We start from the raw sequence: 72,089 nt of genomic DNA on the forward strand, positions 1-72,089 counted from the left end.
GTCATAAGTCCTTCTCCAGTCACTGATAGGTCTTGAATTCATGTGAGGTGTTGGGTTATCTGCTCCATATCTGCATTCAACTGATCTATGCCCATACATGTTGCATGTATAATAATAACCTTCAAATCTTCTAGGCATATACCTAGTATTAGGTCTATAACCAGTATTACCATTAGATCTGCTTCTACAAACATTAGCAGTATTTCTTGGTTTATGACAGTTAAAGCAAATAGGTTTGTAAGATTTCTTATCAGTAGGTTTCTTAGCCTTAGGAACAATTTTACCTTTATGCATGTCGCTCTTGGTATCAAAAGATTCACCTTTCTCAGATGTATTGTATCCTAACCCAGATGTATCACCTTTCATCCTTTGAGATTGGATCTGTTCATCCAGCATAGAGGAGCTCTTGTTGAATTTGTCAAGGTTCTCATTGGCCTCAGTAAGTTCTTCAGTAAGATCTTCATTATGCTTCGTAAGAGTCTCTCTAAGAGACATTGCCATCTCAAGATATGACTATAATGTATCTTTCTCTTCTTTCTCCTCATGCCAATGTTCATGCAAAGCTTCATTCTCCTACTTGATCTTAGAGATCTCATGATCTTTCTCTTTGATCAGGTCTTTAGCTACCCTCCTTGCTTCAATTTCTTGACTCATACAGATTTTAAGAGCTTCAAGTTCTCTCCTTAGGTTAAGTTTTTCACCATTCCGTTTCTCCACTTCTTCAACTAGTGCATCAATGTTGACCTCATCTGAAGAGTTGTTGTTAGAGATCTCCAATAATTGCTCAGTTAGTTCTTTCCTCTTTGCTTGTGAAGATTTGAATCTGCCTCTCAAGGTTTCTAGTTCATCCCTAGTTTTATCAAGTTCTCTAGAAATCTCTCTATAACTCCTATCCCCCATAATGGCTTTAGGGTTTTCTTCCAAGTGATTAAGCCTTAAGGAATTTAGGCTCGAATACCAATTGATAAACTTGTAAAGCACTAAGAGGGGGGGGGGGTGAATCAGTGAAGAAAAAACAATAACACTTTAATCCCAGACTTGTAAAAACATTTAACCAGTTTACTTATGACTTTACATGCAATCCAAAGTGTTCTGATTAATATGAAAAATAGGGTTTAAGGACTCGAAACCTTTAACATAGGAGCATAAAATAGTTCATCAAAAAGCATCTAAACTTGCTTGAAACAACTTACAAAATGACTGGAAAAAAGGCCAGTAAACTGAATGGACAACAAAAGAAAGGAACAACAAAGTGGAAAAACCAGAGAAAAGACAAAAAGATAAACAACAACTATAAAGACTTAAGAAGAATCACCACCTTATTGACCAGCTAGTCATAGTTTTCTGCAACAACTTTGAGTTCTTCCATATCCTTGTTTGGCTTCTTCTCTTTCTTTTTGCCTCTGGTCCTTGCACTTCTCCCGTACCTTCAATGTTTGGTTCTAGCTCTAGGGAATCCTTCTCGTTCTCCAGTTTGTTGATGAGGATTTTGGTATTCTCGGTCGAGGCCTTCAGAATGCTAAAGCTTTGTTCAACAATATTTTTGAGGCATTTTTCAATTTTTTTAAATTTGTTATCAGTATCCGCCATTCTCTAGTCCATAATATTATCATTAGTTTTTTATCTTTGTCAAGTCCTTCTCAATTTTCTCGAACCTAGGGTTGAAGGAATCTCTGATCTCTTTGGCTCTGGTAATAGTTTTAGTCAAGTCCTCAACATATTCTGCCATAGATTTGCCTCCACCAATACTGATTGTCTCAAGAATTTGGACCTTGTGGCTCAACTTCTTATTATCCTCCACAACTTTCTTGTAACTGTTAATTAACCAATTGATGGTGTCCACAAAACCTTTCAATCCCTTAGAGGGAGGATTTGAAGGGGGAGTTTTCTCACCAAGATTGTCCTGCTCATTTTTGGGGGCATCACCACTAGTGATCTTATCAACTTTTCCATCAATCCTCTAATCAAAACCTTCCCCTGTGGTCTCCTCCTCCAATTTCTGGTCGACATCAGGATCCTTTCTCTGCACTTGTTCCTCCAGCTCCATAATATTATCTTACTACCTCTTCAGTTTGCTCCTTGTCTGAATAGAAATTTTAGTTTTCTTTTTCCAAGGAGACTGGGGTTCATCCTTCTTAGAATCCTTAGAGACCTCCTCCAAGGAGGAGGAACAGATCTGGAAAACCTTTTCTTTAGAATTTTTCTTACCCTTCGAGGAGGAGGGCCTGGTACTCACTTGTTTTCTTTTCTTACCAGTTTTAGCTTTAGAGTCATCCAGACTCTCCTCTGACTCACTCATCGAATCACTTTTAGACTCCTCACCCATTGAAAGAATAGAATCTGACCTTCCTCCTCAGACTCAAAGATAAAAGGCTAAGGACGAGCAATTTGGTTGGCTTTTAGGTGGTCATAAATTAACAACATAAGACCTTAATGCATGGTTGTATCACCCTTAGGGTTCTCTTTATGGGCCTTAATGGTAGAATTCATAGAACACAATAGGAAATATGGAATATTAACTTTTTCATCATACCTGAAATGGTTAAGCAAAACAAAATTATAGCCATACACTTTTGTGAATCTTCCATACAAGGTAACATAACACATAATAGCAAACAAGACCTCCCTCCATGGCTTAACAAATGCCCTAGGTGGGTAGTAAGTTTTACTTAGCTTTACCAGGCACTTTTTCTCCTTTGTCATTTTGGGGTATCGCTCAATAGCCTCCTTCCTCAATTTTCTATCTCTGTAATAATTTTCCCTGCAAAGACCCATGATCTAAGAGATGAGGTCTTCATCAATGGAGATTGTTTGACCTCCCATCTTTAGAGTTTCCTTCCTCTAGTTTTTGCAGAAAAAATTAGTGATTGTGGCATCCCTCCCATGGAGCCTCTCCATAAAATTTGAAAACCCGCCCTTCTGTAAAATGTTCCAAACAACCTCCTTTTGTTTCCACTCCTTACAATTGCTAGGTTCACAGCAACGTCTATTTCCTCCCATTTTTTCGCTTTTCAGAACAGAAGGCCAAGAGTTGCAGTGAGCTATAGGCAAGAAATTTCTTGAAGCTACCACATATACCTAGAAAGCATGGGAAAAGGTGGCTTTTGTCTTGTAATAAATGGTACTGACATTATTATAATTACTCATAGCCTTCCTATTAATCCATTTAATCATTATTTTGTCCATTTATGATCTTTGGGGTGCTATTGTATCGATCCATAAATATGATCGATCTGATGTCATTGAGGAGACCCTCTTCACCCTTCCAGGTATCCATATTGTTGTGATTGACCACCACGTTGGCTGCCCAGTCAACTAGACCATTAGCTTCATGATAAATGTGGGAAATAAAGCATTTCTCAAAAGTGTTGATGAGATCTCTAGCAGCCTTTATTATGTTGTTGATAGTCCATGAAGGCTTAGAGGTTCCCTTTAGGCACTTGATGATGTTATTAGAATCCCCTTCAATCCATAGATAGGGACAATTCCATCTTTTAGCTAGGAGAATACCTTGGAGAGCAGCCATAGCTTTGGCCATGTGGTTAGTTTGGCAACCTATAGGAACAACAATAATTTCCTTACAACTACCGTTTTCATCTCTAAGAATTGCACCACATCCCGTAGGGCCAGGATTGTCTTTAGTAGCTCCATCAAAGTTGATTTTGAGCCAACCATGAGGGGGAGTGTGCCATCTGGCTTCTAGTCTCTTGTTTAGTTTTGGATTAGTACTACCAGCACTCTTCAAATTCCAGGAGTTGAAAATGTGAGTTTCCAAGGGGTTGGCAGAATTGCAAGGATCCCCAATGATCCCAATGTTCTCCACAATAGCCCTTTGGATTTTCTGGAAAACAACAACCTGGGTGAGAGAAGTGTCCCTGAAGATGCGGTTGTTCCTTTCTTTCCAGATCCCCCACAGAATGTGAGGAAGAGATAGATGCCACAAAGATCTCAAAGAGGGGTTAGACCAATGATAACTCCAAGAGTTGAACAATTCACTGATAGTGTTAGGAAACACCCAATCCATGCAAAAATTCTTAAGAAATCTTTCGCAAATTGAAATGGTGAAGGAATAGTGGATAGCCAAATGGTCCGCAAACTCTTCCTCCTCAAGACATACAACACATATATTAGGGAGGGAAAAGCCTCTAACCTTAAGATTATCTAAGGTCAATATTTTATTTTAAAGGATTGTCTAGTAGAAAAAACTGATCTTAGGGATAAGACTCTTTATCCAGGCTTTAGACCAAAAAGGATTCTCTGAGGAGGCAGGGGAAAGAACACCATACATTGAAGAGACAACAATATTGCATTTAGGTTCATATTTACAAATAAGGGAATTTTCCTCATTGTACAACCAGGAAGAAGATAGATGGTTCTTAAGATTGATAAGGTCAGGATGAATACTTTCAATGTTCTTCCATTTATCACCTATCCAATACCCCTCAACCAAGGAGCCAAAGACTCTAATATAGGGGGAAGCAAAAGGGGCCCATTTAGGGATTTCAATCAAAGACTTATCAAAAAGCCAGGGATCCTCCCAAAATCTAACTTTCCTACCATTTCCAACTCTCCATTTCACCCCTTTAGCAATGCTGTCTTTACACTTAGAGGCATGATTCCAGATATGGGACCCATTAATACTCAAATTAGAATTGATGAAAGAGAGAAGAAAAGAAGACAAAAGAGGATACTTACTTCTCCAAATTTTACACCATTCACTATCAAAGTGGAATAGTCTCCAAACCTATTTAGACAAGAGAGTTTCATTGAGTGTCCGGATTCTTCTCAGGCACATACCACCTTTACTTTTTGATCTACACACCTTGTTCCAAGCCACTAAAGCCATTCTTTTCTTTTCCTCAACCCCTGACCAAAGAATTTGTTTTTTGAATTTTCTCAATAGCATCAACATACTTAATTGGAAGTCTGAAGAGCCTAAGGGAATAAATAGGTATGCTTTGAAGGGAAGCTTTAAGAAGTTGAAGCTTGCTAACCTGACTTAAAAGAGCACCTTTCCAACTAGCAAGATTTCTTTGAAATTTGTCCACCAAAGAACTCCAAAAGGAATTAGGTGGAGAAATACCCAAGAGGAGACCAAGATAAGTAGCAGGAAGATCAACAATCTGACATTCCAAAATTTTGTTGATTCTATGCTATCTTCTCTCAGGAGTGTTGATGAAAAACACTTCACTTTTTACCCAGTTGATAAGCTGGCCGGAAGTAGAAGAAAACTTACAAAGGCTATCCTTTAGGATTCTAGCTTATGAAATACTTGAGTCCCCCATTACAATGGTGTTATCCACAAACTATTGGTGGGAGCAAATATGATTAGCTGAGGAAGGTTGGAGACCCTTAAAAATACCTCTCATCACCATACTTTCCATGGACCCACCAAAACATTCAACCATAATAATGAAGAGGATTGGGGAAATGGGATCCCCTTGCCTCAGTCCTCTAGAAGCTTGAAAGAAGGAGGAGGGTGACCTGTTGACAAGAACAACAAAGGAGGTAGAGGAGATGAGTTGCTTGAAGAGGTCCACACATTTGTTAGAGAAGCCAAAAGCCAATAGGACCTTCATGAGGAAAGACCAATCAACCTGGTCATAGGCCTTAGAGAGATCAAGCTTGAGGATGAAACCCTATGTCTTAGCCATAACAAGAGAATGGATATTCTCATGGACGGTTACAATGGAATCAAGAATTTGTCTTTCTAGCACAAAACCATTTTGTTGATGATTAATTAGAGAAGGAAGGAAAGTCAGGAGTCTGGAAGTTAGGACCTTAGAGATTATCTTTTAAAAAGAATTGCATAAGCTGAATGGCCTGAACTTATCCATGGAGTCAACACCTTGAATTTTGAGGATTAAAGTAATGAAGGTGCCATTAATCTCTTTCAAAAATTTTCTAGCCCCCAAAAATTCTTTTACCCCACTAGAAACATCTTTCCCAACAATATCCCAAAATGCTTGGAAGAAGAACATGGGGAAGCCATCATGTCCGGGGGCTTTGTTACCATCAAAAGAAAAGACAACATTTTTGATCTCCAAGTTTGAAGGTATTGAAGTTAGGGAGGCATTCTTCTACTCATCAATGAGGCAAGCATTGTTCTAAAGGAAATAACTTTGAGCATCAACATCCAGGCTTTGATCCCTACAAAGAAGATCAGAGAAAAATCTTTTGGCCTCATTTCTTATCACCTCCTCCTTAACCAGCTCCCCATTATCCACCAACAGTTTTTTGATCCTGTTTGCCACTTTATGTTTGATAGTCAACATATGAAAGAATCTAGTGATCCTATCTCCTTCCTTCAGCCAGATACATCTAGACCTCTGCTTCCAAAAAGCTTCTTCTTTAGAAATGATTTCATGGTATTTTTTGAGGATCTCGTTTTCTTCAGCAATAGACATAGTAGAGAATCCATCCTTCTAGATTTGGACCTATATTTTATTGAGGTCTTCCTAAATTTTTCCTTTTGCCTAAAAAATATTCCTGAAGCTAGATTTATTCCAAGACCTTATATTGTCTTTTATGCTTTTGAGTTTCTTCACAACTCTATACATGGCAGTGCCCTCAACTTGAATGTTCAACCATTCCTAAACTTTATGAGTGAGATCTGGATAAAGGGTCCACATTTTTTAAAATCTAAAAGGAAAATTCCTTCTTCTATTTATGGGGTCAGCAAAAAGAGTTATGGGATAATGGTCAGACCCAACCCAGATGTGAGCATACAGAGAACATAAATAATGTCTGTACCAATCATCAGAAGTAAGAGCCCTATCAAGGAAAACTTGAATAAGGTCACTTCCAGTCCTCCTATTAGTCCAAGTGTAATTGCAACCCTGTATCTCAACATCATTAAGAGCCTAAGTGTTTATAAAATCTATGAGGGCCAGTCTACTTTCCAACTAAGAGGGGCTTCCACCAAATTTTTCCTCCTCTCTCAAAGGGGTGTTGAAGTCTCCCATGACCAGCCAGCTGAGGTTCTTGATGCATAGGGATCTCCTACTCTATACCTCTCAAGGGTTTAGTCACACAAGGTGAGACTCCAGAGGATTCTTCTACATGCTAGGTGAAACCAACTTCCCATCACAACTTCTATTGATCATGATTGATCATATCATCAATTGCTTAAGATTGCACTTTCAAGGTTTTAGTGACCTACTCACACCTTTGGACCCTACTCAAGGATGAACACTTGACTCTTAAGCCTCTCCATACCCTAACCCCAAGGTAGAATCTTCCCACATTTCATTTGAAAGCCCTACAATCCACTAGACTCCAAACTAGGTTCTGTAGCGTCCTAAAATTGCGACACTTCCAATTTCGACAGCATTTGGGTCTTCATGATGGTGACGCAACACTAAACCTAAATGGAGACCCCGAAACTTGTTCATGACATCAAAAAATGCATTTTTCTAGCACCCTGCTGTCCTGGGAGGTGGGACCAGAGCGCCCAGCGCCCTGGTCCTTCAGGACTAGGGCGCCCAGCACCCTGGTCCCCCAGGACCATGGCGCCCAGCGCCCTGGTCCCTGGCCCTATTTTGGGCCCAGTCTCCTATGGGACTTCAGGCCTTTTTGTTTGCAAATTGGAAAATAACATTTCCTGGTCGGCCTAAGGTCGGGAAAATCAGTCTATCAACCCTAATTGGCAAGTATATAAACTACTTTTCCTCTCTCATTTTGGGGATGAGGGAAAAAGGCATGGAAACGATATTCAAACATTCAAGCATTCAAGCATTCAAGCATTCCTTTAAGCAATTGATCATTCTAAGTCTCCATTCAAGGCTGGGTGTTGCATTCAAGACAAGGATTCAACCATTGAAGAGGAGATCACATGCTACAACATACAACATACAACAAACAACAACATCTATACCTTCGCATATAAGGATACAAACATCCTTACAACAAGGTACTAGTACTTGTTTTACATTACAGTCATTTACATTTACAACATTTCTCATTTCTTGGTTAATTCCAAAACTGGGGTTTGACCTAAGGGCAAACCCCTAATCCCTAACCCCCCAATCATCTTCACTTTTTTGTCTATAAGTTGCAGGTACACGGCTGAAATTGAAGATCTGGAATCCTTGTGCAGAGACGAACAGATCCCCCTTCGTTTCGTGGATTTTTCGGAGGACCGTGTGCACGCCGGGCGCCACCGTCCCGTCAACTTTTGCTCAAATTTGCAGGACAGCGCCGTCTCGACATTTTACTGCTAATTCCAGGTCCGTAGCTTCATATCATATCCCTATCTCTATTTATAAGTGAATCTTTCTTGCTTCTACATGTATTCATAGTTCAATCTTTCTATCCACATTTCTTTACAAAAGAGGGTATCCTTGCTATCACAACCCTTGAAACTCATATAGAATCTAATCTTGCATTGCATGGGATTGGATCTTGTGGGTTTCAACCCCTCTTTTGAATGTAAAGTCCCTCCTAAGTGAAAACCATCAACCCTAGTGACTCTCCCTTCTCTCTCCTTGGAGTTGGGGAGGGGAGAACGACTAGGGTTCGATTTTTCCGCTTTACATTTTGGTGAACCCGACGTGAACATCCTCATTCTGATTATTCATGGTTAGATCTGAAAATTTTGTTTCCTTAATTACATTTCCATGTTTGATCTTTTGCAAATTTTAGAGGTTGATTGCATAAAAACCCTAAATTTTCTTTTTAAAGTAATTAAACTTGTGAAATGTTTAATTGTTAATGCTTGTTTCAGATCTGCCCTTCTATTACAAATTATCAATTCATATTTGTGCGTTAATTTTAAAAATTAAGTGGTTAAGTGTCAAAACCCTAATTTTTGAAACCCTCTTGATTCAACCTTTGTCCGACAATTTCATTGATCAAAACATCTCCAAATCGGCTGTAACTTTGGATTTTGCAATAAAATCACAATATCTTTCATCCCTGAAAATTTGGAAAAAAGTTGCGAGGACCGTGTGCACCCCGAGCGCCATCGTCCCCGACATTTTTTCTGAAATTTCGGGAGCTAGATCTTACTGTATTTTTCTGCTAAAATCCAGAATTTTGGCTGATTTTATCAATTTTAACACCTTCAAAATTACAGTCAAAGTTGGTCTAGCGATTGCTTGGATTGAGGCTTCTAATCATTCAAAAATTGTTGAAATTGAAATTTGTGTCAAAATTGTGTTTCTTACAGTCCTAAATCTGAAAAGTGTGTTATCATTCATTTGAAATTTCAGTCATTTATTCAAATTTTTGCAATTTGTGACTTTTGAAATTAAGTGCTTAATTACAACAACTTTGATTTCCACTTTCAAAATTGAATTTTGTGTGAAATTGAGTCAACTTTCAAATTTCAAAACTTGCATTTCTTTTGGTATTCCCTCTAAAATCATAAAATTCAAAATTTCAGTTTCCCTCTCTTTTTCAAAATTCAAATTTTGCATTTTTCGACAATCTTGGTAGGGTTCAATTTTGAGATTGCAACTTTAATTTGGCCTATCTACAGATCGGAAAATCACTCAATTTTTCTAGGTTAGCTGTAAAATCATCATAACTTTCATCCCTGCAAATTTCGAAAAAAGTTGCGAGGACCGTGTGCACCCCGAGCGCCATGGTCCCGGACATTTTTTTCAAAATTTCGGGAGATTGTCCTGATTGTATTTAACAGCTTAAATCTAGAAGATTGGCTGGTTTTACTGAAATTCGCTACCTCTAAAATTCAAAATCTTCTCTCTCTCTTTAGTGCATGAGTTTTACAACAATAAGCCCTACTTACACTATTCCCGTTAGACGAAGCCTTAGAATTAAGTCCTTCCAAGGTTTAATTACTGAGGAGATGGAACCTAATTTGAATGGTCTTTTTAACGAGGACATGGGTAATTCCTCTAATCCTCTTAATGATGAAGAAGCTCTCCATGAGGTTTCTGTAGAACAACTTTCAAAATTGGATTATCAATTTGACGATTTTCGACAGTGGATGTCTCAAGAATACCCTGATAGTCAAGCTCTTCCTTTAATTGAGGGTCTAAAACATATGCTTCAAAGTGATAAGAATGGAATTGATATTTTGCATGGTATTGTACACATTGTGGATTCAAATGTGATGCCTACGAAAAGTTGTGCCAAAACCTTAGGTTATACACAACCTCCTACTCAAGACAATCATTCTATTCCTTTGATGACTCCTATTGCTAGTATACCTACTTTTACATCAAACATAATGACTGCTTCAATACAAGACATTCCTCCTATGATCACTAATCATGGGGGCAATCCCTCTTCTTCAATTAACCCTCTTCCTTCATTCAATCCAACTTCTTCATTCATTCCTTCAATGAGTGTTCCTATTATATCACCACAAGTGAACATGACGCAAGGGGGCAACTCATTTAACCCTTCCATTCCTCCTTGTAGTGTTCCTCCTGTCCAATCATCTCCTATGACTAACTATCATAGTGTCCCACCACCTTACTCTCTACCTTCTTTCAATAACATAACACCTCCATCACAATCTAACACGTCTAATATGAACTCTTCGACTGAAGCGACCATTAACAATCTTGCACAAATTGTCTCTTCTTGACAGCAACAAATTGCCTCTATGAATCAATCTAAGTTTAGTGTGCCCACATTTGATGTTGCGAGTCCACTTTCTTTTGACATTGTTCGAGCTATTCCCCCTAAACATGTTGAAATTCCGCATTTGGAGCTTTATAATGGTAAGGGTGATCCTCTAACACATGTTAAGACCTTTCAAACAATATGTACTGATTTTGCTTATGACCAAAGGTTGCTTGCAAAACTGTTTACTAGAACATTAAGAGACAAAGCCCTACAATGGTATTGCTCGTTGCCTTCCCATTCTATTACTTCTTTCGAACAACTTGCAAATGGTTTCATTCAACAATTTCAAAACAATATAAGTCCTAAAGTTACTTTGATTGATTTAATGCATTGTAAACAAGGTGTTAAAGAAAAAGTGACCGATTTCATTGGTAGATATAAGCATTTGTATGCTCAAATTTCCTTTCTAGTGCCTGACAATGATATTCAAAGAATCTTTATTTCTAATTTACAAAAAGACATTAGAGAAAAACTCCTATTTTCTGAGTTTACTTCTTTCCAACAGTTGTGTGCAACTCTTCACAATTATCAACTGACTGTGAGTCAAATGGAACAATCACATCCTATGGCTCCGAGTGATAAGGGTGATAGTAGTCAACAACCATTTGGGAAGTTTAAACCGAACAAAGAGTCCATTAAATTCAATGAAAACATCATCAACAACAATGTGAATGCAGCATCAGGTGCGCCTCCTATTTCTAAGTTTTTCAAGAAAGAAAGAAAGTTTACTCTTTTGAATGAATCATTGCATAGTATTATGAATAAGTTATTGGAACAAAATGTGCTTACTCTTCCTCCTATAAGACAAATTGATCCTGCAAAGATTACTTCACCTTATTTTGATAACAAATCTTTTTGTCAATTTCATCGTCAACCTGGGCATGACACTGAAAAATGTTTTGCTTTAAAGGGTAAAATTCAAGATTTGATTGATAATAATACTATCTCTGTTTCTGGAGTGAATGATAAAGGCAATACATCTGTAGCTCCTCCTAACCAAAATCTTCAGATTTTTACTGATCCATTGCCTTCTCATACCTCTAATGCGATTGATACTACTGATTCCTCTGTCTCACCTGATGATCTTGTGTCTATGACTCCGAATGTGATTAACTTTGTGGAGCAGCAGAAAATCCCTAAAGAACTTTCCATCACCTTTGATTCCAGTGAAACTATCAGGGCACCTGATGGTCCTTTATATATAGTTGCAAAAGTCAAGAATACACCTTGCCATGGGGTGCTTATTGATCCTTCTTGTATGGTTAATATCATTACTGAAGAATTTCTTTTTACTTTGCAATTGAATCAAGTGATCTATGATGAAACAAATGTGGTTGTGAAATTATTTGATGCATTTTCTTCTCCTGCAATTGGTTCTATTACATTACCTATTGAGGTCCATAACAAATCCCTTGATGTGGACTTTGCTATTATTCCATCATCTGAACAATTTCGTGTGAAGCTAGGCTATCCTTGGCTATCTTCCATGAAAGCTATTGCTTCTCCTATTCACAAGTGTTAGAAATTTCCCCATAATGGTGAAGTTGTTACTATCAATCATAGTCTCTTTAAACCAGCTGAAAGAACTTCTAGTGTTCCTATTGATTATTTTTGGCCTAAACAATTCCAATCTCTTCCACCGCGGAGTGATCGTCTTTTCAAATCTTATCAAAAGTGGAAGAAAGATATGATCCTTTCTCTAAGTGAACCTAGAACACCCAAACTTGACATTCCTATCGTTCGTGAGAAGGAAGTTCTTCCTTTGAAAGATAAAACTAATGTCTTTCCTCAAGAAGATTCCCAACCCATCCCTATGGATGTGACTATGTCTATGTCTAATAAACCTTCTAAAGGTAGACCTATAGCTCCTCATCATGATGGACTTGGTCTCCTTCCTAAACCAAATATTCCTCCCTTATATGGAGCAGTTCCTCCTCCTTCCTTTTATAGAGTGAAGAGACCTTCCTCTTCTCCTATTATTCAACCTAAGAGACCACAACCTAAACACCCAAGTGATAAGGATGAGAACATTCCTCCTCCTCAATCTTCTCAACTTCCTACTAAGACTAGACGAAATCATTCTGCACGTGAACGCTGATGAAAGCGTCATCTTAGAGCTCAGGCAGCTGCCTCTCAAACTTTGCAGTCCCCAAAAACACCTTCAATAAGCATTATTCCATTTTCTCCTCAGCCGACGATTGAGCCAAAATCTCCTAAACATAAGATGCATGATGGTCTTGATCCTGTGCGAGTTAAAGATCCTATTTTTATAAATCTTGATGATGATATAGATGAAAATGTTATTCATGATGAAAATGTTACTCCTGTTCATTCTGATAGTGAATATGAATATGTTGATGTTGATAACAATTTATCTAATGCATTTTCTAAAGCACTTATCCTAGCTCCTAGACAAGAACACCGTGGCTTGGGATATGAACATAGCCCTTGTTTGGATCTTGTGATAGCTCCATCTACTGTGTTGGATGTTCCTCCTCTAGCATGTTCCCTACCTTCCCGAAACATTGATCAGCAAGATCGGGGGGTAGATGACGTGCTAGACTAGTTTCATTAGCATAGCAGATTCTCTCCTCCTCTATTTCTTTTGTTACTTCTTCTATATGTTATTCTCATTCTTCTATTTGTTGTCCTTAGTGTTGTCTACTTGAGGATGATGCAAAGCATTGAGATCTCTCGATCTCTCTCATGTTGACTCAAAGGCACATGTGTTCCCTTCTTCTAGGTGACCTTCCTTGATTGGGGAATGAAGAACAATTATGCATACATACATATGATATACATGAATTATCATACAGCATACTGACCCCGAGGAAAGTGAAGTTACCTTGTTCTTTGTGTTTTGTGTTTATTATCCTTGGGCTTATCTCACACTTGGGGGCTAAATCCTTGTGATAACGTGCTCCTTTCTCATTTCTTATATGTATCACTACCTTAAAGCAATCACCCCCGATGAGGCGTGTGCGATCGCTTTAACGTAGGGGGGCATACATCCCGTTCATATCTTTTCAAGATACTTGAAAATTTCTTGTCAAATTTAGCATTGCCTTGAAAATTTTTGATATCTTTCTTGCATGACTCATAGTGAGGGAACCTTACTACTGACAGTCATGGTTCTCCCTCATGATGTTCCCTTTTACTTTGTCAATCGAAGTCGTAAGATCCTTAGTCCACTGGGGGCTTGGTGTATCTTGCCTCCTTGACGTGGTGAAAGTTTTTCAATATTGTTTCCTTGTACTTTACCAGAAGTATGAGCGTACGCTTATACTCCCGCTAAAGTGGGGGCTAAATGTAGCATCCTAAAATTGTGACACTTGCAATTTCGACTGCATTTGGGTCTTCATGATGGCGACGCAACACTAAACCTGAATGGAGACCCCGAAACTTGTTCATGACATCAAAAACTGCATTTTTCCAGCACCCTGCTTGATCCCTCCTTGCACCTTGCTGTCCCGGGAGGTGGGACCAGAGCGCCCAGCGCCCTGGTCCTTCAGGACTAGGGCACCTAGCACCCTAGTCCCCCAGGACCATGGCGCCCAGCGCCCTAGTCCCTGGCCCTATTTTGGGCCCGGTCTCCTATGGGACTTCGGGCCTTTTTGTTTGCAAATTGAAAAATAACATTTCCTGGTCAGCCTAAGGTCAGGAAAATTAGTCTATCAACCCTAATTGGCAAGTATATAAACTACTTTTCCTCTCTCATTTTGGGGATGAGGGAAAAAGGCATGGAAACGATATTCAAACATTCAAGCATTCAAGCATTCAAGCATTCAAGCATTCCTTCAAGCAATTGATCATTCTAAGTCTCCATTCAAGGCTAGGTGTTGCATTCAAGACAAGGATTCAACCATTGAAGAGGAGATCACATGCTACAACATACAACATACAACAAACAACAACATCTATACCTTCGCATATAAGGATACAAACATCCTTACAACAAGGTACTAGTACTTGTTTTACATTACAGTCATTTACATTTATAGCATTTCTCATTTCTTGGTTAATTCCAAAACTGGGGTTTGACCTAAGGGCAAACCCCTAATCCCTAACCCCCCAATCATCTTCGCTTTTCTGTGTGTAGGTTGCAGGTACGCAGCTGAAATTGAAGATCTAGAATCCTTGTGCAGAGACGAACAGATCCCCCTTCGTTTTGCGGATTTTTTGGAGGACCGTGTGCATGCCAGGCGCCATCGTCCCATCAACTTTTGCTCAAATTTGCAAGACAGCACCGTCTCGACATTTTACTGCTAATTCCAGGTCCGCAGCTTCATATCATATCCCTATCTCTATTTATAAGTGAATCTTTCTTGCTTCTACATGCATTCATAGTTCAATCTTTCTATCCACATTTCTTTACAAAAGAGGGTATCCTTGCTATCACAACCCTTGAAACTCATATAGAATCCAATCTTGCATTGCATGGGATTGGATCTTGTGGGTTTCAACCCCTCTTTTGAATGTAAAGTCCCTCCTAAGTGAAAACCATCAACCCTAGTGACTCTCCCTTCTCTCTCCTTGGATTTGGGGAGGGGAGAACGAATAGGGTTCGATTTTTCCGCTTTATAGGTTCACAAGCCAAAAATGCTTAACACTTTGATTAAATATCAAACTCCTTGCTGTCCTCTTAGATATACCTGTACATAGAGGTATATACATTTTGAATCGGTACTAAACTCCTCAATCACTATAGTGATATTTCAAAGAACTTGATTTGGAACAACATATACAAAATTTAGACAAATCCAATGGTTCAACTCCGAGATATGGCCCCCGCATCAAGATACATTTTCTGTGACTATCATTCTATCACACAATGATAGTCTGCTGCTCTTTTTGGAAACCCACTAGTTTAAGCCCTTCCTTGGGCATTCCACTTCCTCCAATACCTTAGGAAGGTTTTAAAAACACCAAAAAACACTCCCCTAATCCCTCCTGGCCATCACACACTTTGTCATATCAAACAAAGCCTTTTTCACTTGACTGTGATAGTCATACTGCACCCGTGACTATCCTAACAGTCTGAAACCATCATGTAGCATGTGTCAAAACCTTGCATAACACCCTGCACACACAATGGATAGGTATTATACACCCTTGGCCTCATCCCTACCCAAAATGAGGATTGGTTATGCATCAAAACAAAAGATACTATATTTATGAAGCCATTGGTTACCCTAAACACAGGTTCTGGCAGATTTTATGAAAATGCAAATAACTTTGGTAAAACACAATGAAAATGAATGCCACCACCTCCAAAGTAAATTTAAGTCATTCCTCTATCACCTCTAATCAATAATCTCTTAGAATACAAACATGAAATGCATCAAAACCAATGAAAGATCTGACTGTCATGTTTAAAACTCAAAAAATGCACGTAAAAATATGGTTTTTATTGCTCCAAATGATTGTCTTCGACCATAAACCCTCAATATATTCCAATATCATTATTTTACAACCTTTTATATCACTTGTGGCCTTCAATACCGAACCATAACCACCCGACTACTTCTAACCACCTATTTTTGTCATTTTTTGCAATTTTGACAATAAAAGTTGCTCAAAAAGTTGTCATTTGACAAACAAAGTTGTCAACATGAACAAACTTGACCCCTAACTCTACCAACACAAAAAATGGCCTCAATATGACCTTACAGACATTATTACATTATTTTATTCCTCACAAACCTATTCTACCCTTCAATACCCAATTTTAGCCCTTTTTAGGCCTAATTGCCGATTTTGACAATTTTACACTTTTTGACCTTTCTATTACATTTCATTGCATTTATTGGATCTAATGGCCATGATTACATTATTTTATGACCTTAAATGCCTTTTATACTTCATTCCACATTGCTTCTCCATGAGGGCCTATCAGTGACCCTAGTGTACCTTGCCTCCATAGGTCTTCGTAGGTGCTCCATAGGTGCTCCTGCACCATACTCCCGGGGACAAAAGATTCAAGGTCCCCTTGAATGGCTGCCTCCTCTTTCTGGTCTTCCAATTCATAGGTACTTGCTATTTGTACCCTACAAGAAATTTTCTATGCTTTGGTGGCTCATTGCAACTCCTCCCAAGCAAATGGTACTCAATATAATCACCTTCAACATTTGCATCGATGTAAACACTCAACAAACCTGCATACAAATGATTAGAAAAAACAAATATAGTATCATCATTGATTTTATTATCAGCTTGTTCCATCATAGGAATCTTTTTTGCCAATATCTCAAGTGAGTCAACCTCACCATGGCTTCTCCATTCTTCCTCTATGGCTGCATACAATGCCCATAGATCAAGTTCTTCTTCTTCACCAAATTCATTCTCATTCTCATGCCATTCACCTTGGCATCTCAACTCATCATTCACCTTCAAGGCTTCCTCATTAGCCTTCTTCTTTGCTGCTATTAGCCTCTTCACAGGCCAAACTATCCTCTTTTGCACCCTCAAGTGCCAACTCTTCACTTTCCTCTCTAGGTTTTCCAACCTCAACTTCATTTGTGCTTCCCAATGTTCATTTTCCTTTCTCAATTTCTCCCTCTCTTCTGCAAGTCTTCTTAACTTCTTATCAATCTCACCAAGTTCTTTCTTCAATCTACTTAACTCTTCTTCATCTATCATCTTCCTCTCTTCTTCTTTCTTCTTTCTCTCATCTCCTTTTCTTTTTTACTTCCTTCCACCATCCAAGTATTCTGTGAAAGCATTACACAACTCTCTTTTTGACCTTGTCAGATACATCTTCTCACCTATCTAGGATTCCTACACACATATCCCAAACCTTTTGCTTGCTTTGATACCATCTGATGTAGAGGGATCTCTTGCTCTATACCTCTCAAGGGTTCAATCACTCAAGGTGAGAATCCAGAGGATCCTTCTACATGATAGGTGAAACCAACTTCCCATCACAACTTCTATTGATCATGATTGATCATCTCATCAATTGCTTAAGACTGCACTTTCAAGGTTTTAGTGACCTACTCACACCTTTGGACCCTACTTAAGGATCGAGACTTGACTCTTAAGCCTCTCCATACCCTAACCCCAAGGTAGACTCTTCCCACATTTCATTTGAAAGCCCTACAATCCACTGGACTCCAAACTAGGTTCACAAGCCAAAAATGCTTAACACTTTGATTAAATAAAACCAAAGTTACCTTCTTGCTGTCCTCTTAGATATACCTATACACAGAGGTATATACATTTTGATTCGGTACTACAATCCTCAATCACTCCAATGATATTTGGAAGAACTTGATTTGGAACAACATATCCAAAATGTAAACAAATCTAATGGTTCCACTCTAAGATATGGCCCCCGCATCAGGATACATTTTCTGTGACTGTCATTCTGTCACACTATGATAGTCTGCTGCTATCTTTGGAAACCCCCTAGTTTAAGCCCTTCCTTGGGAACTCCACTTCCTCCAATACCTTAGGAAGGTTTTTAAAACACCAACCAACACTCCCCTAATCCCTCCGGGCCATCACACACTTTGTCATATCAAACAAATCCTTCTTCACTTGATTGTGATAGTCAAACTGCATGTGTGACTATCCTAACAGTCTGAAACCATCATGTAGCACATGCCAAACCCTTGAATGAGACCTTTAACACACCATGGAAAGGTATTTTACACCCTTGGCCTCATCCCTACCCAAAATGAGGATTGGTTATGCATCAATACAAATGATGCTACATTTATGAAGCCATTGGTTACCCTAAACCAAGGTTCTAGCAGATTTTATGAAAATGCTAATAACTTTGGTAAAACACAATGAATATTAATTCCACCACCTCCAAAGTAAATTTAAGTCATTCCTATATCACCTCTAATCAATAATCTCTCAAAATACAAACATGAAATGCATCAAAACCAATGAGAGATCTGACTGTCACGTTTAAAACTCAAAAAATGCAAATAAAAATATGGTTTTTATTGCTCCAAATGATTGTCTTCGACCATAAACTCTAAATATCTTCCAATATAATTTTTTTAAAACCTTTTATAGCACTTGTGGCCTTCAAGACCGAACCATAACCACCCAACTACATCTAACCACCTTTTTTTGTCATTTTTTGCAATTTTGACGATAAAAGTTGCTCAAAAAGTTGTCAACATGAACAAACTTGACCCCTAACTCTACCAACACAAAAAATGGTCTCAATATGACCTTACAATAATTATTACATTATTTTATTCCTCACAAACCTATTCTACCCTTCAAAACCCAATTTTTGCCCTTTCTAGGCCTAATTGCCAATTTTGACAATTTTACACTTTTTGACCTTTCTATTACATTTCATTGCATTTATTGGCTCTAATGGCCATGATTACATTGTTTTAAGACCTTAAAGGCCTTTTATACTTCATTCCACATTGCTTCTCCATGAGGGCCTATCAGTGACCCTAGTGTACCTTGCCTCCATAGGTCTTCATAGGTGCTCCATAGGTGCTCCTGCACCAGTTCTTGAAGCTATCCCTAATTTCCATAAGTTTTTTCCAAAAAATGCTTCTAGATTTCAAGGTATTACGAGCATAAATATTAGTGAGGACCTAGGAGGTTTCATATTTTAAATGCTCAAATTTAATGCAATAGAAATTATTTTCTTGAATAAGAACATGACCTTTAACACTATTAAGATTCCAAATAGTTGCAATGCCTCCAGAGGCACCTTCCGAGCTGCCACCACTGATACTCCTAGATTTAAAAAATTTCAAAGATTCAACCTTATCTCTACTAATCTTAGTTTCTTGAATAAGAAAAATATCAGGTTTACTATCCCTAATCATATTCCTAATAATATCATGCTTGTGGGGATTATTTAGTCCCCTAATGTTCCAAGAGACAATCTTCATAATTACTTACCAATTCCTAACTCCTTCAGAGTCTTCTGAGTCCCATCTCCTATGTTCTTGCTAGCCTCCTTATCTCTGAATTTGTGGTTTGAGGGTCATCATGGGGATGAGGAGACATACCTGACATCAACTTGAGCAATTCTACTAGACTTTCTTAATTGGGTAGCCGAGGGAGTGGATCCTTTTTTATTCCTGTGTTTTGGAATTTTCCAATCAGCTTCTTTCTCAAGAATCGCTTTAGGGTTACTGAGAATTCTAGAAATTTCTTCTTCATTACCCCAATTAGGTGATCTAGAATCATGCAAAGAACTATTGACTATTTTAGAAGCCTGGTCTGAATCCGAGAGGTTCATACCCAATATGGCACATTTCTAGGCTTCTTGCATATCAGACCTGATCACGACAGGGGAAGAGTCAGTCTTTTCTTCTTGAGAGCCAGTAACCTCGCCTTCCTTAGATTGTTCAACTTCCTTAGTATCCTCATCCTTTTGATCATCTTTATTGGGCACTTCCTTACTGGCTAAAGTGTCAGCGATTACCATCTCGGTGTTTTATTTTGAAGATTCAGACTATTCTTTTAATTCCTCTATTCAGATCTGCCCTACCAGAGGGTTGTCTGCTTTCATTTTATCCTTCCTCAGAGCTTCCTAGGGGGGGAAGATTAGAGATAGAGGCTAAGGATACCACTTCCTTATTTTCCCCTAAGGGTCCAAAGCAGTTGGTATCAACAAGGTTAGTTTCCTTATTTTCTAAGTTTTTGACTTGCCATACCTTTTTCTCTGAAGCCTTTTTACTTTCAACTGAAGGTTTGGCTTGCTTGTGCTCCCCTTTAGGCTTGTGAGGAAAATTTTTAGCCTAGTGACCTACTTTCTTATAGTGAAAGAAAGCAAAGGGGATGGATTCATATTCAATCTATTGTTTCCATGTTCCCATCTTTGACACTATATCTATCTATTCTGACATATCTGCATCATGGGCTATCCCTACACAAAATCTAGCATGAGTGAGCCTCCTTCTTGAAGCTATGACTGGATCTATTGAGAGGAGCTCACCAAAAGAGCTTGCTATACCTGAGAAAATACCTTCTGCCCAATACTCAAGAGGTAGACCAAACATGAGTGATCCTGTTAAAGATCCCAAGCCATGTTAGGAGCTATACTTGGTTAAAGGTAACCTCAGTGGAGGATTTATATCCAACTTAGTGAATCACCTTGTTAGAGGATTTCTATAATGAAACTTGTTAGAGCTTACCTAGTTAGGGGATTTAAACTACTGTAGTGATTAGAAAACAATAGGTGGTATTATCTAGGAATATAACATTCTTCTTGTTTAGATCCTTTTCTGTTCACTCATTACTACATCATCGACATACTCTGCAACTCCTTCAACAAATCGCATCAACTCTAACTCATAAAATAACTTGCATCTCTTATATGAAAATAACTCATCACAATGTCTTTTTATAGACATTAGATTTCATTTCGGCTCCTAAACCTCAACATAATTTCCTAGGTTCAGTGAATCTAGATAATCTTCCTTAACACAACACAAATCTCCACCAAAGTGTCGGTTGGTGGTAACACATCACAACCGGTGATAACTCATCACACAATCTGGGAAACCGGTTAGAACACTGATACCGGTTGAGTGTTGACCGCATCAAATTCATAGACCAATTGTCTCCATGTGCTTCCTTGCCTCTCTCCGCTGCATCTTGAAAATGGTAATAGTGGAATTGACCAAAGCCGATTGTCGTAACTGCATAAACCAGTTGTCTACATATACTAGTTTAGACACCTTAATAATGGTATGGCTTACTTTATACATATGATACCGGTTTACAATACAAAGACTTAATACTAGTACCAGTTTGACCTAACTTTTATACAAAGATGACTATGACAATCAAAACATATGTGTGCCATCAATGACAACACATAAAGTCATCAGATACAAAAATCATCATCATGCCAACAACAAGATCCTAAATGCCTCCAACATAGAGATTGCATCTAGAACTAAGACTGAAGGTAACATTTTTCATCTGAATGCTAGTGAGAAAAGTTGTTTGATTACTCAGATTGATGAGAGTTAATTGTGGCATAGGAGAATATATCATATTAACTTTGATTCAATGATTAAAGATTTGCCTAATATTGTCAAGCCTGCTAGTCCGGTATGTAAGGAATGCTAGTTGGATAAGAAAAACTAATTTATTTCAAGAGAAAACAATATACTTCTGATGGATTACTAGATCTTTTGCATACTAACCTATGTGGACCTACAAATGTTAGAAGTGTGTAGGGTGATAGATATTTTATGCCACCAATTGATGATTATTCCAGGATGATGTGGGTTGTCTTTTTGAAGGAGAAATCAAAAGCATTGGACACGTTCAAGATATTCAAAGAAAAGGTTGAGACCAAGTTTGGTTTGAAGGTGAAGTGTTTGAGATTTGATAGAGGTGAAGAATTCTATTCTCATGAGCTCAATAAATTCTATGAGAAACATGGGATTAGAAGATAATTATTTGCTCCTAGAACCCCCAAGAGAATGGAGTTGTTGAAAGGAAGAACATAACTATCTTGGATGTTGCAAGGACTACGCTGATTAAAGGGAATGTTCTGAAGATCTATTGGAGAGAACCTATTAGCACTTTTGTTTACACATTCAACAGAGTTTATATTAAAGGTGATACTGGTAAGACCCTGATGTAGAGTGACAAGCAACACTACAAGAATCCTTAGGGTCTCAACCACAAGGGATTTGATTAGGCACCATCCAATGGTGCCTCCTCCTAACCTTCTGAGGTCATTACCTCAATCTAGCCTTGATTTAGACCTCTCTTGAGACCTCTACACAAGAGAAATATGATTGGTCAACAAGGAGATACAACTCCTCACTACAAGCCCAATCCGCTAAGACCTTCTCTAGTATCTACCTTCACCTTGCAACTAGGATCTTCAACATATGCCCAAAAAGAACATGTGTGGGTGTGTTACCATGTCCTACAATCTCAAACCATCCAATCATTCCCTTTGAGGGTATGAAACAAGTTCCCAATACTCTTTTGTTCAATTAGGCCTAGTAGGAGACCTAGTTCAATTAGCCCTCCTAATTGACCCTTTGGCTTGGCTTTTCTGATTTTCCTTAACAATGCCCAAATAAATCATAGATTCTAACACCTATTTGGAACCTTTATGAAATATCACAAAATTGCATATAGGTTATGAGTTTGATCGGGTCAACCAGAACTGTGTCAAACTAGGTTAATTAGGCCTATTCCATGAGGGTTTGCTCTCACTTACAAACAGTGATTAATCAAGGCAAAAGGCTTGTATTGCTAAACTAGTCTATGCTTGAGGACCCTAAAATAACTCTTGATTCACACCCACACACTCCATACACTCCTTTGCAACTTAATTTCTTCACAAATCAGGCTTGTCACATTTGAATGCCAAGCCTAGGGTTTGGTGGAAAAATTCATGGGTTGCTTTGCTGGATCCAAAACCAAGTCCATTCTAAAATACACATAGTACCCTAACATTTCCCGTGAGCTTGGCCAAATCTGATGAGAGAATGTTGTTAGATACTTGATGAGTCCCAAAGGCACTGAGAGGGGGGGGAGGGTGAGTCAGTGTCTAACTAGTAAACCAAAGATTTAAACTTGTTTGCTACTTTATAACTCAAATTAATATACCGGTAAACAAGTAATAATGCAAGAAAGATAACTAACAGTATAACCATCAATGCACACCATAACACATATATTTTTGGCGAGGAAACCTAGTAGGGGAAAAACCTCGGTGGGATTTGTGACCCACAATATTTACTCATTGGCCAATATGAATAAATATTATTGATACAATAGGGGCCTGCACATGCAGGAAGGCCAACAGCCTAGAGCTCACTGCTCAATACAAAATAGGAGTCCCACTAACTACAAAATTGGATGATTAAATCCAATGACAATGTACTGCTCAAAATAGCGTCTGCAATGCTGGATTCAATACCGGTTTAAGCTCTGTCAAATACCTCTGCCATAAACCTTTCTTCACTCTACTCTACTCTTATTCACGCATAAAATTATTACATCAAAATGCATATACAGATATCTGCTCTCATATTCCGCTTGCACTCATTACCTAATTATATTCCTTACTTTGCTTACATATATTTTCCTACTTACAAAATGACCTATAAGATCTCATACATATATGAGTCTTTACAATACATCATGTCGGCTATAAAATATAATTACAATACAAAAAATATAATTTCCATGTCGGCTTGGAGTGCCGGTAAGATCTTTTGTCAGTGTAGATTGGATGCCGGTGTGAATAATATTTTTTGTGCCTGTCAGTGCTGGTAGATGATGTCTCTTGCTGGTGTAACTTGTGAACCATATTACCAGTTGGTTGCCATCAATGAAAACATCGACTATTCTCATCTGAGTGTATAATGCCAACAAATGTCAGGTTAATGCCATTGAATTCCAAAACTTTGGGTTTGTGCAGTCTCCTAGACCAGTCTTCACAAAACTTGCAGTACCTTGAACAAATGAATGCCAACCAAAACAAAACCAAAGGTAGTTCAAAGTTAATGCATATGACAATGTTCCTATGGAATTATATTGCTTCTTCCAATTTAGTTATGGCCCTGCATTCACAATGAACAAATAACTTTTCAGGAAAACTCAAAATTTTTGCAAAACAACTCCTTCTCATTCATGCCAAAATTCATCATTACATCCAAAATTGACAACAAAGGACTTAAGCATCCATCCCCTAACTGTCCCAACAAAAATTTGAGTTGGTTGGACGTTTAGAAGGAAACTAATCCAAGTTGTCATGAATGTGTAAAGAACACATGCTTACAACTTTGCACAATTATGAGGTGGCTTAACAATTGTCACTACACCACCACTCAAAACAACCTATTAGGATCAGAAGACGCCTAAGACTCCTCTATCCTCTATTAGGCATAGATGTAAGTGTTTGAATCTCATGACCACAAGTGGTTCCATGAGTACATGACCTCAAAGGTGACCATTTGACCCTATTGCCTTATTACAAATATTGAAAAGAATAAAATGACATAAATGAACTTTAAGTAACCTTGACACCTACCAAGGGATCCCCAGATCAGCCTTGGGGTCTATAGGGAGGGGTGCTCCTGCACCAGACCCCTTATGAGTTATGGTTTCATCATGTTCCTACTGTGAGATATTTTAGAGTATTTGGTAGCAAATGTTATATCAAGAAAGATGAGGATATAGGAAAGTTTGATGCAAGAAGTGATGAAGGAATTTTCTTGGGATATTCTACAAAGACAAAAGCCTACCGGTGCTACAATAAAAGAATAAGAAAGATAATAGGAAGTGAAAATGTGAAGGTGGATGAGAACCTTGGGAAAGAGATCAGAGCATGTGGATATGATGATGGTCAACATATTGTTTTTAACCCTATTCAGACTGAAGAACCTAAGCAGAATGATCCAGTAGAGATAGTTAATCCAGATATTGTTGCTGCTGGTGAAGAGGTGCAGGAACCTGATAATCAGAATAATCAAAAGACTCTGAGGTATGTAAGACTGAATCATTTTGAAAATTAGATTATTGGTGATAAGAATAAAGGTGTGATGACCAGAAGAAGGTTAGCTACTGAAGAAGTATGTTTGATTTCTAAAGTTGAACCTAAAGATGTTGTTGAAGCTTGCAAAGATGAAAATTGGATGAGAGCTATGGAAGAAGAATTAGATCATATTGAAAAGAATAACACATGGGAACTGGTTCCTAGACCTAAGGATAAGAATGTTATTGGTACTAAATGAGTGTTCAAGAACAAATTGAATGAAGCCGGTGAAGTAGTCAGAAATAAAGCTAGACTGGTTTGTAAAGGATATAATCAAAAATAAGGAATTGATTATAAGGATACTTTTTCTTCAGTGGCCAGACTTGAAGCTGTTAGACTATTGCTTGCTTATGCTACTTATAAAGATTTCAAGGTATATCAGATGGATGTCAAATCTTCCTTTTTAAATGGTGATATAGATGAAGAAGTCTACATTGAGTAACTTGATGGATTTTAATTATCAGATGATGGAGACATGGTATGTAAGCTAAAGAAATCTCTTTATGGATTGAAGAAAGCCCCTAGAGCCTGGTATGCTAGATTGGATAAGTATTTATTGAAATTGGGATTTAATAAAGGTGCTACTGATAGTAATCTGTACTTTAAGATTGAAAATGATAACATCATGATTACTGAAGTCTTTGTTGATGATATTATCTTTGGTGGTGATGATAACTTGAGCATGAAGTTTGTCGGTGATATGCAGAAAGAATTTGAGATGTCTATGATTGGTGAGATTAAATTCTTCTTAGGTTTGTAGTTTGCACAGACAGGAAAAGGAATATTCATATCTCAAACTAAGTATGTGAAGGAATTGCTGAAGAAGTTTGGGTTAGATGACTCCAAACCGGTTGGAAATCCCATGGTAATTGGTTGTAAGTCTAAAAATGATGAATCTTCAAAAGCTAATCACTACTATATCTTACTCAAACTAGGCCGGACATTATGCATGCTATGTGCATGACTACTAGATATCAACTTGATTCGAAAGAGGGTCATGTTACTATCGTTAAGAGGATATTCAAATATCTAAAGGGAATTGTGGATTATGGTTTATGGTACTCGAGGAATGATGATTTCATGCTTTGTGCCTACACTGATGTTGATTGGGTTGATGATGTTGATGATCAGAAGAGCACTACCAATGGAGCATTCTTTTTGGGAAATAAGTTGGTTTCATGGGCTAGTAAGAAACAATATTCAATGTCTTTATCTACTACTAAAGATAAGTACATTGCTGCTGCTAGTAATTGCACTTAGGTAGTTTGGATGAAGCAAATGTTGAAAGATATCAGAGTTATCTATGATGAGCCTATTGTCATATACTGTGATAGTTCCAGTGATATTAACATGTCAAAGAATCCGGTACAAAATTCAAGGACTAAGCATGTGTCGATCAAATATCATTACTCGAGAGAGTAAACCAATGAAGAGAAGGTGAAGTTGGAGTATGTATCTACAAAGGAACAAATAGCTGATATTTTCACTAAGCCTTTTCCTATAGATACATTTGTCTATTTGAGAGACAAGTTAGGGGTATCCACCCATCCTATTGAGAACTAGATGCATTAAGCTGCATCAATCCGGTGGACTTCAGAGCCTTATCCTTTTATCCGGATTGGTGAGATGGTGCTGCTCCTCAGGTGGATAATTTTGTTGACTTGGTTGTGTATCTCAAGGGGAGAGAGAATCATGTTTTGGTTATCTATTTTGAGATCTTTGGTATTGTTGTCAAAGGGGGAGAGAGATCATGTGAAGAACTGCTTTATATGTCTTGATCTTAGGGGGAGTTTGCTAGAGATATCTTCTTTCTTTGCTTTGACTGTTTTTCACATTCATATGTTGCCATCAATGCCAAAGGGGGAGATTGTTGGATATTGTTGGTCATTGCTACTACTAGGATATGTTGTTTTCGTTGATGTCAACATATTCCTGTGGTTTGCTTCGATGTTTGCAGATTGGGAAGATCTTATGATCCGGTTTTGCAGTTTTGTTTTGTTGATCATTGTTTTGCAGAGTTCAGTATTTCCTCTGGTATATTCTGGTGTGATCAGATCTTGAGATGATATTTTGGGATATTCTTTAGGATGGTCTTGTGTATCTTTATTTCAGATGGTTCATGATTTGGCACTCCACAAGTTATCTTTTGTGACAATTGTTGATTAGCTATATTCTTGAGCTTTCAGATGTTGACTGATGAAGATTTGATAAGTGGTATTGGTGTAGTTGTTATTGATGATTATAACATGCTTTCTGGTGTTTCTTAGTCATGTCCTATTTGGTTTGATGATCCACATTGATCATTGTGCAAGTTTTTGATGGTTTCTCTGAAACGATGATGATTTTTTTGTTATGTGGTTTTCCTGGTGATGTAGCGTGTTATGGTTGATCTTGGCATGATTTCCAGTGGAGCTAAGTGTTTGGGAATTTGAATTAGGTCCATGTTAAGTCATATAAATCATTATATTGGTCTAGTGGTTGATCTTTGTGTCGTGTGATGTAATTTGGTAATTGAGGGTTGAGGGTTTATCCGACCTTGTTGTCAAGGTTGATGAATTGTATAAATAGGTGATGTTATGTAATTCTGGTGTCGATGTTGTGTTTGCATTATCAGAGAGTAGTGTATGTGCAAACAAGTGATTTATCCTTCAGTGCTGTGATTGAGGAGAGATTGGTGTTGTTGAGCAGACAACTATGCTTAATCCAAACTATAATCAGGCATTTGGAGATGGTATTCTTTCAGTTCATTTCTTTTGGATTGTAGTCTGAATCTTGTTGTAAGTCAGTGAGGCTTCCTTGAGGGTTGTACACTTCCAGATCATTATTTTTTTTGTAGTGATCTCTAGGCAATGTGCCTGAATGCATGTGCATTCCCCATTGTAATATTTTCACATACTACTGCAGAGTATCATCTAACTGTGGGTAGGTTCCCATTGTTGTTTTTCTCTTAACCAGGTTTTCAACGTCAAAATCTCAGTGTTGTGTGTTGTGCTCTCAATTTGATTATCTATCTTATTGCTATAGTTTATCAGATCTATGTTTTGTGATTAAACTTGTCAATCTGGTGAAAATTGATTCACCCACCCTTATCAATTTTCCTCCTCTTTGTTGCTAACAGAACCAAGATATAAATGATATCCCATTGCAGAAACAAACACATGGCAAACAAGGAGTGAAATCCTCCATTCTGGGTGTAGCACTAAGGGTTGAGGTATGTGCGATAGTTACAAGCATAGTTATCCCTGACTTCATTTTTTTGGATATGATACTTTGCCAAATGAATGTACCAACATAGATACCCAAACTACCATTGCCCTAGAACTTCATCGGTTCACACCACAAATATAAAAAAATAAAGGAAAAAGATCATGAACCATCCTGGATCCTCTAGTTACTTGTAGACATCCTTGAGTAGCATAGGGACATGATCTGTCACCAATTGATAAAGATAAAGACAACAAAAAATCCAGCAACCATATTGATCTGTGCCTTTGCTTTAATTGTTTGACATGATGGTTGATGTTTGATCTCAGAGATTGAATACCTTGTTTAAGTCCAATCTGTTTGATTTCGAGCGTACCCTTCCCTATTTAAGACAAGATGATGATTGATTGATAGGGTTGGTTGATTCGATTGATAAGACAGTTGATCGGTTTAATTGCAGATTTTGATAAAGATAGTTTTATCCATTGTTAACTTTGCTTGAAGTGTTTACTAGATATTTTCTTAAGTGTTTGATCTTTGCAAGATATTTTATTGCAAGATTTTGTTTTGAATTTTGATTTTTTTGTGTTTTTTTTTCAAGATTTTAAATGCTTTTTAGCAAATTTTCAGGACATTTTCCGTTTTTTATGATTTTTTAAGGATCATATTTCGATTTTTGGACTTTTTTCGATGTTGCAAATTTTAAATTTTTTTTAGGACTTTATTTCAATTTTTTTTTTTTTTTTCAAGATCATAATAGGTTTTTTATGACTTTTTTGAGGACTTTTTATGCTTTTTTAAGGACATTATTTGATTTTTATGGTTTTTCAAGATCATATTTGATTATTATGTTTTTTTTAGGACATTTTTTATTTTTAGGTTTTTTTCAAGATCATATTTGATTTTTAAGGTTTTTTCAGGACATTATTTGATTTTTATGTTTCTTCAGGATCATATTCGTTTTTTTGTTTTATGACTTTTTTAAGGATCATTTTTTGATTGTTTTTGGATTTTTCAAGATCATGCCCCTAGTTTGTAGACTCATATGATGCGATCAATGAATTATGCATAGTTTACATATAGACTAGGTATTTGATATGATGATGCTCGACACAACATGAATTCTTTTATTATGCAAAACAAAATGATAAATGAAATGCAACCTTCTATTTGAACAAGAACACTTGTATGACTTTATCACATTGTTATATGTTGACTAATTTTCAAGGGTACAAAAAATTTCAGAGATAAGGACCCATTCCATTCTCAACAACCTTTGGATGACTCAACTTAGCACACCAGGTGATTATGATTTGTAAATGAAGATGTGGAAAACTCCTCCATTGACTCTTGAGACTTTGGTCTACAATTTTCTATTTGTGTGTGACTGGGTTTATTCCAACTCTTATGACCATTGACAACCCTTAGAATCCTACGTGACTAGCTATGTGAGTTATCATGATTCCAAAAGAATCTTGGATAGAGCATCACTACTAGCAGATGTCTATAGCCCTGAAGAAGTTATCACTATAATCTCTTGAATATTGCTCTATTGCCAACACACGTCTATAGTCTCAATGGAGTTACTCATATGTTACCATAGCCAAGCTTTTGATAATCAATGCATTGATTGATATATTTTTTTCTTTTCTTTTCTTGCTCATTCTTTTTTCCTTGATATTTTGATATATCATTAGGCATATTTTTATTTTGTCCTTGTACTATCTTGTAAGTGATGAAACTTACATGGTTGTGATAATTATAGTAGTGCTGAAGTAGGATTTTAGATATTTCACTAGTCACACCATCAACCAGGTATCTACAATAACTTAGAGAAAATTATTAATATGTGAAAGATATAGCAATTGGTAGATTTTGGTAACAACAACAATAGTGATCTCTCTACCCAACCAAAGACAAATCCTAATCACATGATGGCACTGAAGATGAGAGACCTTGGGTTTCAAAATTTTTACTAATGGATATCTAAGAAATGAGATGAACTTTTGACTCGATTGAGTGTAAACAAGTAATTGATTCACACAATCTCCTTCAGACAATGCTCTACTGACAAAACTATAATGTGAATGCAATGCAAACATGCAACCAATGTTATTGAAAGAAACCATATGCCATGCAATACAATGAAATACAAAGAAAATAAAAGATACCCCTAACAACCATTAGAAATAGTATCTTTGTAGATGCATGTTGTTAATGGGCTTAGATAGTAAATCACCCTCTATTGTTGTTAGATGATATGCCCTATTTCCAATGACCTTAGTTATCACAAAAGGACCCAACTAGTTAGGTTCAAACTTGCTTGGTCACTCTCGCTCTACTAGATTTCTTTGATTTTACTTCAGAACTAGGTCTCCGACTTTAAAGAATCTTTCTCTAACCTTTTTATTATAGCTTCACTTCAGTATGTTTTGATACCCTTATAGGTGATGTAGTGTGCTTTGTCATTTTTCATCTAGCATTTCTAACTCTTGTAACCTTGCCACCCTATAGTCTTCTTCTGATATTATATGTTTCAAGGAACTCTTAAGAATGACAATTCTACTTCAACAAGATAAATTGATTTTGAGTCATAGACCAAAGAATATGGGGTAGCCCTTGTAGTAGTGCAGAAACCTTTTCTATAAGCCCAAAGAGTAGGATTCAATTGGAGGTGCCAATCTTGTCCAGCTTCATTGACAACTTTCTTGAGGATTTTTAGAATTATCTTATTTGTCGCCTCTACTTGGCTATTACTCTAAGGATAGTATGGAGTTGTGAAGAGATGTTAAATATGAAATTGATTACATAATCCACACATTTCCTAGTTTTTAAAAGTGCATCCATTGTGTGTGACTATACACATTGGAATCATATACCGAAAAATTATGTAGTCGAGTACGAACATTGCTATTTGTTTGCCAATTGTATATGTTAGAGGGATTGCCTTGACTGACTTGGTAAAATACTCCTTTTTTGTCAAAATAAACTTATGCCCATTGGAAGAAATAGGGTTGATTTTCCCTACTTTGTCAAGTCCCCATTGTGAACATGTCCATGGTGACGTGATGGGTTGAAGATCTTGAGCAGGTGCATGAATCAAATATCCATATATTTGGCATTGTCTACATTTTTTAACATATTCATATGCATCTTTCTCCATGGTTAGACAATATTAGCCTATGCGCAAGAGTTTCTTTTCTAGGGTAGGGCCACTAGAATGGGTGCCATAGATTCTGTCATGCAATTCTTTCAAGGCTAATTGTGCTTCTTCAGAATCTAGACATCAAAGAAGTCTGTTGTCTAGACTCTTTCTATACAAGGTATCTGCTATGATGACATGTCTAGATGCTTGATGCATGAGAGTTTTGCATTGATTGCATGAGAGATCAGAAGATGTGTATTGATAATTAAGATATGCATATATGTCATTATACCATAGTGAATCAAGCTCAACTATCACACACATATATTCTAAATGGGGGATCTCATATGAAGGTACTATCAATTGTTCAACCATGAATTCAAACTATGTCACATTATTTGGCATATCAAGGAGAGATCCTATAGTTTCCATCACATTTGTTACTTGAAGTCATCCACCATCCATTTATAAGGCATTATCTTGTCATGTTTTGTGGTATAGTCATTGTTAACTTGATTAACGATAAGCTATGAGTCACCATACACATGCAAGTTTGTGATCTTCCACTATATTGCAGTATGAAGTCCTCTGATCAAGGCCTCATATTTAGCTATGTTGTTGGTGCATGGGAAAATTATTCTATATGATTTTAGGATAGAATCACCCATGAGAGTAACAAAGAGGATACTAACACCTACTCCATGGTTGGTATTGGACCCATTAGAATACAATTTCCACATTGTTGAGGCTATCAATGTTAACACTGACTCATCATGAAATATTGTTAGCAAGGTATGATTGTCTTAAACAAGAGAATTTGCCAATTAATCTACTATTATCAAGCCCTTGATGGCTTTTCAATCAACATACTCGATGTCGAACTCACTTAGGATCATGACCCATTTAGCTAGTCTTCCTATTAGTGCAACTTTATTTAGGAGATATTTGAGTGGGTCAAAGCTTGCGATGAGTTGCACCTTGTGGCTAAGTATGTAATGTCTAAGAATATATGATGCAAAACTTATTGCCAAGCATTCTCTCTTAATGGGAGTATAATTTAGTTGATATCCCACCAATGTTCTACTAATATAGTAGATAGCCCTTTCTTTACCTTGGTCATCATGTTGTACCATGAGTGCTCATAAGGATGAGTTCATTGCTGATATATATAATAGAAAAGGCTTGCCTGGTGTTGGAGGCACTAGGACTGGTGGTGATAAAAGATAGTCTTTTAATGCTTGGAATGCTTCTTGACATTGATCTGTCCATTTGAAAGTTACCCCTTTCTTGAGAAGGTGTTGGAACAATTGGCATTTATCTGCCAATTGTGCTATGAAGTGTCTGATGGATTATAGCCTTCATTGTAGACTTATTAGCTATTTTAAAATAGATGGGGAGGGAATTTCTAGAATAGCTTTTACTTTAGCGAGGTCTACTTCAATGCCCCCATTTGAGATTGTAAACCTAGGAGTTTACCACTTGTTACTCCAAACACACACTTTTTTGGGTTTAATTGGACCTTGTATTTCCCAAGTCTGTCAAGGATTTTGGTAAGGATATCAAGGTGGTTATCTCTGGTTTTGCATTTTTTTAACAAATCATCAACATAGCCATCCATGATATCATGTATCATGTTATGGAACAAAGTTGTCATAGCTCTTTGGTAAGTGGCACCAACATTCTTTAGTCAAATGGCATCGGGTTCCAATAGTGTGCTCCCAATGGATAGATGAATGTTGTTTTATGGTAATCCTTTGGTGCAATATTAATTTTATTATACCCAGAGAAACCATCCATCAGTGATAACATTTCATTTCCCATAGTTAAATCCATAATTATGTCAATGTTTGGCAGTGGAAAGCCATATTTTGGGAAGGGCTTACTCAATTCTCTAAAACTTGTGTAGATTTTGATGCCCTAGTGAGTTTAGTTATAGGTACCAAGTTGGATAGCCATTCTACATTATCTATTGGCTTGATAAAATCACATCTAGTAACTTTTGTAATTCCACTTTCACTAGTAGAGTGATTTGTGGATGCATCTTTCAAAGCTTTTATTCATAAGTATTTTTTCTTAGAAGCAGTGGTAAATGATGTAGAACAAGATCTAGATCTAGTCTTGGCATGTCAGCATATGCATAGGTTAAATTTATCGATCTTTGCTTAAAGAATTGGATAAATTTCTCTCTTTCTTATAGGTTTGGAGATTCCACTAAGTGGATTTTATGTACAGTTTCAAAATCACGAATTTTGACCTCTTCTGTCTTCTCTACAAGTAGTCCTGACCTTTCTTGATCAATCGAGAAATCTTCAAGTCTATCTTTATTTGTGTTTTCATCTTCTTCAGGGTTTATTTGTGTTGACCAAGGATATATCATTGTAGGTAATAATAAAGGGTCTTCCAATACTAATCACATCATCTTCAATGACCGTTTCTCAAACATAATAAAGGGAAAAATTCAAGCTCAGGTTCATAGGATAACTAGGCCAACTACACTAAGGTTTCCTACGATTATGGAATCAATACTCTCATCCTAGGTGATGAGATAGTGGCCACAATTACTAGAATATGCTGGCATGATACAAATAGATACAAAATACCTCATCACAAAACTTCCAAGAAACACAATCATAAATACAACATCTATAAACCTTCTTGGAGGATACATCAACACTTGAACCTAGAACTAAGACAACACGTGAGAATTAGAAACATTTCCTCCAAGTCACAACACCTAAAACAACAATACAAAAGAATAAAGAGCATTTATTGAATGAGTAAAACCACTTCTAACAAACACCCAAACTATCATCAAACAACCATCACAAACCACTTCAACTCCATCACCAAAAACTTGAAAAAGATAGTAGTGCAATGCCCACAAAACACAAACATTAAGTCCAAATTTGTAAGATCAAAATCATAACAGTGGAGGAATGCAGAGTGTGATTCTAGGTAGACATTGAATGCTCTTTCCTACATATCATAACTCATCATACTGCAAAAAATTCTAGAAACATCATTGGCCATACAAGATATGTCAAAAACAATTAGAATACATCCTCAACCATCATCATCAGTCTTCATCCAAAAGATATCTTCATTATACAACCACAATAACTTTAGCAACAATAATACAATATCTCAAACAAAGTGTAGACATTAGACACCAAAGAAGGTGGACATCCAAAACCCAAAGCAACTACAACCATCAATCATCAATATTTCATCCTATTTACGTATCAAACTCTACATATGAACACATAACAACAACATCATTAATATAAATAATAATAGCATTAATGACCACAATTAGCTACATCATCAACATAATCAATATTAACAACAATAACATCAATGACCACACAATAAACTACCTAAACATCATTAGGGACAACACATATTGTTAGAGATCAAGTTGAAATCAATGCCAACACATATTGCCAATATTCTCCCCCTTTTCAATGATGACAACACAATTGCATAACCTTCCCCTATCAGCAATAATTCTCCCCTTTGACATCAAATATAAAGGGTTCATAGATCAATCATCTTTTCAACACCAAAATAGATCTCTCCCTCTCTTATTAGAAAATCTCTCTCTTTGTAACAATCCAAAACATTCTTCTTATAGTAACAACAAACCAACCAACTATGCTCCTTAAGAGAAGCACACAACATCAATCATGGACAAAATATATATTTGATATTACCCCCCTGAACAAATGCACCACCATATGAATCTTAGTTATAAGGAGGGCAATAACCCCTAGGTTAAACTAGAGATACACAAAGGTATCCTTTGGAAGTGCCTTAGTGAAAATGTATGCAATATGATCCTTAGTAGATACATGCTCCAATCTAACTTCCTTCTCTGCAACTTTCTCCCTCAAGTAGTGATGTTAAATAGAAATGTGTTAGGTTCTTGAATGTATTACATGATTCTTTGAAATATTGATTGCACTTTTATTATCACAAATAATAGGAATGGGCTCATCATAAACTACCTTGACATCCTTCAAAGTCCACTTCATCCACATCACTAGGAATATATTATACTTATATGGTGGATAAAGACACTGAATCTTACTTATTGCTAAACTAGATGACCAATCTTCCTCCCAAGAAAAATTTCCTTCCAGTGGTACTTTTATTGTTGCAAATGTGAAGATGTTTGATATGTCAGTATGGTTGTCATTGATTGTTATTGATGTCAACGTACTGATTCTATGTTTTAGTGTTTGGTTTTGCTTCACATTGTTGATATGTTGTTGAAGTGTTCAAAATGGGTGTATATGCTATTGGATATTACCTTGAGATATCACTCTTGTGTTTTAGGAAGTTGTGCTCCAGAAGTGTATGCAGTGATGATGTTTTCCTGGTAGAGTTTGCAGAGCTCCGCATTCCTCCATATTGCCAGTTCTATTGATGAGATTTCAGATTTATGTTATTCATGTCACCATGTGTTCATCTTTTCTATTCTTATTTGGCACATGTTGGTTTGCTCCAGAGTTTTGGTTTTGGATATGATCATTTTGGGCTCGGTTGACCCCAGATACTCTATCTTTTTCTTTGGTGTTTGCGGAGTTTGGATAACATGTTGCATCATGGTTTGGTCCACTTCTCATTCCTTTCCACTATAGGAATTCTTAGTGAAGACCTATTTTTGAATTGTGTTTCTTTATCTCCTTGAACAATTTTAAAATCCTATTTGGAAGATTAGTATAAATGAAGAATGATTGTATAAAGGAATATATAGAAAGACATAGAAGAATTGGGATTAAAAATAAGATCTATCTCTTGTTGGGTTGTGCAAGGTTATCTTTGGTTGAGGATGATCAGTATGGTTGTGTGTTGATGTTGTTGGGTACCGGTGGCAGTGAGCCTATTGTTTCTTTTGACAATTCAGTTGCATGCTTCAATGGTTGATTCTTTCTTTCTATCTTCTTCTTCTTGGTAGTGAGCCCTCTTTCTTTTTCTGGTAGTTTTATCCAAGTAGTGAGCCCACCTACAGTGAGCTATCTTTGTAAAAATCACCTTAACCAGTGTCACCTTGACAAGTGTTTTCATATTGATAACTAGCATTCTCTATGGCTTTTCCTTTCTTGTGTTTTCCACATCATACCTAGTGTTTTGTGTGTATATTAATTTATTTTTATATTTTCTTATGGTTAAGTAATTTGAGATTATTTTACTGGATCTATTTTCAATGGGAAAAGTAAAGTATTTTAATAGACAACTGATTCACCCCCCTCTCAGTTGTCCTAAATATTCAACATTTATAATCTACACAACCAATCCAATTAGCATCTATGTAAGCCATGAGTGAGAAATCACCATCATTTTTTGTACCATAGGCCATTAACTAGAGTTCCCTTCAAATATATAAATATTCTTTTGACAACCACATCATGAGATTTATTAGGATTTGTTTGATATGTAGCCACCATACAAACTACTTACATAATATCCATTCTAGATGGAGTTAAATATAATAAACCACCAATCAAAGATCTATATTAAGTCTGATCAATATCCAGAGATCCTGCATCCTTAACCTCTCTGGGAAAGCACTGGTAGAGCCCCAGGCCAAAATCCCAGTGAATGTTAAGCACCAAGTTTAGCAAGTGCAAGGGATTTTAAAATTACTAATGCCAGAGATATTAATACCCCAACTTTACTCACTGGTTTAGCATTTTCCATACCAAACTTCTTTAACATATCCTTGACATAATTAGCTTAAGAAATAAATATTTTATCATATAATTGAGAAAATTGAAGACCAAGAAAGAACTTCAACTCACAAATCATTGAAAATATTTTATTCTATATTTCTTGTACAAACGTTTTACATGCCTTATGTTCACCTCCAAAGATAATATCAGCAACATATACAACTACTATCAACAAATCACCATCCTCAATTTTAAAATAAAGATTACTATCAACATTACCTTTCTTGAATCCATATTGTAGAAGCTATTTATCCAACCTAGCATACCAAGCCTTAGGAGCTTGTTTGAGACCATACAATGCCTTCTTCAATTTGAATACCATGTTCAAATCAATTCACAACTAAAATTTATCCGGCTATTATAAGTAGACTTCCTCTTCTAGTTCTCTATTTAGAAAAGATGACTTGACATCCATCTGATATACATTGACATTCGTATGAGAAGCAAAGGCTAGGAATAATACAATTGTCTCCATTCCAGCTACTAGAGAAAAGTATCCTCAAAATTAATGCCTTCAACTTGAGAATATCCTTTGTGCACCAATCTAAGCTTATTCCTTGTTACTTTTCCTTCCTCATTCAATTTGTTCCCAAATACCCACTTAGTTCAATTTACATTATTGTCAATAGGTCTAGGAACAAGTTACCATGTATGATTCTTCTCAATTTGATCAAGTTCTTCTTCCATATCTTTAATTGATCCTTCATCCTTGCATGCATTAGAAAAAAATTTGGACTCAAATTTAGATACAAGAAAAATGTTTACTTGTTCACTTGCCTTTGCAAGTCTCCTTCTAGTCTATACTCCTTCATTCTTATCACCAATAATCTAATCCTAAGAGTGATTCTTTTGAACACATCTTGCCAAAGTCTTGGGGTTCATTTCTGATTCCTTTTATTCTATTTGCCCCTCTTATTCACCCTTTTTTTTCAACACAAGGAGAAACATAACTCCAAAATCTTCTATATCTAGAGTAGGTTGTTGCCAATCTTCATCTACTCTAAAATTTGCACTTTCAACTATCTTCTCAAGTCTTTTGTTGTAACATTTGTAGGCCTCTCTTCTTATGGAATAACTAATAAAGATACTCGAGGATGAGGAAATATAGGTTAGCAAAATCACATGCATGAAATATTAAATAAGCAAGCAAAAGCATAAAAGAACACAAAGTAATTTTGTTTCACCTTCATTCTTCACCTCCTCTGATTGAGCAGGAAGTGGAATACGCCCTTGATGTCCACATGATTTTCTCCTTTGGATGAGGGATGTGAATTTCTCTCCACTACACAACAAATGATAGGACTTGAATAATGTGATTGATGGATTGGCTTATATGAGACAATATTTGGGCATAATGTGGGTTTGATGGATGACTTTGTGACTCAAAGGGACAAAATAACAATGTGAAAAAGATGGATTATGATTGTGAAGGGTGGAGAATCCAATTTATATATTGGAGGGGCCCAAAATGGATGGCCAAGATCAAAGGGAAATGGAGGGATAGGATTGAAAGTGAGTGGGAGAGGATTTGATATGACAAGTGGGAGATCCAAGAAATTTGCCATTATGACATTTCTTGTTTCCACACTTCTCAAGTACATGGGGAAGAGTTCCCAAAGTACCTTGGGAAGAAAGGAAAGGAATTTAAAATTCCTTGGGAAAGGACAAGGGGAATTAAAAATTCCCAAAAAAGAGGATGCATGGGAAGAACAAATGATAAAGGAGTTAAAAATTCCTTGGGAAGAGAGGGCATGGGAAGATTCAAGGGATTTTACATTAGTTTGAATGGACCAAATGTGGATGGAATTTAAGGTTGGAGGATGAGATGGAAAAACCATTTATGGCAAAGAGTTGACCCATCCATAATAAAGCTGATTAGTGAGGTGCAAATGATTAAGGGGGGTGATTAAGTGGGTTAATGAAGGATTATAGTGCAAGTGGACATGTTAGGAGGATGGGACATGAAGAGAGAGAATGAGAGGAGGAATATTAAATTGAAAGAAATGATAATCATGATTAAGCTACAATTAATTAGGCTAGATGATGGGGATTAGGAAGTTGATTTGTAGGAATCAAGGCATTAGTTAATTAATTGGAATTAATTAACTAATTAGGATTTAGAGGAAATATTAGCTATGGATTAGGGATTGAAATAATTTTTTAGAAGAATAGGATATAATTAATTTTGATAAATTAATTATAGGGCTAAGGTGAAAAAATTAATTAAAAATCTAATTTAATTAATTTTGAGATGGAGGGATGACATAATTAATATAATCAATTATGTGAAAAGGCTAAATTAATTAAATATTAATTTAATTAATTTTAGGTGTCTACATTTTGCCCCTATTTTATGCCGTGGCAAATTCGGCAAAGGGTAAAAGATAGAGAAAAGATGCCCTTGGTAAAGACATGGGTAAGGTATACCCCCTCAAGAATTTAATAAAAAAAATTAACAATTTTATGAGAAAATTCTTGAAAAGATGAAAATAGGAGGAAACGATGAAGATAATTAGATGAAGAGGAAATGAGGAAAAAGTATGGAGAAGGATAGAAAAGAAGTTGAGGAAAGGCAAGAGAAGGGCCAAAGAAGGGCTTATATAGGCTACATGGGGCCCATAGAAGGGTCATTTTCACACTCATAATTCAATGAGTAGTAGAGAGCATAGAGTGAAGGAGTGAAGATGGTGTTCATTCCACATCACGAGAAATATGGTGAGAGTTTGACTCTTCCAACAACAACCTGAGTATGGACCACTGGTACGTACCCCTATCTTGACTTTTTCATGTTAGTAGGGTAGCATTAAATAGCGGAATTTAATGAGGGAAAAAGGGGAGAAAGGTGCAGATGTTGATCACCTGATTGATGTTTGTGCCCGATGGTTGCCATCTATGTGATGAATCCCCGTCTATGTAGGCAATGCATCGCCTGCAAGGGTGTCGATGAGGATATTGACATCTACGATAGAGAAGGAAAGGAAGGGGGAGGGTGGACTGAGGATCACTATCTGCACTCTAAAAAATGGTGTCAAGGTCATGGTTTTGGCATCTTCATATGGAGAAATGTTGTCTTTGCCTAATGGAAAAGGGGGGAAAATAAAATGAATGGAAAGTGATTGTAGGGGCTTCAAGAGGATGCCCCAAGGTGTGGAAGGGGAAAATTAGAAGAAAAGGGGCTCACATTAGTGAATTCATGGGTGTAGGAGGATTTGGGGCCATTACAACCATGAGAGTGTTGCCCTACCATGATGAGATATCAAAGCCATTTGACTGGAGCTGATAGGGACATGTTGTATCATGTTGAGCTACAGTAGGTATCCAAGTGGCCGAGGATTTTTGTGCACACAACGATGATGATAGCACTCATGGAGTGATGGCATAGTGAGACATGTTCCTTTCACCTACCTTCTAGAGAGGCATCCATTACCTTAGAGGATGTGTGGCATATTTAATGGGTTTTGATTCACAAGGTCATTCTAGAGTACTAGTTAGAGGGCGGGGAGTACTACTTACTTCATATGTGCTAGATTGATGACCTTCCCATGGATAGGACATGAATGGTGCTGGAGTAGGCCATGGAGTTACATCGACAGGTTCCCCAACTCATGTTATATATATGTGGTTTGATCAATGGGCACAACTTTTCTATTTGCTAGTTGAGATGTTTATATTATATCATGGAGGATGAAATGTAGTATGCCTAGGCATACACCATACTCAAGAAATTGTATCATGGTATTCACATGTGTGTCTATTGGGGATACAAGAAACTGGGGACTGGTGTGACTTTTTTGCACATATGGGCATTTGAGCATATAGCTATGTGTTAGCCTCTTGGAGTTAAGGAGCAACAACGACGGTTATGTTGATAGATATGGAGGTTTGCTATACTATACACGAGTATGTGCGATGGGCTTCTGGCCTTGATGTATTGATGAGATGATGGATTTTACTTGGTGCCCCTATAGAATCTATGACCAGTGGATAGATGATGGCTATTATCTTTATTTTTTCTAGACATAGTGTGGGTTGATTGGCTGCACTGTACATGTGATAGATTAGTACCTGCCTCACTGGGTGATGCGATAGTTTGGCCTATAACAGGATATTGTTCGTGAGGAGCACACCCATCCTTGAATTACATGAGAGACAATCACATGGGAAGATGTTATAGGTCCTTTCAAGGCTTGAGTTATCTAGATCATGATGACACCAGTGCCTTGGGACCCTAGGCTAGATGTTATTGATGTTGGTTATACAAGGGCATATGCATTGTGGTGGGATTTCCACTACCCAACCCAACTAACCATACCAAGGGTTCTAGCACCAGATGAGATATCATCATCCATGGACCAAGTTGTCAGAGGGGATGGGGAGGATGGAGAGAGGGAGGAGATGGAGGCGAGGGAGGGGATGGGGAAGGGAGAGACCAAGGGGGAGGATCTAGAGGAGGCTGAAGAGGACAAAGAGTAGCGAGGGATCAACAAGGGAGGCATATGAGATGGATTCAGGGTGCACAGGTACAGGAACTACGAGAACCCATACAAGTACAAGGTCAGGTGAGAGGATAGGTTCAGATCCCTACAGTGGCACCACAAATAGGGCCCCCACTAGTGTAGCCAACATAGGTATAGGTACCTTAGCCACAACCACAAGAACCATAGCTTTCATATGCTACCTTGGTTCAAATCACCCTAGAGAGGTATACAAAGAGGGGTCAAGAAGTTAGCCTAGCAAATGAGGTAGGCTAGGAGAGGGCCCAGGCAAAGGTAGAGAGGGCTCATGTAGAGAGTGTTCAAGTGGAGGTGGATAGGGAGTGAGTCAAAGCAAATGGGCTCTAGACAGAGAGGGACACAATGCAGGTGGTCCTAGAGGTAGTGACGACAAAGAGGGATGCCTATTGCACATAAGAAGATATCACAATAAATATGTTACAGGAAGCCTGAGGGGGAGATATAATAGAGGATATATAGTGAATGGAGACAAATCTACATGGGTTGAGGGTGTAGTTGATACGCGCATAGGTTGATGCAACCCGCTACAAAGGAGAGAGGGATGTGGCCAAGCAATTACTCATACTAGCAGGGATGACACAGGTGTTCACTGATGCCACAAAATCATGTTGAGCCATGGAGATGGTCCTATGGAGGTAAAGAGGGACTTGTGGCATTTTGATGACCCTTCAATGATTATATCTCATTGTATTACAACTTGGACATATCATTTTTTGATATACATATATATGAGGTGACACATGCTTTTGGTGGTGATTTATTTATTGTCTTTTATAATGGACATTTATGATGGATTATTCTATAATTGGTGATGGATGCATGCTTATATTTATGTGATGATTATTATGATATTGTTGACATGTTTTTGGTGCAAGGTGGATGTATGTATGCATGATGTTTATGATGTATGCATTTCTATTATGAGATGCATGTGTTATGATTCAATGTATGAGATGTTACTAACACATTGTGAATGCAAGATGGATGATATAGATGCATATGTATATGATGTTTATGTGATGTATGTGATATGATGATAGGGATGTGTATAATGATGTCTAACCTATTATGTGTCTAAGGTGGAATATGGATTCTGTCACATGTAAAAGAATTCATCTCTAAAGAATCAATTAGAATTCAAAGGGAAATCATGAATCCCTATCTAATTAAAGAATTCAAACAAACAGACAATGAAATAACACAATCAAATCAAAATAGGAATTATAAAGTAATTCAATCAAAACTCTGTATTCCGTGACTGCGTATAACTTCCATTGTTCTTTTCCTCTCTGTGGTATGGTGGCTCTCAGATATTGCGCTAGCAACCTGCAATTGACACAAAGATTCAAAGTTCGTGATTCAGAGGAATTGTGAGGAATTGAATGCTCAATTTATAGATAATTGAAGAGGATTGATTGAAAGGTGGAACAAATTGATCAAGAGGTGGAACTTAGGTGAGCTCACATGTTGATTGATAGTTGAACTGTTGATTTGGAGGTGGAATTAAATAGATTGAATAGATTAATTGAGTCAACTGATTGAGAAAAAACTAACTGAAGGAAGAAAAAGAATAATTGGAGGAAATTAAGAAGATTACAAAGCTAACTAGAAGATGAAAATAGAGATTGAAGAGATAAATAATTTAATTAATTAATTTAGCATGTGCTTGCACTTTAACTTAGATTTTCAATTTAATCTTTGCATGAAATTTAATTCAAATAATTGAATTTATTTTAAATTCAATTTAGTATTTGAATATATTTAGAACTTGACTTTGATTTTCAATTCGATTTTTGAAATCATGCACATATATTTGAATTTGGAAGAAATTAGAAGAATTTGAAATTAAATGAAATTAGAATTTGGGGATTTGGAGTTGAAGATTAATTAGCTAATTAAATAATTTAAAGAAACTATTTAATTATTTTAGAAATGGAATTTAATTAAATAATAAATATTAAAGGATTAAGTCACAATTAATTAAATAACAAATATTTAATTAATATTTAGAAAAGGGTTGAATGATTAATTGATTATAGATAGAAATCGAAAATAGAATTTATTTAAATAATTAAGATTATTTAAATTGGGGAATTAATCATAATTAATTAAATAATAAATATTTAATTAACATTAGAAAATGGTTAAATGATTAAATGATGAAAGAATAAGAAATAGAATGATTAGTAAGATTATGAGGAAATATGAAATTAGAAGAATAAGATTAATTAACTTAATTAAATAATTAAAGAATTATTTAATCAATTAGAGGAATAATTAGTACATGATCAATGAGACATATTTAGGTGTCTACATTTGCCCCTCTTTGAGACAATGTCAAAATGACGTTGTTTCAAAGAAAAGGAAAAATTCTGCCCTAGTATGCCCCGGTGATACTTAGGGTGTAATGCCCCCTTGAGAGATTGTTTGTGCATTAAAGACATGAATGATCTCTCGAAGAAAAGAAGAATATTAGATAGAAGAATAGTTAGTTGATTAGAGATAGATATAGGTGATGTGAAGATGATATTGAGATGATAGAAAATGATTTAGAAAGAAGACAGGAAAAGCATCAACAAACTAGCAATAAAAAAATGAGAATGAATGATTCACGAACCTATGTCATTTATTTTATTGCGCAATATATATTCATCACTGAGCCTTATTATTGAACAATGGAGCTTAGCACATTTGGGTATAAGGAACCAAGATGTAAAGATATCTCATTGAAGAAACAAACACGTAGCAGACAAGGAGTGAACCCCTCCATTCTGGGAAATACACTAGGGGTAGAGGTATGTGTGGCATTCAATAGGTAAATGCTCCTATCACAAACACCTACTAGAGAAATTTCCCTAGAACTTTATCAGTTCACACCATAGACAACAAACAAAGAAAAAGATAATTCCCGTCATGACTCCTATAGTCACTTGTAGACATCCTTGAGTAGCATAGGAACATAATATGTCGCCAAATGATAAAAGATAAAGACTGACCTGGACAAAATTCAGCAGCTATATTGACCTTGTCCCTTCGTTCTTAGTTGCTTGATGTGATGGTTGATAATGTCTGATCTCATAAAGTTGCATACCCCATTTAAGACTCACATGTCTGATTTTGAGTGTATCCTCTTCTGTTTAAGACAAGATAATGATCACTTGATATGGATATGTTACGATTGATAAGATAGTTTGATCAATTGATTGCAGATGTTTGTCGTGGTAGTCGTATCCTTTGTTAACTTCATGCAAAGTGTTTGTTGGATATCTTCTAGGGTATTTTACTCTTGCAAGATAATTTATTGCAAGTTTTTTGATTGATTTTTGATTGTTTAGTTTTTTTCCAAGAGATTTTTCAATGTTTTTGGATTATGTGGATCGATATTTGAATATTTTTTATTTTTCAGGACATTTTCCAGATGTTTTTGGTATTTTCAAAGGACATTATATGAATGTTTTTGGTATTTTCACTACTCTTTCCAATGTTTTTGGTATTTTTAAGTTTTCACATATTTGTATGTTTTTAATTGATTTTTTCAGGACTTTTTATGATTTTGTTTGGATTTTTTCATGACTTTTTATGTTTTCCACTATTTTTGGATTTTTTGAAGGACGTTATATGATTTTTCAGGACATTTTATGATTTTTAGAATTTTTTCAGGACTTTTAATGTTTTTTAGAATTTTTTCAGTTATGCCCCCAATGTGCAAACCTGTATGACATGATGATCTGCAAAATGCATGCAAAGACAATGAATTTTCGACATGACCTATGTTAATGCAAGATGTATGATGAAAATGCATTTCATATTCGAACAAGGTTGATTGTGTTTGTTTAGCCTTTTTGTAATACAACAATTGAAAATGGAGGTACAAAACATTTAGTAGATAAGTGGTCAATCGATCCCTAAGGTTTTTTGGAACATCCAAATTAACACACTTAGTGACTAGGCTTTACAAATGGAGACGTGAAAAACTTCCCCATTGGTTCTTGAAACTTTGATCTTCTTTTTGCCATGTGTGTGCAAATGAGTTAATTCCTTCTCTTGTGTTCACTAAAGATCCTTAGCATCCTATATGACTAGCTACGCAGATTATCCTAACTTCAAAAACATTGCAAATAGAGCCTCACTGCCAGCAAGCTTTTAGAGCTCTGATGTGGTTATAGACTGTAATTTCTCAAATATTTCTCCATTGCCAGTAGGCGTTCATAGCCCTGATGGAGTTACTTGCATGTTCCCATAGTCAAGCTTTTTGTCATACTTTGTATGCGTGATATTTCAGTTATATATCATTGCTCTTTTGCATTAAGATAAATATTTGGCATAGCTCTTTTTATTTTATTATTTTCTTGCCTTGACTTGAAGTAATGAAACCTACTTGGGTGTGATAATTACAACGGCGCTGAAGTAGAATTTTAGATTTTTCACTAGTCATATGATCAACTAGGTGTCTAGAATGAATTAGAGATTTTATTAATGTGTTTGAGATATAAAAATTGATAGATTTTGGGTTAACAAGTCTCAAATAGTGAAATCGCTACCCAACCATAAGTAAAGTGTTGTCACAGGGTAATGTTGAAAATGAATGACCTTAGAACCTCAAAAACTTCATGTCTGAATATCTAAGAAAGGAGATGATCCTTATTTCTCTTAGATGCAAACATATGACAAACTTGGACAATTGTCTTGTTTTATTGATGCTGCTATATAAAAATAAATATGATGTGCTTAGAAAGAAACTATAGGTAATGCAATGCAGAAAGTAAAACCTAAACTAACCTAGCCCTTAGGTATAATATCGTTTAAGGTGCATGTTGTTCATAAGATTAGAGAGTTTTGTGTAGGTAGTTCATTGGTCTTTGTTTGAAGAGTCGGATAAAGATGTCTTTTCCAATACGATATAAGGACTCAGCTAAGTGTACACGCTCAACATCTCCAATGTTGATTTTATTAGTTTTTAGATTTTGTGGATCATCAGAGGGAAATCTAGCTCTAGAACCCATGAATTCAGCTATAGAGTTATCATTTTCAAAGAAATCCAATTTTGGTAGGTTCTCTTGCCCCTAATCTATCAAGTGTGGGTGTATGAGGCAAATAGATTCTAGTTCTTAAGTTGTGAAATGAGCAAGTGTTATGTTTATTTTTATTGATGCACTTGAAGAGGATGATGAAGTCAACTAGGTGTTGATCTCATTAGTTGGTATTATGCTTGTTTTTGTCACTACATTAGCATTTGATGATGGCACACATACAATTGTTGACAAGTTTCTATGTATAGTATGATCTAGATTAGTGATTTCAATGATAAGTGGTTCATGAACAACTTGTGTAGAGAGATTGGGATCATGAGGAGAAATGGCAAGTTCATTTGAGAGGGAACCTTGTGAGGAATATGGAGGATTATGACATGGAGATGAAGGGATGGAGGGACCTTGATCAGGGTTTGGAGAAATAATGGGATCTTGTTTAGGACATGAAGGTAAATGTATGCTTTGATCTTGTCTTGGAAAGGGATTATTAGAAATGATGAAAGGGATGTCTCGATCTTGTTTACGAGGTGGATGTTGGATGGGACTTGAAAGGACACTTTATTCTTGAGATGGAAGGGTTTGATTATGAATGGAATAGAAAAGAGCAAGGGGATCATCATAATATTCTTGGTCAGTGGGATCTTGATAAAAAATTGGGTAGGATGGAAGTGGTTGTTTTTTATCTTTATTTGTTTTAGGACTCATTTCTTCTAATTTTGGATCATCCTCTTGACACAGGGAAGGAGTTTGTAAATGCATGGGAGATTGTTGGAATGTTTCAACATTTTGGCTTGATGAAGAAGGATTTTGAATGAGATTCTCTAAATGATGACTTGAATTAGATTGGATTTGTACGATGGATAGCCCTTGGGAGGTTATGTTATTATATAGAGATGGCATGGATTGGTCTTGTGTGACTTCAAGGGATGATAAAATGGTGGATAAATATGGTTGATTTGGGCTTTGGTTGAAAGGGATTTGATTTTGGTTGAAAGGAGTATGATTTTAGGTGAAAGAGGTTTGATTTTGGTTGAATGAATTTTGATTTGGACTTTGGTTGAAAGGGTTTTGATTTTGGTTGAAAGAGGTTTGAATGTTTGGTTGGTGTGAATTTTGATTTGGACTTTGGTTGAATAGGGTTTGATTTTGGTTGAAAGAGGTTTGAATGTTGGGTTGGTGTGAATTTTGATTTGGCCTTTGGTTGAATAGGGTTTGATTTTGGTTGAAAGGGGTTTGAATGTTGGGTTGGTGTGAATTTTGATTTGGACTTTGGTTGAATAGGGTTTGATTTTGGTTGAAAGGGGTTTGAATGTTGGGTTGGTGTAAATTTTGATTTGGACTTTGGTTGAATAGGGTTTGATTTTGGTTGAAAGGGGTTTGAATGTTGGGTTGGTGTGAATTTTGATTTGGAATATGGTTGAATAGGGTTTGATTTTGGTTGAAAGGGGTTTGAATGTTGGGTTGGTATGATTGGTATGATTGATATAGTGGGTTGAAATAAAAAGAAGGTTTACATGACTCTAATGTTGGTTGAACTAAGGTAGGAACAATTTTGTTTAAGAATGAAGGTTGGCATGTTTGAATGGTCTCACAAGAAGAAGAAGGTTGGCCTGATAATGATTCCCTCATGGTCATCACTTCTCTCATCATTTTTTCTAACCAGCCCCTATGGTTGTTAGGACTAGTCATGTCTATCACTTGTTGTTGTAAAGTCTTGATCTGTTGAGCTAAGGTTTCTATGGATGACGATGGAATAGGAATGGAAGGGATGAATCTTCCACCTTCTCTATGAAATGTATAATACCAATCCATGATGTTTTCTTGGTTGGTTTGGACCTAGGATCACAACATGTAAGATGTTTTCTCTATTTATCTGAATGCGACAATGTTTGAGTTGAGGTTTAGTTTGATTGACCCTATGATTGTGATTTGGATGTTTGGGGTATGACTTTCTAGGATGATTATGCAACTGATGATGAACTAAGATAGATGTATATGAGGTCTAGACAAGGACGTATATGAGGTCGATAATGAGGACATGAATGAAGACTATGCAAGGACTTAGGACGATAGTAAGGATGTAAATAAGGACTATGCAAGGATTTAGGATGATAGTAAGGACATAAATGAGGACTATGCAAGGATTTAGGATGATAGTAAGGACATAAATGAGGACTATGCAAGGACTTCCTATGGTCACAAGTGTATAAACTTTTGAGTTTTGACATTTCAAAAAATGGACTTTGTTTTCAGTAGTTTCGTGTGTAGGACAAGTTTTGTGTTTTGCCAAGTTTGAGAACAATTGTTTGGAGGTAAATATAGCTGACTAAATTGGTTTTCAAACATTCTGAAAAAATTTAATAGATACACAGGATAGGGCCTGAAATAGCCCAAATAACTGACTCAATACTGGTCTGATACAACGATACATAAAAAAGACACAAGAGACAATCTTAGGCTAGAAAGTGGACACCATTCAATGAGGCCCTCACAGCAAAATACTAAAACAAAATGGACAGATAGAGAGTCTAACAGCACTGGCTCCACTCCATGACACACACTTCTCGGGCATGCCAGTCTCTCTTACCCTGAAGATTCGAATATCTTATCACCGAGGGATTTATCTCATAATGTAAGGTACATGAGGGGTATCTATGGGGTACGATCCGCACTCCCAAAATCATTGAATGTAGGATTTTGGGCTACTAAGTTGGTTCTTATTGTAAAATTTCAAGGGATCCCGATCCAACGAAGGATTCTCAGAGAAAGCCACTTAAGACTTTAGTTGAGCTTATCAGTGCAGGGAAGGCCCCCACATGTGTTGAATTCACTCAACACTCTAGCCGCCTGACCAGTATATTTATATAGCGACTCGAAAAAACCCGCTCGAGAGTATGCTGGGAGAGATAATATCCCCAACGCATCCTAATTTGAAGTACCTCTGTGGGGTGATGAAATCCCTAGTCAAAGATACCCCTCTCTACGTGAAATAAAATAAAATTGAGTGTCGTTGTCACCTCCTTCCTTTCTCCCAAGACCCCGAAGGCAGGTGGAAAGTTAGTTAATGCAGCAGTAGGTTCACCTTAAACACGATAAAAGTTCTTTCCCTTAAGAAAATCAAATGTGATTTAATCTATATGTAGCCTGATTCACGTTCATTTTAAAGCCCAAATTGAGGTGTTGAATATGCATGTGCATGTCAATTTTAAACACCAAACTAAAATGTGAAGGCATGCATGTCAATTTTAACCATTATTGATTTTAAGCCCAAATTGAAGTGTTATACATGCATGTCAATTTTAACCATTGTTGATTTTAAGCCCAAACTGAAGTGTTATGCATGCATGTCAATTTTAACCAATGTTGATTTTAAGAACCAAAAAATGAAGTGTGAGAGCATGATTGCAATTAATCTAATACTAATCCGATCCTTTCTGTAAATTCACCATGGGCTACAAACAAATAATAAGTAGTAAAATTAAATCAACAGAAAATAGAGAACCCAAAATTAACAGAAACAAATGTGTGATGATACCTATGCGATTGTGTGACCCTGAATAGGCGAATGCGTAATTTTGTCAGATCAATTGCATGATCCTAACAGGTCAATTGCATGACACACAAATAGATTACACAAAAAAAAAAAAATTGAAGCTAAATTTGATCAGAAACCTGCAAAAACAGATTGTGAGGCTCTATCTAGATCTCTCATTATCCATTCAATGTTAACCAAATCATATTTAACCCGATATGAGAGAACTAAGCTGTTGTATTTGTCGATGGCTGGTTGGTCTTCTCAATCTTGTATCTTCTTTTCTTATTTGAGAATTCTCTGATAATGTCTAGCCTGTCTTCTTTGCTCCTTTGTCCTTCTGGCACCTGAAATCCTAAATTGTACCTTACGTGCCATAAACAGTTATAAGAAAAACATGTAATAAAAATATTCTGTTTCCAGATTTACTCAATTTCATGCAGAATTACACAAATCAGAGAACAAAAAGGAAATAAGAATAAAAATAACTGAACAACAATTTTCCTAACGAATGCGTAATAATCTTAGAGAGATTGCGTGATTCTGAGAAGTTGATTGCGTGATCCTGAAAGGTTGATTGTGTGACCTTGAAAGGTCAATTACATAGTTCTATCTATGTGATTGCGTAATGATGCAACCGCGAATGCATGACGAAGAGATCTTTTTTTTTAAAATCTGTGCAAAACCTGCAAAAAAGGAATAAATCCATACGATCTACAAAAATAACATAGAAAGCAGAGAAGGTTAATTAGTTGTTGTTCACGTCGGGTTCACCAAAATGTTGCATGTAAAAAAAATCATCTCTAAAGCATGAATTAGAATTCAAAGGGAAATCACGAATCCCTATTTACTCAAAGAATTCAAACTAACAGACAATGAAATAACACAATCAAATCAAAATAGGAATTCTAAAGTAATTCAATCAAAAGTCCCTATTTCGTGATTGCGTATAACTTCCATTGTTCTTCTCCTCTATGTGGTATGGTGGCTCTCAGATATTGCATTGGCAACCTGCAATTGACACAAAGATTCAAAGTTTGTGATTTAGAGGAATTGTGAGGAATTGAATGCTCAATTTATAGATAATTAGAGAGGGTTGATTGAAAGGTGGAACAAATTGATCAAGAGGTGGAACTTAGGTGAACTCACATGTTGATTGATAGTTGAACTACTGATTTAGAGGTGAAACTGAATAGAATGAATAGATTAATTGAGTCAATTGATTGAGAGAAAGCTAACTGAAGGAAGACAAAGAATGATTGGAGGAAATTAAGAAGATGACAAAGTTAACTAGAAGATGAAAATAGAGATTGGAGAGATAAATGATTTAATTAATTAATCGATTGAATTAATTAATTTAGCATGTGCTTGCACTTAAACTTAGATTTTCAATTTAATCTTTGCATGAAATTTAATTCAAATAATTGAATTTATTTTAAATTCAATTTAGTATTTGAATATATTTAGAACTTGACTTTGATTTTCAATTCAATTTTTGAAATCATGCACATGTATTTGAATTTGGAAGAAATTAGAAGAATTTGAAATTAAATGAAATTAGAATTTGGGGATTTGGAATTGAAGAATTAATTAGCTAATTAAATAATTTAAAGAAACTATTTAATTATTTTAGAAATGGAATTTAATTAAATAATAAATATTAAAGGATTAAATCACAATTAATTAAATAACAAATATTTAATTAATATTTAGAAAAGGGTTGAATGATTAATTGATTAGAGATAGAAATTGAAAATAGAATTTATTTAAATAATAAAGATTATTTAAATTGGGGAATTAATCAGAATTAATTAAATAATAAATATTTAATTAACATTAAAAAATGGTTAAATGATTAAATGATGAAAGAATAAGAAATAGAATGATTAGTAAGATTATGAGGAAATATGAAATTAGAAGAATAAGATTAATTAACTTAATTAAATAATTAAAGAATTGTTTAATCAATTAGAGGAATAATTAGTACATGATCAATGAGACATTTTTAGGTGTTTACAGATTCATGCCTATTTGATGTATTGATTATTTACAAAATATAGACGATGAATGGTTTATGATGTGTTATGTAGCAAGTAATACAAAAAATATTTATGATATGGAATGATGTATATGCATGACTGTGATGCTAGTTATACTGTGAATGGAATGGTTATAATATAATGTTATGAAATAAGATGAAATGAAATGATTATGACCTGATATAATAAGATATAAAATGATGAGATGATAATGGTGCATAATGAAATGAGATGTACCTTAAATGAGATGTAAAGATATGAGAAACGAACCCTAAAAGAAAAATAATATGCAAAAAAATGAACCCTGTGGATAATTAATATATATAATGCAAGTGAAAATGAAGTATAAAATGAAAACGCAAGTGAGTTCTAAAATGATTATGAGATGCAATGAAACAATTTATGAAATGATAATATAAGTAACATGAAATGACACGAGGCTGATAATGACAAAAATAAAATTGAATCCTACAATGATAATGCAAATGATTAAATGCTAAAATGGTTACGAGAAAATGAAGTGATGATGTTTAGGATGTGTCAATCATAACACAAGGAACCATATAGGATAGAAAAAGAAAAAGGGGGAAGAGTGAATATATTGGAGTCTCTAGCAGAAATGGATAATAAATGAGGTGAATGAATGGATGAGATCATCAGTGTTTTGATTATGACTTGTTTCCGCATCTTGTTTCAAACTTCCCATGTTAAAACCTTGTGGTAATTTTGCTCTTGAATTTGCCAACATTAGGATATACTTTTGTTTTTGTTTTTCCAAGAGTTTTTCCATTAGTTTGTCAAATCTAGAATCTTGTTCAAGGTCTCTAATGGTATTATTAACTGCTTCTTCATCTACATATGTGTACCAAATGGTTGAAACATTGAATTTTCTTCTTCCATTTGTTTTTGTTGTCTTCTCAATTGCTCGTGTTGAGCTCTAGTCTAAACTGACATATGATTGATTTGAAGCTTCCTAAGTTTTGATTTTCTAGATGCAACTCAATAGGTGATCACTAGTTTAGGAAGATAAGATAAATTGATTTTACCACCCCTATTAGTGCCTTGAGATAAGGTGTCTCTTTGTTGAAAACAATGTTCTTGCAAATTTTCTTTCTCAAACTCTGTTTCGTAACCACGTAGATAGTTACAAAAATGGTATAGGAATATTCTATGTTTTAACAAAATTTTGCAATTAATGTATAAGAATATCCTCTTCTTCAAGATTGTCTTATAACTAGGTTTCCTTTTCTTGAGGTGATATCTAAAAGTCATATAAGCATATAATGATTTTCAAGTTGTTTGATTCCAAAGTGAGTGCAATTTTGATTTTGATATAACCTAGGTCCAAATAGGAACGATATATCCAAGATAATGAAAAAAGGTTGATATGATCTAGTTTTATGATTAAGGATTTGATGTATCCTGATGAGAAACTGATGGTGATGATGATTTTGCACTTGAGATGGTTGAATAAATAAATTGTTGAATGTTTATACTTATGAAAAACTTTGGAAATGACCTATTTGATTGACAAACCTGATTGTTTGACTAGTTTCAAAATATGTGACAGTTGAAAATGAATCTCCTTGAAAAATGGTAGCTAAAACTAATGTAGAAATTTTGCTCTGATATGGGGAAATGCTCACTGTTACAGATGCATTGTTTTGTTGTGTGAAAGCACTACTCTATAGTTGTAAAAGCGTGAACCTAGGATGTGAATGTGTTGTTTCTGTTGTAAAAGACCTGTCTCATTTAACAAATGTGTGATCCTCTGACTCAAATGCATTGTGTTGTTGAGTAAAAGTGTGATCCTAATGTGTAAAAGTGTTTCTCTGCATTGCAAAAGTGTGATTCTCATTGTTTTGATTGAAATTCTCAATTTACCAGCAAGTTGTCAGATTTTTTGACCATTTTGAGAACATTTTGTAGACACCAAAGACGCAATATTTGGAAAATCAAAGTGCACAAGCAAGCATAAGTCCTATGTTAGGCCGAGACAATAATTGTTGAATCTCACGTTGGGTTTCCCCCAAGGCTACACTATTCAAAGAGGATATCTAGGTGCTTGACCCTACTGGATCCACCCTCGGCACTCACTTCTCCAGGGCAGCCAAGCACCAGTTCCCATGAAAACTCCCCATGGAAAACTGCATATCTCTACTAGGAACTGTATGTGTGTGAGCCACTTCAGAGGTCCGACCTCCTACACCAACAATTAGAAGGATTTTGGCAACTAGACAAGATGGTTTTTAGTAAGGGCTTCTAGTCATGTGGCCATGCATGTGACACTTTACACTCTATAAATATAGAAGGTTCCCAACGACCCTATAGAGGCTGCTCTCTATAGGGTTTATGGGAAAACATAGTGTCAGTATGAACTAATTAGCACATGTTTCCCATGACTTTCATCATAGACCCTATTTATTTAAAGTGGATCGAAAGAAATTGGTATTAGCCTATTTCCACTTGGGTCGTTCCCCTCTCACTAGACCCCTCAAGGAAACTTGAGAAGGCATGCCCTCTAAAGGTAACACATAAGATAAAAGCAGGTCTACCTTTCTGATCACCGTATTAGGGTGAGAGCATACTCACCTACTACTTTTAAGAAAACACGGTAGAAAATATTTCCTTTTAACCTTTAGCTCATCTATGTGCAAGTACCTTACTAAAAACACATAATGCAAGTTTGCATGTTGTTCATTAACCCCTTAGTTAAGCTAGATGAAAGATGTATGATCTTTTACTTTCCAAAAGAACTCCAAATTAGACTAAGTGAGAAAATTCCTAAAAAAATTGTTCAAAATAAATCCCTACATGCACACAAATCATACTTTTCAAAAATTTAGTCTTGGACAGTCGAACCTGCTAATATTTGTTAGCTGATAGATTATTAAATTTCAAATTTTGCAGATAATGTGATTGAAAATGCTAAAATAGTAAATGTGCTATCCTACAAAACATAAGCACTACCCTACACAACAAAGGCGTTAACCTAAGTTGTAAAAGCATTGTCCTATTCAATAAATGCGTGATTTCACAAGCATAAGTGCTAACCTTAGAAATAAAAGCCCTAACCTGTGCAATAAAAGCACTAACCTGAGCGATAAATGCGGTAACCTATGTAGTAAAAGCACTAACGTATTGAATAAATATGCTGCCAAATTTCATACGAGTGTGAAACTGGCTTACAAATGCATTAATTCATTTAGTTATTATGAGAATTAGTCATCATATTAGAAGGAGATGTGCGAGGCCTGAGCCCCATGGTGGGTGCCAAAAATGGATCGACTTAAGTTTTCACCTCAAAAGCTGAACTACAACTTGTCAGTGCATCATGAAAAATATAAAGCTACAGGAACTCAAGCTTCAACCAATGAAACAACATGAAATAAAACAAATAAAATGATTATACCTTCATGAATTATTTCTCATCATGTCCTAACCCCATTGTTCTTGGTTGTGGATGATTTTCTCTCAGACAACAACTGGTAGCTTCGAAGATGGCAATTGTGGAATGGACTGATAGATGATATGATATGCAAAAATCTATGCTATGAAAATGATTTATGCTAATTTTCTCAAAAACTCTAAAATGCTTAGGCAAATGAACTCACAGATGCAATGATTAAGAATCCTAGTTAACTATAAGATTAGCTATTAGTTTCAAATATGGCTTAGGAGACCTCTATTTATAGATTTTTGAGTGCATAAGCTTAGGTGGTAGAGATCAACGCTCATGATTAAATCTTTCTTTTTGGATGGCTATGAATAAGAGACTGAAGGTTGAGAGAAATGGGGAAGGAGAAGACAAGTGTCACTCATCTCATATTTACTGAGGGGAAGACTGAGAGAATCTAGGATTGGTTGGAGAAAATTTAGGGATGGAGGGACAAGTGTGGATGGAGTAGGGTTAGGTGGAAAAAACCTCCTCCAAGAATATAGGAGTGTTGGAGAAGAAATAGGGAGGTTTCAAAGATTATGTGCACACACACATTCTATTCATGAATATGGGACCTAGAAATAAGTGGCTCATAAATGATTTATTTTTATTGATTTAAATTAGCCACATGATGGATGAGTTGGCAAAGATGGAGATGAAGGGTGAGTTGGAAAGTGGTAATTAAATAATTATGAAATTATTTAATAATGGAACTATAGGAAAGTGAATAGTGCACAAATTGTTGGCAATATACTAGATTTGGTGTTATTGATGTCAACACCATATCTTGGTTGGAGACTATCCTGGTTAGTCTTGGTGATCTTCTTGGTTTTGGCTATGATTCTGATCCAATATGATCAGATCTCTGGATTCAGTTTTGGATGCTTATTTTGGTTGGTTACATACTTGCTATACTCTATTGGTTCATGATTTGGTGCTTTGGCTGTTATTGCTTTTGGTACTTATCGGTACTAGCTAGTTTCTGGCTTTACTGACTTGCCTTTGCCATCCCAGTTAGCTTTACCAGTATGGATTATTTGGTGACTTGGTTAGTGGATTTTGGGTCCGGCTTATGGAATTAGTTTCTGTCATGTTGAAGGTGCTTCTTGATCGCATTCTGAGTATTTGGTGACTTTGCATTGGATGGCACATTGTTATGATGGTCCTATTTGGATCCGGTTAAACTTCTTGTTATTTCATTGAGGGTTTCTACCGGTTTGTGAAGCGTGCTGGATTTTGGTCATAGAGGAATCTGTGATGGATATAACTATTTGAATACTTGATTTAGGTCCATGCTATGTAATGTAAATCATAATATTGGTCTGGTGGTATCGTGTGATGTAATTTTTGCAATTATGGGTTTATGGGTTTAGGGTTTAGTCGACCTTGTCAATAAGGTTGATGATCTGTATTTATAGGTGACTTATTCATGTAACTTGGATATAAATGGGATGGATGGTTATGTTTGCATTATTAGAGGAAGGATTATGTGTGAATAAAGTCATATCATTCATGTGAAGATTAGAAAGGTTTTGTATTGCAGAGTAGACATCAGTTCTTAACCGGAACTATATCAAGCATTAGTAGATGCTACTTTTAGAGTTTATTTATTTTTGGATTGTAGTCCGATGTTTATGTAAGTCAGTGAGACTTCACTTTGTGATGAGCAGTGCTTTCTAGGATATTGGCCTTTGTGCAAGTGTAGACCCCATTGTAATTATTCATAATACTACTTCAGAGTATTCATCTGATTGTGGGTAGGGATTCTCACCATGGTTTTTCCCTTTTTGAGTTTTTCCATGTCAAAATATTGGTGTTATGTGTGTTGTGCCCTCATGATATAGTTGAACACAAGATGCCACTAAGAGGGGGGGTGAATAAGTGGTTTCCAATCTTAACCCTTTTGATCCTAAATGTGAAGACCAGTTAACATATGAAAGACCAAGAGGACAAACTAGTGAGATAAGGGAAGAGAACATTATGCAAGAACACATAAGGATTCATATCACATCACAGGATATACGAGGAAAACCCAATATGGGAAAAACCTTGGTGAGAAATGTTGCTAGAGTCTACTACTCCAATCCAGCCTCACAAGTAAAATTGATTACAAAGTTTAGGGCACCAACCCAAGGAGCACCAACCCCTAATTTAGGGCAGCAACCCAAAGAGCACCAACCCCTAACTATTTATGGGCACCAAACTAAAGGAGCATCAACCCCCACACTGAGTACCAACTTAGTGATCACAATGATTACAAAAAATAATATAGTTATAACCCGGTTACAAATGAATTTTGTAACCTCTCACAATCCAATCACTCTACTGGTTCAACTCTTCTCAACCGGTCTTCCTCTACCCTATTCTCCACTAGTTCTCTACTCACATTGATGCTACTCCTTTACTCTCTGCTACAACCTTACCGGTTGAGTCCTCTTTTTGTTGCTCTACTTCTTCTTTGCTAGTTCAATTTTCTCTAATCTCTACCGATTCTCTGCTTACACTAACCCACTGCAACTTGTCACTACCAGTTCACTTGACTACTACACTCTTTGCAGCTTATCGATCACTCTAACCTTACCAGTTAAACCCCTCTTAATCCCTCTTGCTAGTTGTACCTCCACACACTCTTAGTCATTTATGATCTTCCACAAATTTCACTTGGAATGAACCACTAATACACTCTTCTTCTCCTCTATCCAACCTGCAGCATCATCTTCTATGATCTTTGGTCTGCATATTTATACTTGAGCTTTCCTACCAAGATGGAAATTCAAACTTGGTGTGCTATGGTTCCTTCCACCAATCATGGACAATATTAAATCATATCTAATCTGCATGGGGATTGATAACCTACAAGAAATCAAACATCACCGCCAATCTCACTTCTTCCAATACACTTTTGCCATATTTAGCAAACATGACAAACTGATCATCGACTTGCATCTGTCAATCACATTAAATGATCTTGCGGTTGCCTTCATGAGATCCGATCTGCACTTGGATATCTTGCATCAACCATTGATGTCAAGGAATCAGATCTCTCTCCTTCGTTATGTCTTGAGCCGCAGCCCTCTGCATCTAACCCATGATTTCCATAGTCTGCATTAACTATCGACCCAATCACCAACTACCTTGTTCACTAACCTCTGCATGTTAGCTTTTCTAATTTGCCACAAGGAAGCCACGTGTCTTCTTTGTCAGCATCTGCCTCAATAGATAGTTTCAGTTCAAGCTTAGTCACCGATCAAGTGCAGTACTGGTGTACACCTACCGGTTCATCTTACCTTGCCGATTATACACTAACCGGTCAACCTTCATGCCATAGTTTTCTCTGTTCTATCATTTGGATTACATTTTCCCAGTCACCACACTTTCCAAACCATAGCATGTATCCAGAGTGAGTCACTATACACATGTCCATCTGATAGGAGCTTTTTCATTTTTCCTCTTTGCTCTCTTATTAGTTGACATTGACATGTCAATAATCTCTAATGCACACCTCCTATCATACCAGTTGCAAGATAATCTCAAACATAAATCATCAACATACATCTCTATTGATATCAGCAACCTGAAGTGAATCCATGTCCACAAATGCTAACACTTACCTTCTTCTTCATTTGGCCAATTCTCTTTTCAACTAGTTTGTCAAAGTGACATACTCATCACTCCTCACTCTTCCTCTTCCCATTCTAGTAGCTCATCATAATTTCCCTTACTGATCTGGTATAAGCCTTTAACCACCTACCTTATATTTATTGACTGATCTATCCGGGAGAGTTATAATGCATTCCATGCATATTGGGAGATAAGGTAAGTATTACCACTTACCGGTAGAAGTGGATCTTTGTTACTTGCTGACAACCATCTGATGAGAACCAATTGACATTACATTGCTTAGTCTACTTCTGACATTGCACAAACATGACTTCCCTATTTGAGTAGAGACATTTTCAACTAGACATATGTCTTCCTTGCTATCTTGAGGCAACACACTTTCTGTCATTCTTCTCTTCACCTAGTGACAATATCTTTATCCTGTGGGAGTCCTGCTATATATCTGATATATAACAAACAAACATCATAATGGTTGTCTTCCCTTCTTCATTAGCTCATCTTGCTATCTTACTAGTCACATGCTTAATGATTAGCAATGACACACTGCCAAATAATCACTTATTGATTATCATACCATACCGGTCTCCAATACTTACTCACCAGTCAACATCCCGTACCGGTTGACATCAATGACAACCCAATGCTATACTTCAAGTTTTGTCTCCCCCTTTGACAACAATGACAAAGGGTACTAACAAAACTTTCTATCATTTGTTTCTACCCCTTTGACCATTATACTCTACATCTTCTTATCCAACAACACTTGAGATAGAGGGCCTAGACACCATCTAACACCAATTATATATACTAGTCCGATACCAAGTGTTGATGCTGACACTAATACCAATTTAATATCACTTGTATATTCTCTCCCTTGTTGCAGGCAACTCTCGCGGTCGTCCAATTATGATTTCAAATAAGTACAAATTGAATAGACATTGAAAGACCTCATAAACAAGGATTGATGAGCACATCCCAAAGTCTCAAACATACTGGTACATCCATATATACTTGATCTCTCCCCGTGCTCAATATATCTGATACCAATTAGAAGATATGGTTGTCAACTCCCCTTGAACCATAGATCTCAGGTATTCATTGCCTGATAGGTCCTAAATTGGAACTCCAATCTACACCTTATACTGGTAGAGCTGAGCATACATAATCTACCAATGGCCTTCCACTTCCATGATATCCATCACAACTTATGACATGATCTTACTTGATCACAATGCCAAACCACATCATCATCATGTCAACTACCAAACTGGTAAAATCAAAATGATGCATGAACATAAGGTCAACTACTAGACCGACACATTGTCATTCAGGTCTTCTCCAATATGACCTGAGACATCACTTCTCGAATACATGCCACATGAGTCACTAAAATGATCCTGAAACACATTGAATCACATAATCTACAATTTCGGTCAATATCCATACTGGTAGAATGCTATACATACCGGTTTACCATACTTGTCCAATATCTCTGCCGGAACACTTTGTTCATCAGCCTCTATCTTCTTGTGTCAAGTGCCTCTGTTCCTAATTGAAATTTGAACCATCCATTGACACATGCAATAGTAAGCCATCTCTCAGATGTAAATGTATAGCCAAGGCATCAACCACACACACTGCCATCTCATCTTTTTCCTTATACTGGTAGCATCTTGTCCTTCCATTTATCCATTTCAACTATGAGGGTGAATGATGTGATCAATATGTAACTCCCCTGAGTCCTACATCTCCTTTAAGCCTTAGGAGATATCACCCATGTATTGGATAAATAGTGTTGGTCCATGGTAATATTCTCTTCCTTCTTCCTCCATACCTGCTTGATCTACCTCCTTTTCTTATTTGCAGCCTTGGGAGCAGTGTCGACATCCTTTTGCTGATTGGTTCTTTCTCCAAAAACATTGTTGTAGTAGTAGACTGTGTTAGTACCAAACAACTAATTTGAGGACCTTCTATCAAACCAGTTTGATCTTGTTGTCCTGATCATGTTGTTGTAGCCAGCTACTAGAACTGGTGGATTTATTGATCTTGTAGGAACACTTATCCTTTTGTTCCATGTTGGTGTTTGACTCTTATGTGCTCTATAACTATTCCATATTGAGCATGACTATTAGCTGCCATATGACTGAAATTTCTTCTTTTTTCACTCATGACTTCTATGGCCTAATGCATTACATTGATAACATGCAATATTTGCATTTCTTAGAGCAGGTAAATGACTCTTGTTTGCATAACCGGGAGAGAGTATATGCATATTTCTAAATTCTGACATCTTTGCCCAACAAAGTTACTATTCCTAGAAAAAATATTTTGTCCCTTCCTAGACCTCTTTTTACATTCGTCTACCCTATGACCATAATATTTGCATGAAAAAAAGTAACCGGAGAAAGAGGGCTTATAACTTACAAATTTGTTTTGCCAAACATGAGGTGATCTTACCGGTTTGGCTTCTCCATTTCTACTTCTTTGGGGACTTGTCTTGGGCTGTCCATGCTCTTTAGTCCTTTCATTTGATCCCTTCTTTTCCCACACTTTCTTTGTCTTGTGGGAAACAACATTTCTTTGTCTTCTACCGACATGAGGTCTTCTAGGTTGTTTTCTTATGTTCTTGTTTCTGATGAAGCCATCATCTATCAGCTTACCTTTTCCTTTTGGATCAACATTGTTCCTTCTTGCAGCATCGGTCTTCATCCTCATACTTTCATCGGTTGTAGTTAGATTTATCTTCCTTCTTGGAGTATTTCTGATAGTGAAAGTCTGTCCTTTGTCATTTTCACCTGTGGAGAAAAACTGAATGTCCTTGTGGGAGACATTCTTGCTGGTGGAGCATTCATCGACATCATATCCTAATCCTTCGATATCCTTGGAGTGTTTTTGTTTGTTCAACATTTTATCTAAGGCATCAGTGTTGCCATCATACCAGATCCTCACCTTGAGCTCATCCTGGCACTTCTCAAGGTCTTTTATGAGATTCTCTATTTCATCTTTTTGCTTTAGACATTCTTTGTCTTTGGCCTCTAGATCTGATTGTAAATCTTTGTACCTACACTCCTTGATATAAAAATATGAATTTGATTCTAAACTCACCCTTTTTACATCATCCACTTATGCATTCAGATTGGTAATAGTTGGCTCTGACTCTTGAAGGCTTTTAATCAACCGGTTTTGTTCCACAATAGCAACATTCTTGAACATCTTGTATTATTTTCTTACTCTGCTATGTTCTTCGAGTGCACTTACAACTTCTCCTTTAAGATCAGCTTCAACTTCATCTTCTTCTTCATCTTCTTCATCGGTACCAAACACATCTTGCTGGTAGGATTGATCTGTGTTATCCCTTTTTGATGTGTGTTGTAGGGTCCACCCCTGACTTGACTTGTTTGACTAGAGTTGACCTTTAATTCATGCGTGATAGACACTATTGGGCATAGGCTATTTTAGATGATTTATAGGATGTTGATACTATCATTAATGATCGTGTGATTTATTAGACACTATAAGCTTAATATGTGATTAACTATCGAAAGATTATATTGATCATGTGATTTGATGAGCATAATTGTTGATGGATTTTACATGCCTTACTATAATTATGAATTATACTAATCATGCACTTGATGATGTTTTTATGTACTAACCATATTTAATGATTATATATGATGAGTTGATCTTATGGTGTGTTTGATTATTGTATGATTGTCTTCGAGATAGAGACAATTTCACATCACTCATTGCGAGCAGGATGTGTTGTTGCGATTCTCTAACCCTTGTCTGTTATAATATATATATATCCATATGTCATATCGTTGCTTTGTGGATGCAGGATTTGCAGGTACTAGACTCGACTCTACCTGGCTCCATAGGTCTAAGCGTGTCTTTAAATCCCAATGGTATCTGGTTCGGAGTTGGCACAATTTCCCCTCACATACTCTAGATCTAAGTTGTTCACTGTGAGTTGTCAGTGTCTTGGCGCAAGTCATCATGATAGTTAGTAAGCTGGGTTTCTTTTGTGTTGTGAGTATGTTAGTATTGGCTGATTATTCCTTTTATGTTGAGATTGACTATTTGATTACTGATGCGAGATTAAATAATTAATGATGTTTATTTTAATTATTTTGATTAATAGCGATTTGATTATTTGGTTATCTAATGTTTAATTTAATTTATTGGATTCTTGCCTTTTTGGTTATTTGATTATTTGATATTTAAATGTTTATTTATTTTAATGATGATTTAATATTTATTGTTTAGCTTATGATGTATTTTATATTTATTTGTGATTTGATCTTTATTGGTATTTATTTATTTATTTAATCGCCTATGGTTTAATATTTATTTGACTTTTAATGTTATCTAGTTCATTAATTCATTTATGAGCCTTTGGTTTATTTAATTTAATTTCCCCAATTGATTTATTTAATTGTGGCTCATGTTTTATCTATTAGTTTGACTTTTATATTAAGTGGGTTGTATAAATAATAAAATGATAAAACATTCCCACCAAATTGTAAAAGCATGATTTATATTTACCTTACCTACCCTCTTCTCTTATTGGTTGAATTTAAAAAGGGAGGTAAAATTATATTATATGGTGGGGTTGGTAAAATATATTATAGATTGGAATATTTTGATTGGCTGAGATTGAGGCTAGGGTTTTTGGTTAATGTTTGTCTTTTTATTTTCTTTCCCGTGAAGTTTTTGTGGGTTGTTTCCTCTCTCTCTGAAAAATTTTCTCCAACAAGTTTTCTTCTTGGTTTTGGTTTTCTTCTCTCTTGGATTTTGGCTGGAGCTTGGGTTGGATTTGGTTTGGCTGGTGGAACCTCTTCTTCAGCTTCTTCCATAACACAGGTTGCAGGTTGGAGATGTATTTTACCTTTTTATATTTTATTTTACAATTTTCCTGTATGCTCCGTGTATGCAGATTGAATGTGTGAGCTTGGGGAAATGAATCTAAAATGTATAGTGAGGAAGGAAATATATGAAGGTATAAATTTGTTGTAAGGTTTTATTCTATAGTTTGTGGGAAATATTTGTATTTCTAGGTTTGCTGAAAGCCTTCTGTGTCTTTCTGAGTCTATGTCGTGCATGGAGTTTTGATTTAATATTGGCCTTCAAGTGTTTATTATTTATTTAATGTTGAAGTGAATTTTATTTATTGGGTAATATTATTTTACCCATTAAGTAACTAAAAGGGGGTAATTTGTATTCTTTTATTTAAAAGTTATTTTCACCCCAGGTCAATGGTTTAATTTATTTTACCTACCCTTGGAATTGATTGGCTGGAAGTTTATGGTAGGTAGAAAATATATTTTATTTTCTTGAACTCTGGGAAGGTAGTTATGGAATATAATATTTTTGAAATATTTTGATTGGAGCATGGTTTTGTTTTATTTTATTTTATTTTTGATAAGTAGGCCTTCCTGTGCATTCACGGGGGTTGGCATCTTTGGTGAATGAATAAAGGCTTGGACTGGTTTTTCTTGTAGGTTAATTTGCTAGTTACTTGATTGTGTGGTACTTTCCGAATTAATTCTTATACTAGAGGCATTGTTAAGGGTGTTGGTGAGTTTTCTAGTTTTATATCTGATTTTATTTGATGTATTTTGTTGGTTTCAAGCATATTTACCTTCCTATGTTATTGGGGAAAGAATTGTGCTTTCATCCATATTAATGTGCTATGGTTGGTGAGTTGGAAGTGTTGTTGTTTTGGGGCAGCAAATGAGTTGGCCTTGTTGTGGTTTTACTTTCATTAATGACAACAAATTTAATGGCTTGATATGCCTTTGTTGATTGCCAGCCAAGAGGCTCATTTTGTTATATTGATGTTGTTGTAGCCTTGCATATGTTGTGAGAGTATGTGTGGAAGTTATTGGCTGCATTGAGTATTATTTTCATGTATTTATGTTGGTAGAGCCTCTTGTGATGTGTTGTTGGGCCATGTTAGGAGGAGTGGGCTTCCTTGTGATGACCGGGGTCATGAGAGATAGACTGGAATGAGGTTCCTTGTAAGGATGCATGAAGTCTAGACAACCAGGGCATATTGGAGTTTTCCATGATTTGTAAACAAGTGATAACATTGATAATAAATTTATTGGGATGGAAAAATTATAACTCATTTAAATAAGATAATGAATAGTTTTGAGCCTCATGACTTATGTCCTAGGGAGGATGTTTTAGGATAAGCATGAGAAGGCCGTGAAGATGGTAAGCTAATCTCCCTTGGTCTCTCATAGGTTGAGATGGCTCCACATGTCCATCAGGCTAGTGCCTTGTGTTATTATGTTATGAGGATGACATGTGATGACACTCCACTCCTACATGTGTTCCCCCTTTATGATTTATGATTATGCTTATTGGATGCATTTATGTCCTAATGAGTTTTATGCCTCTGGGAGTTTCTTCTTGTGGCTCTGTGTGAGTTATCGCTTGAGAGTCCTTATTGGTTAATCTCTTTGTTTTTGAGTGTCAGCCTAGATGTAGAGTGTGTGTTGGGACCTTGTGTCATCTCCTAGCATGAGGGGTGGTTCCTTTGGTTCCACATGGTCGGGTGGTTGGTGCTTTTAAACCATTGGGATGTTCCTATCTTTGAATTCTTCTTGCATGGATGAGGATGCTTCTTTAGGTAGTTCATGGATAATGATTGCAGCAAGAATGTAAATGATGATGTGATTTATGTAATGAAATTCTTATGTAACGGTTGTAAAAGAAGCCATGATTATGAGAAATGATTATGTTGTTCTAGTTATAGTAACAGCTTTTGGTTATGGTATGTGATTGTAATGATGAACCTTGAGTTGTATTGTAACATATTTATATTAAATGAAATGGATGCATGAGATGTGGATAAGTATTGTTGTTTAAAATGAAATGAAGTATTTTGTATTCTTGATGAGCCATGTTAAAAGTAAATCGGATAAATGTTATGATAATGGTATTAGATTTGAAATGATGTCTTTAACTAATGATTTAAGTAGAAGATATGTTATGTCTTGATAGGATGTATGAGTTTGAGTAATGTTGGAAGATATTTTAGGACATGTTTATGAGTTATGATTAAATAATTTGAAATTATATTATCATACTTCGTATACAGTGATCTAATGATTGAATCGAAAGCCTATAATGCTTGGGATGTAATTGAAGGTTCCTTATGAAATATTGTATGGATGTTCTTAGTGAATGAATTCCTAATATTATTAATGGAAATTACTAGTAAGTGTATGGGTAGATGGTAAAATGAATGCTTGTCTTTTAGGAAAGGATTATAATGTATCATGTATTATGGTTTAAGATTATATCTCCATTTGGTGGATGCTATTAGTGGTTATGGAATTAGGATATTGTATCATAGTTTGTGTTGAGAAGAATTCGTGTAGTTACCTGATTTGTAATGAGATGATTGTTGGTTAATTGATATAGTGTAAGAGATTTTATGAGTATTAAACGAGCTATGGGTTAAATGTTTAAGGAGACTTTGTGAGTATTGCATTATGTGCTTTTAGAATCATGATGAAGTAATAAGTATGCTAGGAGCATAGAATTATAAATGACTATGTAGAAGTTAATTGTAAATAGAGATCATGTTAATGCAATGTAAGGGATTAATCTTGGTATGTGTATGGTGATGTTTATAGTCAGAGGTTGGTTAATGGTAACAGGAACGTTTGGACTTGTTGTATAAAATGAATCTAAGTGAAAAAGGAAATAGTGGTGCATTGAAAGATAGAAACTCATATTAAATAAAAGATTAAGTAGGTTACATATCATGAGTGTTAGGTATGTCTATGATGCACCTATGTGTGTATAATGATTAATATTATGAGCTATTGATCTAGAAGAAAGTAAATGTTTATTTCTTATGTAGGTAGATTAAGTAATGTTGTTGAGATACCCTAGGGAGGTAGTAGTAATGATTTATTGTTTTCCGCTTGCGTAATTGTTTGAATAGTTTGAGTGAATTATTCTATGTTCATAACACTTAAATGTTGTTGTGTCCTTGCTGCATTTCTTAAGTGATTTTATGTGTTGTATGTTTAAAAAAAAATTAAATTAGCATGTTTTTAGCTATATTTCTCTGGGGTATTTTGGCGGGCATTATGTGTGCATCTCACTTTTTGTCTCTTGAGCCATGAAGAGGTGGGTTTCTTCTTCATCATTGTTATTGCTGCTAACTGATCTATCTTCATCTGTAGACTCATGTGTTCCATTTATTTTCTTGCTCTCACAAACTGGTTCAACAATGCTAGGTTCATTTCCATAGATATTCTTCAGTCTATCCCACAAACTCTTTGCCAATTTGCATATGTCCACCTGTGAAGAAACATCACTGAAAATTCCACAGAGTATAACCTTTATTGCTTCATCATTACACCTATATATTCATTCTTCTTTAGGACCAGTGGGAGGACTAGTAGGACTAGAATAGCCATTTACAATCGACATCCAGACATCATACCCTAAAGAGGATAAGTAGACTTCCATCCTACAACTCCAAATGGAAAAGTTTGATCCATCAAACACCGGAGTAGGGGTTGACTCAAAACTAACCATTATGTTCTCAAAAATAGAATCTACCCAAGTTGGAGAAAGGTTATCTAACTAGGAACCTATGCTCTGATACCAATTGTTGAACACAAGATGCCACTAAGAGGGGGGGGTGAACTAGTGGTTTCCAATCAGCCCTTTTAATCCTAAATGTGAAGACCAGTTAACATATCAAAGACCAAGAGGACATACCGATGAGATAAGGGAAGAGAACATTATGCAAGAACACACAAGGATTCATCACACAACACATGATATACAAGGAAAACCCAATATGGGAAAAACCTCGGTGAGAAATGCTACTAGAGTCTACTGCTCCAATCCAGCCTCACAAGTAAAACTGATTACAAAGTTTAGGGAACCAACCCAAGGAGCACCAACCCATGATTTTAGGGAACCAACCCCTACACCAAGCACTAACTTAGTGACCACAATAATTACAAATAATACAATAGTTATAACCCAGTTACAAATGAATTATGTACCTCTCACAATTCAATCACTCTATGGGTTCAACTCTTCTCAATCGGTCTTCCTCTGCTCTATTCTCTATCAGTTCTCTGCTGCAACCTAACCGGTTGAGTCCTCTTTCTGTTGCACTTCTTCTTCTTTACCGGTTCACTTTTCTCTAATCTCTACCAGTTCTCTACTCATACTAACCCACTGCAACTTGTCACTATTGGTTCACTTGACTGCTACACTCTTTATAGCTTACCCGTCACTCTAACCTTACCGGTTAAACCCCTCTTAATCCCTCTTGTCAGTTGCACCTCCACACACTCTCAGTCATTTATAATCTTCCATAGATTTCACTTGGAATAAACCATTGATACACTCTTCTTCTCCTCTCTCTGACCTGTAGCATCATATTATATGATCTCTGGTCTGCATATTTATATCTGAGCTTTCCCATGAAGATAGACATTCAAATTTGGCATGCCAGGGTTCCTTCCACCGATCATGGATAATATTAAATCATCTTATCTGCATGGGAACTAACAACCTACAAGAAATTAGACATCACCGTCCATATTGCTACTTCTAATACACATTTGATATATTTAGCAAACACGACAAACTGATCATCGACCTGCATCTATCAATCACATTGAATGATCTCTCGATTTACTTCACTAGATCTGATCTGCACTTGGATATCCTACGTCAATCATTGATATCAAGGAATTAGATCTATGTCCTTCATTTTGTCTTGAGCTGCAACCCTCTGCATCTAACCCGTGATTTTCACAGTCTGTATTAACTATCATCGCAATCACCAACTACCTCATTCACTAACCTCTGCATGTTAGCTTTTCTACTTTGCTACCTGGAAGCCACGTGTCTTCTTTTTTGGCATACACCTCAATAGATCATGTCGGTTCAAGATTAGTCACCGACCAAGTGCACTACTGGTTCATCTTACCTTTCCAATTATACACTAACCAGTCAACCTTCATGCCATGCTTTTCTTTGTTCTGTTGGTTGGATCATTTTTGCCCGGTCACCAAACTTTCCAAACCACAACATGTATCCAGAGTGAGTCATTATACACATGTGCATCTGATAGGAGCTTTTCTCTTTGCCTCTTTTCTCTCTTACCGGTTGACATTGACATGTCAATAGTCTCCAATGCACACCTCCTATCATACCATTTGCAAGATAATCTTAGACATCAATCATCAACAAGCATCTTTGTTGATATCAACAACCCAAAGTGAATCCATGTCCACAAATGCTAACACTTACCACCTTCTTCATTTGGCCAGTTCTCCTCTCAACTAGTTTGTCAAAGTGACAAACTCATCACTCCTCACTCTTCCTCTTCCTATTTTGGTAGCTCATCATACTTTCCCTTTTTGATCTAGAATAAGCCTTTAACCATCGGGCTTATATTTCTTGACTAATCTATCCGAGAGAGTTATAATGCATTCCATGCATGGTGGGAGATAAGCTAAGTATTACCACTTATCGGTAGAAGTGGATCTTTGTTACTTGCTGACAACCATCTGATGAGAACCAATTGACATTACATTGCTCATTCTACTTCCAGCATTGCACAAACATGACTTCCCTATTTGAGAAGACACATCTCCAACCAGACATATGTCTTCCTTTCTATCTTGAGGAAGCACACTTTCTATCATTTTCTCTTCATTTGGTGACAACATCTTTACCTTGTGGGAGTCCTATTGTAAGACATCAAACAAATAACATACGAGTTGTCTGCCCTTCTTCATTAGCTCACCTTGCTTTCTTACTGGTCACATGCTTACCGGTTGGCAACAACACACTGGCAAACCATCACTTATTGGTTGTCATACGATACTAGTCTCCAATACTTACTCATTAGTCAGCATCCCATAGTGGTTGACATCAATGACAACAAAATCGGGTTGACACCAATTACAACATGATGCCAACATATATATCTTTCATTGTGTTATGATCTAGTATAAGGTTTATAATTGAATTAATTATTGTACTTGTGAGTAAACTTATCCACCCCCCTCTCAGTTTACTACCAGTATCAAATCATTAAAATAATTGGTATCAGAGTAAGGTCCTCTCTGCAGAAGCTTAACCGCTTGAGGAGATTCGATGGAAAATGTATCTAGTTCCACATTCAATCCTTACCAGAAAGAGAGTCCCAGATTTGATGGTACTAGTTACAAAATATGGAAAGAGAGAATGAAGATTCATCTCAGATGTCTTGGAGCTAAAGTATGGGAGATAGTGGAGAAAGGGTATATACCTCATGATCCTAATTCTGGATCACCGACACCTACTGATGAACAAAAGAGAGCTGAAAATGATGTGAGAGAAAAAAAGCATTGTTAAGTGCCCTATTTGATGAAAAACTATTCAATGTCATAGAGTTGGAGAATGCTAAGATGACCTAGAGAAAGCTTGAAACTCTTTATGAAGGTGACCAGGCTATGAAAATTGCAAAACTTGAAGGTTTCTGGGTAAGATATGAAACTTTGAAGATGGAAGAAGATGAGAAGATAAGTTCTTTCATGGATAGAGTCAATGAGATTGTCACGAGTATCAACTGTTGCGATAGATCAGTTAGTGAGGATGAGATAGTGTCAAAAGTTCTAAGAGTTCTACTTCTAGCTTATAAGATGAAGGCTACTGCTATCAATGAACTCTGGACAATGTCAAGTACCCTTGTGCCCAGAGATATATTAATTGAGAAATTGACTGCTTTTGAACTTGAAGAACTTGGAGATCAGAGTGCTACTAAAATTGAGACTGCATTTAAAGCATCTGCCTCTAGTAAGTAGAAGATAGATTAGAAGGAGATGTATGCTAAGGATATGTTGGAAATTGAGAGAGAAGAAAGAGAACTTGAAGAGCTGGAAGCCCTGATTGCCAGAAGAATTCCTAAAGGACCAACTAGAAGTAAGTATGAAGGAAAAGTCCCTTTTAAATGTTTTTAATGCAATAAGATTGGTCATTTTGCATTTAGATGTTCTGAAAGGGATGCTAGGAATCATGAAATATTTGTGAGGAATTATAAGCCTAATCCTAAATTTCAGAGAAGACCTAGATTCAGAAGAAATAAGGATAAATCATGTTATTATGCTGGTGATGATGATGATGATGATGATGATGATGATGATGATGATGATGATGATGATGATGATAATGATGATGAAGCTGTGAGTGGATCTGGTAATGGTGCCTCATTTGACAAAGATTGTTTCTTTATTGCTATTAAGGATGATTCTCTGGAATCTGTCATTGAAACAACTCATACTAAAGAAAAGACTTTAGCTGCAAAAATTGATGAGAAGGATGAATGGGTCATAGACAGTCGATACTCGCATCACATACTAGTGACAAGATAAAGTTTTTATTATTGCAAGAATTTGATGGTGGATTGGTCAGATTTGGAGACAACAAGGCGTGTAGGATGAAAGGAAAAGGAACAATATCATTAGATGGTAAGACTATTAAATTTAAATGTTTATCATGTTGAAGGCTTAAAGCATAATCTTTTAAGTGTAGGTTAGATAGTGGATAAAGGATTTCATTTGCAATTCAAGGATGGAAAATGTAAGATCATCAATAGATCTAGATTGGATATTGCTTCCGAAACTCAGATCAATGAAAATATCTTTCATTTGAACTCCGGTGAGAAGGCTTGCTTGATT

This window comes from Cryptomeria japonica, chromosome 8, assembly GCF_030272615.1.
Source record: "Cryptomeria japonica chromosome 8, Sugi_1.0, whole genome shotgun sequence".
In the NCBI taxonomy this organism is placed as follows: domain Eukaryota; kingdom Viridiplantae; phylum Streptophyta; class Pinopsida; order Cupressales; family Cupressaceae; genus Cryptomeria; species Cryptomeria japonica.